This window comes from Podarcis cretensis (genome assembly GCF_951804945.1).
Source record: "Podarcis cretensis genome assembly, chromosome: 8".
Classification (NCBI taxonomy): domain Eukaryota; kingdom Metazoa; phylum Chordata; class Lepidosauria; order Squamata; family Lacertidae; genus Podarcis; species Podarcis cretensis.
Window position 1 is genome coordinate 47,219,199 of NC_137177.1, and position 72,089 is coordinate 47,291,287.

The following is a 72,089-nucleotide window of genomic DNA, read 5'->3' on the forward strand; positions in this document are numbered from 1 at the left end:
CCAGCCAACCTCTGCTTTAAAACCTCCAATGAAGGAGGCATCTTCTGAGGGAGTCTGTTCTATTGTTGAGCAGCTCTTATTATCAGAAAGTTCTTCCTGATGTTTAGTTGGTCTCTCTTTTCATGTAACTTGAATCCAACCCTCCAGAGCAGGAGAAAACAAGCTTGTTCCATCTTTCATGTGACAGCCCTAGGGATAGCTGAAGATGACAGTGTTTGGTTGTGGGCATCCCTTAGTCACTGTTGTCAGGCATAACCTGCAGGTGCTGGGGGGTGCCCTTTGGCCTATGGGCACATGGGGTGAACATTGACCAATGGGGCCAATGTTGGGCTCTTACACCCAAGGTCCACACAGCGGGGAGGGAGGAATCTTAGGAAACCTAGCTATGTGGCTGTTAACTTGCCCAGGTGATGGGGGTAGAAATTACCCCCATCTATTAATGAACACCTGCCTGGACTTAATTTGATTTGATTACATTGGTTGAATCTGACTAGTTGTTTTACAGATCCTAAAGTTGTTATATTTAATAACTATAACCTATTTATCCACAATTGATTGACTTGACTCTTCTTCCTGATGTGCTGGCAATATTGCAGCATTTGTTCTTACTTGAGCTTTGACACTCTAGTCACACCCCAACCCATCACTGGAGGCTGACACAAGCCAGGGCGAGTGCAAGGATGCACCACAAAACACAAAGCACACACTGGAATAATAAAGGAAAGACAATCCAAAATCTCAATAGCCCCTGAATTATTATTTTTGGGAAACATCTAAATTCTTTTGTGAAGAGAAAGGTGAATGAGGCCTTGATTTCTATTGACCCTGAAGAAGCAGCTTACGCAGGTCAGGGAATGGAGTTTATGAAAAGTGACTGCAACAGATGCTGTGCTTCCAAAGGTGATTTATAGATAGCTCTCCAGTTAATGACTTAATTTACTCTGTATAAAGAGCAGGTCTCCAAAGCGCTCGCGGTCAGGTGGACATCCTCCCTTACTTCTTTGTTTGAGTAATTAAAAGGAAAGGAGAGAAGCAGATGTCAAAAACCTCGGAGCAAAGTGAAAGAAGTCACAGAGTTCCAATTCCCTTGGTGAAGAAGAGCAGGGGAAAGTAATGACTTGGTGTGACCCAATTTTGCATAGGGCTTGTTTCCTCCTGAAGCACTCTTCTTCTTTAGCATTTCCCACACATTTATAGTTAGCAGGCTTATTTGTTCTGAGGTTTGCTGGCAACAATTCCCTTTTCTGGCTATTTCCTTTTGATGTTTTGTTTTCTCTTTTTAAAGAAGTTCAGCAAACCAAAACAGTAGCAGCACCAGGGGGTATGGGAGCAGGGGGCACACAAACAGAAACGTCCATTTCAAGGGAGCAGAGATATTTCATGTGTTGGATTTCTGAGGAAGAAATAACCGTGCATTTCACATCAGTGTTCCCATCCGAAATGTATTTTCTTTGAAGTCGTGTTGATTTTTTTTTTTTTCGTTGAAGACGCTTAATGTTTCAGTTGTTGATTATCTAGCAAACTTAAGGTAGTGCTATTCAAATGCAAGGAAAAAGTTATGTCTTCTGTTTTTGTCAATTTTGTGTGTGTGTGTGTGTGTGAGAGAGAGAGAGAGAGAGAGAGAGAGAAATACCAAAATCAGAAAAAGAGCTTGCAAATACATGCAAAGCATAAAAAAAATTGTGCACATGAATTCCAACCTAAGGCTTCAGCTGAAACTATTTGCCCTGTGAAGAGGAAGAAGAGGGTGAGTGAGGCAGGCAGAGGAACTAAGTTAATTATATATACAGGTAATTACTGATTAACGTGTGTCTAGAAGTGACCTAGAAACAACACTCGGCACATCTTGAAAAGGGCGTAACAGGAGTATAACGGGGTGGGGTGTAACAGGGTGGGGCATGTTTATACACACAAAACGGTCGTTGGCTGTATTCAGCCCACAAAAACAGAACAAAACAAAAAGTTGAACCAGTTCATATTGAATTTCTTCTCCTTTCCCCCCATTTTTTAAAGGCTATCACTTTTCAAAGGCTCATGGGGAAATGTTGAATTCCAGTGAACTGTTAGTGGTGATTGCCAGCAGACAAAATACTGTTGAAAAGCTTGTAGCTTGTAGACCTGCATAAATTCAGCTTTGACCTGGAAGAAGGCTTGGAGAACAAGTGTGTTGTGGAGTTTAGAGTGTTGGACTAGGACCTGGGAGACCAGTATTCAAGTCCTATCTCAGCCATGAAGCTCAACAAGGTGACCCTGGGCCAGCACTCTGGCCTAACCCGTGGAGAGGGAGAGAACCAAGTCTGGCACCTTGAGCTCCTTGGAGAAAAGGTGGAATGCAAATCTTATAAATAAATATAGAAAAGACTCTCCTCCCTGGAAGAGAGGGGAGTGGTTGTGGGCGGGAGCCCGAGCTCTGCCCCTAGCAGGGGGCGGTAGCCCCCTGCCTCCCCCACTCACCTGGCTGGCGCCCACGCCCATCGGCAGGCACCCAACCAGGTGCCTCCGAGGGGGCGTGTTCAGCAGCCTATGTGCTGCAGCGCCAGCCCCTCCTTGGCCTCATTCTCCTCTCCGTCGTCTCATCGCGAGTCACCCACCCTCCACTCCCTTCAAGCTCAGGGTCTTAGTTCCTTGGCCTTGCTATAGACCTTAGGTTGGTCGCCCTGGTTGTCCAGGGGGCCTGGTAGGAATTTTTCCATTTGGCATTAGGCTTTTTGGTTTTTTGGCCTACCTCGTAGCAATCATCACAACTTTTGTGGTATTGGTGGGTAGGTTAGGCATTGGAATAATGTGTTGTGGTGTGTCGAAGAGCTAGGTGTGGCCATCGCCTATGCCTTCAGTTTTTGGGTATTCCGTTAAAGGAATCCAGCGGTCATGTACTCTGTCCGATGCCTGCTTGGTGGGAGGCCATGGCACGACCCTCGGTGACATCAGGGGAGAGCCTATAGTTGGATTAGCATCAACAGGCTCCACCTACTGGTGAATAAACCCCCTTGTTTTAGACATCCAATGCCTAAGCCAATACCTTATCACTGCTGTAATCAATAAAGTTGTGGCCTTTTCTTGCCCATTAACCTTATGTCACGTGTCCTTGTGTATTCATTCCACATTGCGGGGGTCGGGTCCTCGAACCACAATACATAATTGCCTGCGTAGGAGCCTTTTCACAGGTACAATAATGTCCGCCTACTCACTTATGAACCCAGATGATTGGGTTCAATTTCAGGCTTATGGTACAAAATCACACGTACTAATTAAAAAGCTTTTTCAAAACATATGCATGTGCAATTCATAAAAATACTTATGTGCAGACTTTTTTATGGGGATGGGGGAAGATGATGGAAAATTATGACCACCAGCTGCTGGTTCTTGGTGGAACAACTGCTAATGTTCCTGCTGCGAATCAGGTAGCCATGGCAATGCATGGCATGTAGCAGCATGTGTTAATCCAGAAGGCAGTGGTTTCAGCATCCTGTTTGCCTCTTTCTCCACCACCCTGCATTTCATCTGAAAGTTCGCTTTGGATAACTGTTTATTTAGGCCAAAAGGCTTCTTTTTAAGGCTTTGAACTTTGGACAAGCCCAATGAAATCCCAAGCCTTGGAAAATGGAGAATTGTGAAATATTTTGTTGGAAGCCACCCAGAGTGGCTGGGGAAACCCAGCCAGATGAGTGGGGTATAAGTAAATTATTATTATTATTATTATTATTATTATTATTATTATTATTATTATTAACAATCAAACAGTATATAAATTTCATTAAATAATTAAATGAAATTCCCAACCTTGTTGAAAGATCATGGGGAAGCTCCCTACCCTGAATTCTCCTTTGGAGGCTCACATACAGCAGGGGTGGGGAACCTCAGGTGTAGTACCCGTCAGATTTCTATATCTAGATTTTGGGACTCACCCCAGATCTCAGCCCTCACCACCATTGCTTCACATACCCCTTAAGGACATTCAGTTTGAAGGTGATTTTGGATGCCCTGTAGGCCATTTGGAAAACCTGGTCATAAAGCATCCTTTATCAATTTGTGTCTTTTAAACAAGGCACAGCTTTGCATTTGTGAGTATGAGAATACACTGTGCCCTGCACGTTTGCAGCTGTTTCACCTTAACAGCACATTAAGATATTTTCATTTTATTTACTGCTACATAAAGGAAGCACCAAGGACATTCAATAGTGAATCCGTTGCTAAAAGATGTAAGAATAATAGTAATTGAAATCAGCAGCATGCAAACCATGGGAGGCTCAGTGCTTTAGTGGTTTGTCTTAAGTTGATATTACCCAGTGCGAGGTGCTAATGCATTTTGAATGAATGTTAATGGGACTCCAGCAATTGTGGCAATCTATTTAAATTAAAAGGGGGAACTTCTCCAGGTTCCTCTGCAGCTTGAATAAGAGTAATACTGACTGCAACTTCAGGGGTGATGGTGCATATGAATTATCTACCTACTGTATACCATGCTTGCCATTTCTGGGGTAGTTTTGTTATATTCAGCTCACAGCCTGCTGTGCAACATATCATGCACTAATTGGTGAATTCAACTGCAAGAATTGTTTATAAATATGTCAATAGGCAGTCAGCACCCAAGTCATAGACTTGGGAATTGTGAAATGAGTTTTGATCATTGTCAGCTTTAATTGATTTGGATGGTTTGAAGGTAAACCTTGTATGCAGATAGGCTGTATTTGGATATAAATATTTATGCAGTGCATTATTATTTCATGGGAAGAATTGTGTGGCATTTTGGGAAGGGTGTCTTCACACATAAATATATGCAAAATCTTCTAGGAATCAAAGAGGCTAGGTGAGATGAGAACAAAGGAATGTGCCTAAAGCCAGGTCAGATGATTGTTCATGTAACATGGTATAGCCTACTCTGACATGTTGTTGTTGTTTAGTACTGATAGAGTACTCCTATTGAGTATATAGGAGATAAGGCAGTCTCTTGAGTAACCAGGTCCTAAGCTGTATAAAGCCTTCTTCTGGGAATGAATTCCATAATTTACTTCATTTTCTCAGTCCTGAATCTTTCAACATCATGCTTCATTAGATGTCACCATTTATGAATCAAAGTCATGGTAGAATAATGAACCAGATCCTAGTTGCTTGGGATCAATGTGCCCAGGGCTTTTTTTCAGGTGGAGCTCACCAAAACTCAGTTCTGGCACCTCTCAGGTGTGCACCATTGTCATTATAAGAGGACAAGGGAGGTGTTCATGGTGAGTTCTGGCACCTCTTTTTCTAGAAAAATAGCACTGAATATGCCCCAATACAAATATAAGTTTGCAGTACAATGGAAAGTCGTTCTTAATAGTTTGGTAAAAGAAATGGCTTTTTATTAAATCTGTAAGTGCCTTGTGTCAAGATGGGACACCTCTTTAACTGACTCAATGCCCTCACTCTCAAAATTGGTATAAGCAACAATCTTTTATGCTGTTACTCCCATTTCCTTATTTCTTCTGAAGAGTCCAATAAAAAACCATTCTTGCAACAAGAAGGTGATTTCACTTCTTGGGTACATGAGTGCATGTGCAGAAATTAGCCTGTTGTTGTTTAGTTGTTTAGTCGTGTCCGACTCTTCGTGACCCCATGGACCAGAGCACGCCAGGCACGCCTGTCTTCCACTGTCTCCCGCAGTTTGGTCAGACTTATGTTTGTAGCTTCGAGAACACTGTCCAACCATCTCGTCCTCTGTCGTCCCCTTCTCCTTGTGCCCTCAATCTTTCCCAACATCAGGGTCTTTTCCAGGGAGTCTTCTCTTCTCATGAGGTGGCCAAAGTACTGGAGCCTCAGCTTCACTATCTGTCCTTCCAGTGAGCACTCAGGGCTGATTTCCTTAAGAATGGATGTGTTTGATCTTCTTGCAGTCCATGGGACTCTCAAGAGTCTCCTCCAGCACCATAATTCAAAAGCATCAATTCTACGGCAATCAGCCTTCTTTATGTTCCAGCTCTCACTTCCATACATCACTACTGGGAAAACCATGGCTTTTACTATACGGACCTTTGTTGGCAAGGTGATGTCTCTGCTTTTTAGGATGCTGTCTAGGTTTGCCATCGCCTTTCTCCCAAGGAGCAGGCGTCTTTTAATTTTGTGACTGCTGTCACCATCTGCAGTGATCATGGAGCCCAAGAAAGTAAAATCTCTCACTGCCTCCATTTCTTCCCGTTCTATTTGCCAGAAGGTGATGGGACCAGTGGCCATGATCTTCGTTTTTTTGATGTTGAGCTTCAGACCATATTTTGTGCTCTCCTCTTTCACCCTCATTAAAAGGTTCTTTAATTCCTCCTCACTTTCTCCCATCAAGGTTGTGTCATCTGCATATCTGAGGTTGATATTTCTTCCGGCAACCTTAATTCCGGCTTGGGATTCATCCAGCCCAGCCTTTCGCATGATGAATTCTGCATATAAGTTAAATAAGCAGGGAGACAATATACAGCCTTGCCATACTCCTTTCCCAATTTTGAACCAATCAGTTGTTCCATATCCAGTTCTAACTGTAGCTTCTTGTCCCACATAGAAATTTCTCAGGAGACAGATGAGGTGATCAGGCACTCCCATTTCTTTAAGAACTTGCCATAGTTTGCTGTGGTCGACACAGTCAAAGGCTTTTGCATAGTCAATGAAGCAAAAGTAGATGTCTTTCTGGAACTCTCTAGCTTTCTCCATAATCCAGCGCATATTTGTAATTTGGTCTCTGGTTCCTCTGCCTCTTCTAAATCCAGCTTGCACTTCTGGGAGTTCTTGGTCCATATACTGCTGTGGATGCACAGAATTAGCCTACTGCACAGAAATTAGCCTACTGTGCATTAATTGCTTCAGCCACTTTTGCTTCTGGCCCCAACCACAGCCTATGGCTTTCAGAAACTAATGTGGTAACCGGGGTGAAAAGGGTTTCCTAGTCCTATGCTGTAGTGATGTTCAAGGTACCAGGCAGGGGTAGAAAGATGAAGGGAGAAGTATGCCAGAGCAGCACCAGATGGATAAAAATGTTGAGTAGATGTGAGAAAGAACCTAGGTTCTCATGGAACACCATGGAGTTTCCAAAAATCAGCTATTATTTATGTAATGCATTTTTGCCTAGTAATCTGGTTGCTGACTTTGGGGCTAGTTATAGTTTCCAAGTTGACTTCCAGGGCAGCCCTATATAGAGTGACCTGCAATAATCCAGTCTGGAAGCTACCAAAGCATGGAATACAGTGACTATGAGTACAGTTTAGGAGTTAGCAGTTTGGGAGATGCCAGTCTGCGTACGTGAAGAATGTGTTTGATAGTGTTTGTTTGTTTACTTGTTAAATCCAAGGCTTTGAGTAATGGTTTGCTCCCTCAACTCCACAAAATCCCCTTTCTAGCTACACTAGTAAACTTTTTGCATTTCTTTAAGCAATGATTTTCTGTCATGTTTCAGTGTTTTCTATCATCTTTCTCTTATTATAGGATTTTCAGATACAGACTATAATTTACTGATATTGATGTGTTTATTTTCTCAATTATATGTATGCTTTTAGGACCAAGAAATGGTGTATTTTATATAAGTCTCCCTCTAAACTTACTTGGCCTAGCATATCACAGTCAGGATGGATTTTTAATTTGGATCCTGTGGTCAAAAGTGCATTCTTGAGCTGCATTGGGACAAGGGATAGGATTTTCTGAAAATATTGATGTCTTGATATCCTCAATGTTTTCCCGCCCCCTCATCTCATCTCATTGATCTTGACAAAAAGTAAGCTGTTTTTACCAATTGATAAAAGTATGAACCATTCTTACATCTCTCTCTCTCTCTCTCTCTCTCTCACACACACACACACGTATTATGTATAAATGTTCTCCTAGTATCTTAATGTAACCAACACAAAAATAGATACATACAATACCTAGAACTGTGTAAAAATGCATGGGGTTTGACATGGGTTCTGACCAATGTTAGGTCCTTTCTGCACTTACAATTTATAGTGGTATAGGTGCTGTTTGATCTGACTTTTTAAACCATGAGTTTGCAGCTAATTATCTGCACCTTTGGTTATATGTCACTGTTATTAGACAGTGAGTAAGGGGTTTCCCGTTCCATACTAATGGCAGATTCTACCCAAAATGAGACATGTTCCATGTCTGGAATCACCCCCCCCCCACATACGCTTACATTCCTCAAGTCAGTAAATGTCAGAGTTATCGACAGGAACATGAGCTAGCCATAGTTTTAAAAGTGTGCAGCTGCTTTCATCTGCTGCTTTGAAAACTGTGTTCCGGAATATAACATTCATGATAAGGGCTTGCTCTGGAACAACAACAAAATGGTGTCAAAACTCTCAACAAATTTATCTGTTTGTTTCTAGGCATATTCTAGTATGGATAAAAATTCTATCTATGCAGTGAACCAAGTTCATCAATTTACAAGAAATAAGCCATTTTTATTAGCACTGTAATCCACAGCATCCTTTCAGAAATATATTTTCGTAATCTTTTAATTTCTTGGAGACGTCTTAACATAATAATTCAGTACATAAGCGATGTCCCTGGACATGGCAGCCTAACACAGCAGCAGAGTGACTTATCCGTTTTTCTCCCATGAATTCTGAAACAAGTCACTTTTTTTTCCATGGCTTTCATTATTTTCTTAAAGGAGTGTTGTTTGAAGATAATAATCTCTTACTACTTAAGCCTCCCCTGAGGCCCCATTTCAATGATTTTTCTTATTCACATAATCCTCCATCAAAGCTTCATTTTATTTGAAGAGGCAGATGTGATCATCATTGCAAATTTAAATCCCATTATGCCAGTCTGATGGTGTTCAGTCCAAATAAAATAATAAAATAAAATAAAATAAATGCTTAGTACTGGAAGATGCGGGCGATTGATACTCATCCTTAGACTGAACTGATCTCTAATAAGTTAAAATTATTTGTAAATCCAGTGAGAGCAATCAGAAGGGTATTGACAGAAGTTTAGGATGCTGAATAGTACAGGCTTCTTAAGCAATCACACAACATAACCTGTTTATTGGGTGTACTTGGAAAGTTCAGGCCAAGAGCTGCAGGAATTCTGTCTCTGAACAGACTGCTTGATGCACATATGAACTTCTGTTGTGAATTACAGCAAGACCCATGTCATTCAGCATCCAGTTACCACAAGGGTCAACACTGATGCCAAAATCCAGCACCGCCTAAGCTCTGCAAGTGCGGCTTTCTCCCAATTGAAGTGCAGAGTGTTTGAGGACCGGGACATTTGCAGGGAAACCAAAATACTTGTTTACAAAGCTATTGTACTACCAACCTTCAGGGGTGAAGGAAGGCGCCGTGACACCTGGGGCAGGCACCACAGCATAGGGCACATGTGCAGCATCGCTACGTATGACACATGCACTGTATGTAGCGATGCTGCACATGCACTGTATAGTGGCGCCACTCTAGCACTGTACGGATGGTGCCAGGATCCCTCCGGCGCTGCTACAGCAGTGAACAGAGGATCCTGGCACTGTCTGTAGGGTGCTGGAGAGGCACCGGCAGCAAACCATGCGACACTGCACATGCACTGTACTTAGTGGTTTGCTGCCGGTGCCGGGATCCTCTGCTTGCGGCTGCAGTCACGAAGAGAGGATCCTCCAAAGGCAGCTGTGGTGGCTCGGTGTCTGCTCACACTGCCGCGAGCCCCCACAGGGTAACTTCTTGTCACCCCCGCAGGCATGGAACCCGGGGCGTGCCGTCCCCATGCCCCCCCATTGTGACGCCACTGCCAACCTTACTGTATGCTTGTGAAACATGGACCACTTACAAATGCCATCTCCAACTCCTTGAAAGATTCAATCAATGGTGTCTCCGAAAAATCTTACACATCACTTGGGAAGACAGGCAAACTAATATCAGTGTACTGGATGAAGCAAAGATCACCAGTGTTGAAGCAATGATTCTTCAACATCAACTTTGTTGGACTGGTCATGTTGTGCGGATGCCTGATGATCGCCTTCCAAAGCAACTACTCTATTCTGAACTTAAAAATGGAAAGCATAATGCTGGTGGTCAACAAAAGAGGTTTAAAGACTCTCAAGGCAAATCTTTAAAAATGTAGTATAAACACTGACAACTGGGAAACACTGGCCTGCGAGCACTCCAGTTAGAGAACAGCCTTTACCAAAGGTGTCATGGACTTTGAAGACACTCAAACTCAGGACCCAAGGGAAAAACGTGCTAAGAGAAAGGCACGCTTGGCTAATCCACACCATCATCAACTCCTGCCCGGGAACCAATGTCTCCACTGTGGAAGGATGTGTGGGTCCAGAATTGGCCTCCACAGTCACTTATGAACTCATTGTTAAAACCGTGTTTATGGAAGACAATCTTACTTGGCTATGAGTGATCGCCAAAGAAGAAGACCCACAATGGCCAAGCAGGTTCCTCTATCCCCACCCTTCAATTTGGCTGACTGTTTGATGCGTCATCACCATACAGGTGCATCAAGGCATTCACTACAGCAGTCCATTGTGTTTTCCCTGCTGTAGTCAAAACTAAATGTCAGCCAAACAATGCCACTACATCTGAGATCAGAGCTGTTGGAGTTGGTGAAGACAAGAAGCTCCCATGGCCAGTCATGAGATATACCCCATCAACCTTACATTTGACAGGTCAACTCTCAGTTTCATACTACTTGAAGGGACATGCAGGTGGGTGCTGTGCAGATCAGGAAGTAGAGGTGTTCAGGATAGGGGGCACTTTTTCAAGGAGGCATTAACCTGAACTTCTGGGCATGTCCATGCCTTCAAGCCAGCATGCTTGGATGATACAAGCATAAATTCATGCTCACAAGCATTTTTTTGTACATTACAGGGGTGATTCTAAGAAGGTGATTTCCCCCACCTACAATCTGAAGTGGTACAATCAATTATATCACCCAAGAATGCTTCACATATCATGTTGTGATGTGTTTCGTATACAACAGGCCTCTGACATAATTTCTTCTTCACTCCAGAGACTGGCTGTCCACAACCTAAATTCATGAGCAGCCTGTATTTTACCATTTAAATTATTCATGCATTAGTTCATTTACCGGTGGTGGCATTAAAAAGAAAGAAAGAAAGAACTTTAACAACCTCTAGATACTTTACTTGTGGTCTATGCATTTGGGAATATACCACCACAACTGGCTTCATTATCTATGCTACTTCACTGAAAAGAAAATGGGAATTAAAAGGTAATAGCCTGACACATTTTTGAGATTTGCCTTCAAAACCACAGCATATTTCATTAGTTCCACTCGTGTTCTTTGGTGCAGTGTTTGGAGGATCTTATAATGAAGTTTTCAGCTCTTGCTTCTGCTAAATATGCTTTAGTGTTAAGCATAATGCTAAACCTGATATGTGAAAATCAAATCAATTCTGCAGCTGAGACATCAGCAGAAAGGGAAGAGGCATGGAGATTCTTTTAATGGCTAGAAAACACACACAAAAGGGATAATATCTCAGTGACAGAAGTAATGCATTAAAATGAATTTCAGGAGGCACTGATAGCAATATCTATTTGCAACTCTCTTTCTCTCTCTCTCTCTCTCTCTCACACACACACACAGAGAGAGAGAGAGAGAGAGAGAGAGAGAGAGAGAGAGAGATTGCAGCACAATGAAGTCTGTGTCATGGCCAACATTAAAACCAACTCCCACATGCAGCATCAAGCATCACACTTAAGAAATGGGATGGGGGTGTTGGGGGTTGGAATGGTTGTAGGGTTGATGTTAGCAAAAGCAGGTATTGGGGTGGAGTGGCATTACTACACTACTTTCCCAGCTGGTGGTTTCCTGTTGCTTACTGAGACGAAGAGGTGGCAGCAGCAAGGAAATCAGTGAAGTGCAAATGCACCAGCGGAGCCCCCCAGAGCTCATGCCATTGTATTTGCACCACACTTCCCAAGTGTGTTTGCACTGCACCAATTTTCAAGCTGAGGTGCTACATGTCCTTGCTGATTAGTAACAAACATTTTATTAATTCCAAATCATTTTGTAATAGTGCTCCACTCAAATGTCTTAAAGGTACATTTCTGGAATTATTTGGAACATCCTAACCAGACATTTCCTTTATGTTCCCTGGAGGTCTCAATAACTAGACACCAAATTATCTGTAAGACATTTACTTCTAATGTCAAAGGTCTTCCAACAGTAATTGGTGGTTAAATCTGTTTCAAGGATATCAGATATCCTTGAAATAATCATGTGGCACACTTCTTTGTGTGCCTCCTCCACAAGAGGTCCAGAGGGTGGCAACATGAGAACAGGCCTTTTCAGCAGTGGCTCCCAGTTTGTGGAATGCTCTGAACAAGGAAGCTTGAGTGGTACCTTCATTACATATAGTATCTTTAGGCATCAGGCACAAACATTCCTCGGCTCCTAGGCCTTTGGCTAATTAAACAATCTACGACATTTTAAACTTTGTGTGCACGGGGTTTTTAGTTTGCTACTATGTTGTGTATTTTTGTGTTTTTTCTATTGTAAACTTCCCTGTGATCCTTGAATGATGTGTTATAGAAATTTAATAAATCATAATAATAAGGCCCATGAGGACACCAATGCCAGCTCTGCTCCCAGTAATCTCATCTCCACCCACATGGCCCCTGACCTTATGGTGTTGAGAAGGAGGGTCTAAGCCAGCCTTTCTCAACCTGTGGGTCCCCAGATGTTGTTGAACTGCAACTCCCATCACTCCTAGCTAGCAAGGCCAGAGCTCAGGGATGATGGGAGTTGTAGTCCAACAACATCTGGGGACCCACAGGTTGAGAACCATTGTAAGCACATTCTAAGGAGGCTTCTGATAGTTTTCAGCTGAACATGCTTAGCATCCCCTTTGAGATATTCCTGTTTTACATAGGAAGGTAGGGCAGCCAGAGTTGGCATGTGCAGGGAAATTGGGGGTCAGGGTAGTACACATGGAGGCATGGACTCCATGACCCCTAGTCATTCTGGCATTCTCTGCTTAGCATTTGTCCTGACTAGGACTCATACATTATAATAATCATACAGATAATAGCTTTTTGTATTCCATATGCAGCCGAATTCTTACTTCCTTCAGAATACATTCACCTAACTCTAATACCATCTTATGCTGGAAATTCTAGCAAGTCAAAATCTGCTCTCAGGAGAAAAGACCACTTCCCTATCAGACTCTTATATCTGGGGACATCTGTAGACACTGGGATTCTTCCTCCCCCTCCCCCCCCCCAAAAAAAAAGATTCCAAATTTCTGGATCAAAGTATTCATTGTTTATCGCTTGAGAATACTAGAATGCTTGTTTTAAAAAATAAAAACAAAGAAACAAACAAGCCAATTATTTGAAATGTTTCCAAACTTGCAGTTCATCAAACTCAGTGTTGCATTTTTGTCTGATTTTATGACAAATCAACCGGCATGTTGTTGTTTAGTTTGCGTCAAAATATTCACAGGGAGTTTGTAAAGCTATAGGCTCTACATATTCTATATGCGTGGAGGCACTCACTGAATTATAATTATGAATGAATTAGAATATATAGCACCAATAAAGTCTTGGTGACTGGGATTCATTATGGAAATAGAGAAAATGAACTGCTATGTAAAAATTTGGAAGTGGATTTCTTTATTTATATATTAAAAAATTTCTATATTGTTGGATCACAGCACATCAGTGTACAATGTGAAAGTACAAAACACAATTAAAATATTAACAACAACAACATTAATAAAATGATCATTAAGGTGACTGGCTAAACAAAAATAATATTAAACAGCTGGAAAGATCTGTCAGCATAAAAAGATCTGGAAGAGATGCTTGAAAGTTAAAAGTAGGGATGCCTTCTAAATCTATGTGATGATGTTTGTGGAATATTGATTGTGATGCCACAAGGCTAATGCTCATGGGAGCGGAATCCTCTTCTTGTTGCAAGAATTATTTGTAATTTATTACTTCAGAAGAAATAAGGAAAAGAGAAGAAGAGACTAAAAGTTTGTTGTTTATACCAATATTGAGAGTAAGTAGTTAGCAATTGGGGGGGGGGCACATTAAGTCAATTAAAAAGGTTTCCTCTCTTGACACAAGGCACTTATGCATTTAATATCAAGTTATTTCATTTATTAAACTGTTAAGAAAAGCTTTCCACTTCACTGCAAGCTCTGCCTTTGCATCCAGGCACACTCATCTCAAGTAACTCAGGATCTGGTTCATTATTCTACCAGGGCTTTGATTCACAAATGGTTTAAAAGCCTACATTTCAGAATCAATTATCTAATTGGTCTTGCTGTTAGCTTGGATTGATTTGTATTTTGTAACTGAAGGCAAGCAAGCACTTTCTGTGTGTTTCTGATACTTTATTAGGGGTAGGGGGAGATAAATTGCTGTATAAAGCCTGAAGCGGAAAATTCAAGAGAAGAGGGTCTTGTCCAAAATGAAGCATCAGGTTCAACAGAGAGGCTCAAGAATTTACTTGGGTTCAGTGCTCGACTGATTCATTGCCACCACTCTCTCTCACACCCGCCCCCTGCCCCAAATGCTGCACCAGGAAAAAAATTTGTGGTGGGACACAGAAGAGACAAACTATATTTTGAGGTGAGTAAGTTGTATCACATATATGATCTCTGAAAAAAGAAAGTATATGTTAATGACATATATGAGAAGAGAAGACTCCCTGGAAAAGACCCTGATGTTGTGAAAGATGGAGGGCTCAAGGAGAAGGGGATGACAGAGGACAAGATGGTTGGATGGTGTTCTCGAAGCTACCAGCATGAGTTTGACCAAACTGCGGGAGGCAGTGGAAGACAGAAGTGCCTGGCGTTCTCTGGTCCATGGGGTCCCGAAGAGTCGGACACGACTAAACGACTAAACAACAACAACAACAACAACAACATGTTAATGACAGGAGCTCAGTAATGGGAAGAGCAAGTGGGGGGGGGAGGCAAGCTCCTTCTTTGGAGATGGTCTTTTTCCCCTGCCCCCTGTGGTGCCACCCATGGATGAATTATTCATTTAACTCATGAGAAGGATCTGCAGCAAAGCTAATCAAATAAGGATACATGCTGGCACTATCAAAATGCAGGAGTTTTGGAGAAAGTGTTCCCTTTTGCTTCAACCTGGGTGAAGCCACCATAGCTCAAGGAGCCAACCTTGGCAGAGCCCATCAGCACCCATCTATTAGAAGTGCAGCAGCAGGAATCATCCATTGGCAACTTAGGGGTTAATCCTGTTAGTGTGAAAGTAAGCTAGCCAAGAATGGGGCCGGTGGAGGTGTTGCTTAGCAACCAAGCAGAGTGGCAGGATGTCTACCAAGGTACTACAGTGCTATGATTGGCTGTGTAATTCTGAGAGTGGAAAAGCTGGGTGTGGCATGCACTCATAGGAAACTGCAGGAGGGGAGATTGTTCTTGTACACAGGTGCTGTTTGTGGGTTTTCCCTTGTCATCTAGATGCCACTGTGAGAACAGGATGGCAGTTTAGATGGGCCATTGGCCAGATCCAGCAGGGCTTTCTTTTGTTCTTTCAGTGCATGAGGAAATAATCCTCCAGTTGAGATAAAAGCTAACTAACTTAGATGGTCCATGAAAAGAAACATTAAGATGACTACATTTCAGAAAACTGTAAAGTACTAATGAAGAGAAGCTAGTATATTTTTTTTTTGGTTAAAAATAATCTAAATTAAAATGGAAAGCACTTGAAAATTATTGTAGAGTCTCAGGGAAATGTATTAGCAATCAAAATGCAAACCTTCAAAACCTGAATAGTATATGGGGAAAGTATTGCAATCGCTATAATTTTATCTGATGGAAAATGGTAATATATTCCTTGGTACAGAACTAAAGCCTTTTGAAATCCATTCAGGGATAGAATCTTTGTTAAATAATATTAGCTAGTATTAACATAATTAAAATGAACCCTTTGAAATGGTAGGCAGCTCATAAGTTGAGTAGTAACATAATTACGTCAAGATGAGTGACTGATTTGAGACAAGAAATTCTATTTGCTATAAACTACAATTCCCTAGAATTATATGCATATATATAATCAAGGAATACGAAAACTAAGATGAAATATATGTCTCAAATAGATCTCCATTTTTCCCCAAATGTCATAACCACTGTGCAAAAGTTGTATTCTGAGACTTGAATGAACTAACTCGCAGTCTGTGACAGACTGAACCTATTAAGCTAGCATGGGCTGTGAGCATGTTGGTGTGAAAGTCTTCTTTCTGGAGGGATATCAGAAACCTTTGCATGTCTCCCTGTGTTCTGTACTTGGACCAATGCTTTTCAAGTTGTTTATAAATCATCTGGAGTCAATGGAGAGCAGTGAGGTGGCCAAGTTTTCAAATAACACCAAATTGTTCAGGGTGGTAAAAACAAAACAGGATTGCATGGAGCTCCAAAAAGATTTTGTTAAGTTGTGGGTGAACATATCAGACGACACAGCAATTCTTCAAACAGCTCTTGTTTATTCACAGGCCAGAACAGAACTGAACTGAAGGGTTCAGCCAGCCTGCTTATAAAGAGCTCCACTACAATGCAACAATAACAATTTTCTGTAACTATCCAATCACTGAACGTCACTTTCAGTTCCTTATTTGCATAAGTGGACCTGAGTGAAAACTATCTACAGTATCCCCCTGCTGGCCCAGGGTGAGAACTTCAGTACATAACAGATTTCTCCAAGTTCTATGAGCTAAGCATAAAAATGGAAATGCAGGTTTTAAGTTTAAAGAAAAGGCAAATAGGGTGGAGCATGGTAGAGGTAGATAACATTATGCAGGGTGTGGAGGAAGTGCTAGAATCCAGGCCAATCCAATGCTGTAAGATTGAACAGATGAACGATCAATGGAAATGTCGACCTATTGTGGGGGGAAATGGTGATTCCAATGCTATGGAGCATTAGAAAAGGGACTGGAAATGAAACTGCCAATATCATAAAGCTGTTGTACATAATACTGCTAATTTATGGTGCAGCCCCACTTAGAATGTTCTGTGCAGAAGATGGAAACCAAGATGATTAAGAAATGGGAGAGGTTTATGACACTCACACCTCCTTCCCATTGGCATATGGCTGGTAACTACAAAAACAGAATTTTGAACTCATTTGGCCTTTGTTCTGTTCCCACAGGTCTCTTCCTATGTTCTTAGTTCTCTTGGTTAATGCATAACATGTGTGTGCGGATGTGCGTGCGCGCTGTATAGGTTCTGACACTTGCTGTCAGGAATCCATACCACAAAAGCGAATAAAACCATCAGCCACAATGTCCTGTACAACAGACGTGATATACACTGAATTATGATAAATCTTCTACAAAGCTCCAAACAAAACAGGAGATCATCATCAAACAACAGTTGCTCACAGCACTCTTGCACTAGCTCAAAGCTAGTAGACCACTCCCTCCAAATCTTTTCTGGTCTGCCCAGAGCAAATATTTATTGACGAATTCAAATTAATCAACCAAGGAGTTCTTGTTGAAATCTGACCTGCCAATTTGTATTTGCTGCTCATCAAAGGACAATCAGTGACGTAGGCCAGGCTAACTTCTTTGGCAGGATCTTCTTTAGACTTGGGGTCACAAGTGGGAAGGGAACATGGACCAGGGCCATATTATGAATATACTCTGGCCCCAGATTATTTAGGGCTTGATGTCTCAAAGCTACAGAAAATATGAATGACGTTTTTGCTTAATTGTGCAACAGATTGCCTGATCAGCTAGCTCATCCTTTCCCCTCTACTATTACGGATGTGGCATCAATATTCTCTGTGGGTAGAATTGTGGTATATTTGGAAGGAGTCCCCAATTGGCGTTTGAGAATCATCACACTGTCAAATAATTTTTGAGTCTGAACACTTGACTTAGACCAGGCAGGTGAGGGAATTTTAATAACTGGATTGTTAAAAACCTGAGGTGTTATTGTGTTAAGGTACCCTTTAGTCACCTCCCACTGCCTTTAGCTTTGGAGTTGTGGGGTCTTTGAGTGTGCCTTTTAGGTTTGGTATGCACACCTTGCTAAACATTGAGGACAATATGTGTGTATCAGGTTCTCATACCCAAGTTTCACATAGCAAGGAGGGACTATTTAGTTCCAGTCCTTTGCTGCATGGCCACAACTTGTAGCTGTAAACATGCCAAAGATATGGGAGAAATGAGATCCTTTCTTATTATATCAACCCATCTGCCTGAACTCCTATAATTTGGTTAATTAGTTTTGCAGATCTTCTTATTTGTTGCTTTTAATAAATATAGACATTTTATCAATAATTTTGTGTCTTAAGTCTTCCTTATGGATGTTCTGGCAAATGTGCAATTTTTGAAATGGAAGAGAATTTTATGAATATTCATGATGTCCCTATGAAGAACCACAAACATCCAGTTGATATATCTCCTACCCCTTCCCTGAACATACAAGGAGAGAGGGGTGGCGGTGGCTGGCAATAATAGCTTCAAATCAGCTACCTGAGCAGGGTATTCAGTTGCAACATTGAATATCCAGGTTTCACAATGGGAATTGAAGAGCATAGCTGATCATGACAAGTGAAGGAAGAGCTGTGGAGAGGGAATTATGAAAACTTGCAGTAATGTATCATGAGTATTCTTAAAAGGCAAGGTTCAGCCTGTGTTCTTAATTTTTTAAAAAACATTAACTTCTAGCTCAACTGGAGTTTTAGGCAAAAGTAAACTTCCACACCCCTCCCCTTTTATCCTAACTTTGTCCCTCACCCACAGAGAAATGCTTGCAGAAGAAGGTGGCATGCATTTTCAGTGTTATCTGCTGGATTACAGGGTCCTCATTCTCTTCCCCTGAGATCCCCTGTGGCAACAAAAACAAAGCATCTTTCTCACTTAAACGGGGTGGGGGGGAGAGATGATTAAAGCTATCCTAAACACAGTGCCACTTCTTTAGGTCTATTGCTGTAGACCTTCCTCCTAGTGATAGAATTATGTGAGTGCTTTGGTTGAATAAGTATTTGCCCTTTATCAAATGGGCACTTGTGCATTTCTGCACTATGGAGATAGCCAAAAATATATTGGGAAACTCCTCAGTTCTAATGAAGGGTTTTTGTTTTGTATACTGCAATGCTCTGAATTTGCTAGAGGTTTTGAAATGGTTGTGGGGTGAGGGCTCATTATTGATGAAGGGGATGAAGGGGAACATTTGGCTGTGTTTCACTGTTCTTTTGTCTTGTCTATAGGAACAAAATTGGTGAGGGGGGAATGCAGCTTATTCTCCTCTCCACAGTTCTGCATTTGGTATGAAATATCAGTTGCACAGTCTCTAGGGCTGTACATTTGTTTTCAAGTGAATGAAGAATTGTCATGAAGGAGGGCCATCCAGTTCCGTTTTCATCTATTCCAACATTAATGCAAGGAGCACTGCATTGTTAACCATGAACACATTTTCCATTGCTCACATGTCTCCATTCATCCCATTCATTCCTCTTAGATTAGGACTGACATCCCTCAGGCCCAGGGCCTGAATGTGGCCTTCCATGCCTCCATATCTTAATTTCGGGAATCTCCCCAAGCCAGACCCCTTGAATGGCTGGAATGTGTCCTCTGAACTAGGACCATATGCTCTTCTAGTGAGTTTCCCCAGTCAAGAACAGGACATGTTGGGAAATGGTGTACGTGCAGCTACTCACACAGAGTCAATTAAGGTTTGGCAGACAGCCAGAAGGTCATGTGAAGGAGTAAGTCTGCTTGGTGATAACAGAGGCATGGAGACAGCTCCCTGATTGGTCAAGCTCTCTCAAGGGAATGATAATTAATGGTCTACTAACTGGAATGTGTTAGTTCAGTGTTTGGAGTTCAGAGGTTCAGAGTTCTGTGTCAGTGTAGGAGTTGTGAGTCGTGTATGAGAGAGCTAGCTAAAGATCCATGTTCTGTTCCTGTAACTAGTCTACTGTATATAATAAACACCTAACTACAAGTTCCTGGTTCCTGCTTCATCTATCCTGTCTGAAGCCAAGTCACCAATTGCTTCCGTGGATTCTGTGTATACTCTGCTAGGTCTGGCTAAGGTCCTGCAACTAATCAGAAAGTTGCAAAACACCAATAGGTTTTGCCAATACAGTGGTACCTCGGGTTACATACGCTTCAGGTTACAGACTCTGCTAACCCAGAAATAGTGCTTGAGGTTAAGAACTTTGCTTCAGGATGAGAACAGAAATCGTGCTCCGACGGCACGGCAGCAGCAGGAGGCCCCATTAGCTAAAGTGGTGCTTCCGGTTAAGAACAGTTTCAGGTTAAGTACGGACCTCTGGAACGAATTAAGTACTTAACCCGAGGTACCACTGTAGGACATTCTGCTAATTCCCCCCTCTCCAGCACCTCTGTTTTCCCTGAATTCAGCCTCAATATATTGGTCCACATCCAGTCCATTACCACCTTCAGACACTAATTTGAGGTGTTTAATTCCTAAACATACCCCGCCCCCAGTTTTGGTATTTCAGTAGCCTGTGACCATGGCATGGACTGGTGTAATATTATTATTTTCCCTATCCAGTTTGTATCTGTTATGACTTTTGTGTTGTAGGATCATATCCCCATTCAAAAGGTCCATATTCTGGGAGATTCCAATAATATCCATCATCACGGTATTTATGCATGCTCCGTTTTGTTTTTCTGCACACTTGCATATGATCAATTTCACTATGGTTTTCTGTACCACACAGTAATAGAAGCAATTTTTTATGCTGATTTGAATTCACTCAAGGGAGTAAAAAAGAAAAAAAGAAATAAAATCATGTTTATTTGAATGATACAGAAGGCTGCTGTGGGTTAAAACAGTGCTTACAACCAGTACAAACAGCTAGTCTCTGTGAAATTTCGTCCTAAATTGAAAAGCATATTCCTGCAGACTTAGTTGTGGAATTTCTGTCTAAATTGCCGGGTAATTTTCTCCACTCTCAGTGAGCTATATAATCAAAGATGGTCAAAACACGGTGCTAGGAAGCATAATGGAAAATGCATTCAGCAGAACTACAGCTCCCTGAGCCTCAAGCTGTTTCACTGGGTCAGGAATTAAAATGACATATTTATAGACTGAGGTTTAGCTGCTTGAAAAGGCAGTGCAAGAGGCTGTCAGTGCCCTTTCTCAATAGATGCAGATGGTCTGTGTCAAAATAATTTGCACAAACTGTAATCCACAAAGCAATTATTCCAGGGCACTCATGTTTAAACAGATTTGCATTTCTGTTCATTGCAAGTTGATCTGATGCTTTTCCATTCACTGGTATCAGAATCGTAACCCATGTTCTGCCTGACACAGGAGTCCTGTTGGGATAGTATGTGGTTGTGTGTTCCTGAGTCTGTAAGTTAGCTAGATGACCTGTTCCCAATGGGATTGGTTTCTGCATGAGAGAACAGGTGCAGCCTGAGGGTGCTTCCTTTTTTCTTTTTTCTTTTTTACTCAAAAAGTAAAAGCCAGAACCCCCAAAGGTTGTTGGGCTTTTACAAACCCTAAAGTTGTTGAGATTTTTTTACAATGCCATAAGAATGTGAATATTCAATTGACTTGTCTAATATCCGCCTTATGGAAATTCCCCCTTTGAAATCCCAGTAATGTCCAGGAAAATCCAGATGTATGGCAGCCCTATCTAGATTCTGTTTCGTTGCAGGAAGCCCAAGTACTTGGCTGTGAGTGCCATTTGACAACTTTGTTCACCAGATATAGTTGGCCCTGGATAGAGATAGCCTTGTTATAGTGATCCAAGCTCTGATCACACTGACTTAGATAACTGCAGTGTGCTTTGTGTAAGATTACGCCTGGATAAAATTTAGAAACTCTAGCTAGTACAAAATGTGGTAGCCAAGTTATTAAGTGGATCAACCAGCTGCAGCTGCTACCCCAGATCTGATGGAGACACGCTTGCTGCTAATGTTTCCAGTCTGAATTGAAGGCGTTGGTGATGACCCAAAGCTTGTTCATATGTTACCCTCAACATAGGTACCAATTGTCCCGACACATGCAAAAGTGTTTGTGTGAAATAGTGAAGACTTGTTGTTTTCTACTGCTCAACTAATGTTTACAGAGACTGACCACTCGATGAATTTAATGTGTGAACAGTCTTGAATGATTTGGAACCTGAATACTTGTGTCTAGAATATTGCTTTGTATACAAACGTTTTCAGGGTTGAAAATGGCTGGTATATCCAGGAGAGTATGGGGAAGACTGCTGCTAGAAACTCTCAAGAAACTCTGCCACTCATGATTAATAACACTAAGCCGGATGGGCTGATGGTCTGACAAAATGTAAGATAGTTTCCTGTGTTCCTGTGGGGAAAACAAATTCCACATTTTGAGGACTTTGAATGGCATTGCATTAGTGCAAATTGAATGATCAGTTTCAGAGTCCTTCAGAAACAGAAACATTGACTGTGCATGTATAGATTTCATCTTTAAGTTTTGAAAGCTGTGTATCTTTTCTGTATTCCACCCCCAAATTTGTATATCATATTTAATTAATTTTTTTCTGGTTTTCTTTGCTGTGAAGTGGGGGGATGGAATGCAAAACCCAGTGGAACTCAGGATACAGATGAAAAAAGAGAATCTGATTAATCATAGTGAAAGGAATCATTTCAAGCTTTGCTTACAGGTAGAACTCTAGGAAAAGAGGATAGCGGAGCATTAGAGGTGGCAGCACATCAGCTCCTTTGATGCAAACATGAAGAAGAAATTCCCCAGCAACATGGGTTAAAAATAGCCAGCTTTAATTACACCCAAAAAATATTTGTCATTAATAGATATATTTACATACAAATTTCATTGCTGCTAATTGGAGTGGGGCTATTTTAGAAGCTACATGTTTTGACATTTAAAAGGTTGGTGCTGTTTAGAATACCTCTTTTTTATAATTGCAAGAAGCTGTTTCAGATTGTGCAGTCGTGTTGATTAATGAACACCTGGGGGATGGTGGAGGAGATCATGACACATTCCTATAGTCTGCGCCTGATTGCTTAATTAAAGATGAGCTTGACAGGAAACCTGGGCTCCACGCCTGTAAAGGATCCAAGATCACAGAATGAAGGTATACTTGCCTGTTCTAAATTTCCATTCATTATTTAAAGACCATGTTTCTCACCCTCAGCCAGGGAGATCCATGTCAAAGCCACCACTACATCCAGAGCCATGTTGGCTTCCTACAGCCAAAGAGGAAGCTGGTGTGCCTGTGTACATCTTTTTTCATTTTATTTTCTTCTGTGTCCCTCTCCACCCCCAAAATCCCTCCTCTCATTGACTGCAATGGCAGGGCATGAAATATGTCAGCTCAGAGGCTGGTGTTTTTCTGGGGCTTCTTTGTCAGCAGACTTGGGATCCTACAGATACACAGGTTCCCCTGAGACCCCTTTGACACATGTCATTCCCGCCCCCACTACTCAGAGCACCAGTAGCAGGTCAGCAACAATGGTAGAGAATTATAATTTCAGGAAAGTCTTTAAAGGGAATTCTACATTTTATTGTAGGATTAATTTCATGTCGCACCACCACCTGACTTGTTGGCTTTTAGATGCCGGGCTAAAATTCAGTGCCAAGTATTATAGGCAGGATCCTATGAAAACTAAGCCATTTTCAACCCTGTTTATTTCAGTGAAAGAGATTACATAGGTATTTGAGTCCCTTATTGACATAAAAGAGAATCAAATGTGCCCAGTGGATTGTATGGCACTTATTTTATCAATATTTACACCTTTAATGTCATAATTCTATGGAATCAATAGAAATTTTCCACTGCCTTCTATAAAGCCATGGCAACTGAACCCAAAGAAACCAATTTGTTTATTCTTCCAGTGAGCACTGCTACTGCTTAATAATAATTTTTTTTTGCAGTGTTACTTTTTAACAATGTGAAATTGTAAGGTTTTTCTATGTCTAATTTAATTGCTCCAATAGCCATTTATTAAATTAAACAACTGGTTCTTATTGTAAGAAATGTAGGTTCAGGTGACTTACTAGATAGTAAATATCTGAACATGGATCCAGGTAGTAATAGTATAATCATTTGCTAATTGCTCTATGACTACATTTACCTTTGGCTGTCAAAATGAAAATGGTATCCTAATTAAATCTCAAATAATTGTGTTCTTTTATCATGATAGCTTGTGCTCAACTGCATGGAAAATCAAGGCAAGTTAATTGCTTCCAAGTGTAAACCAGCTGACTCTGGTCACTATAGGAAGAACTGGTGAAAGAGAGATAAAAACAAGACTCACCACCCATTGCAATAAGTTATATTTAAGGTTGAGCCAAAATACTATGCAGACTACATGGGTTTTGCAAATGTGGGGTTTGAAATCACTTTCCCCCAAAGCCATCCCCCCCCCCCAGTTTCATTTATTCTGTGGCTGATCACTGCCATGATGAACTGTGCAATTTTTGTGTGCAAGGGCCATAGCTCAATAGTAGATTATTCTTTTTTTTTTTTTTTGTACAGAATATTCCAAGCTGAATCTTCAGGTAGTGTTGGGAATGTCTCTGACTACCAGTCAGTGTACAGTACAGACAATATTCCAACTAGATAGACCAGTGGTCTGACTCTATGTGAGGCAGCTTCCTATGCAAGAATGGGGAATTACCTAGGCGCATATGCAATTTGGGGACACTCCTATTTTTCAGTACTATGCCCTGCACCACAACATAACGAGACAGAGAAGCATTTTCACCTTGCCAAGCAATTGTTGATTCTCTGGCAGCACAACACTGGAATATCAAAATGGCAACAATCATTGTAGCTCTGAACAGGCACAGAGGGGAAATAATTTTGAAAGTAAATGGCACAAGGGGGGTTGCCAAACCAAAATACCATACCCCAATTTTTTAAGAAGCACAAAATTCAAGTGGGAGTGGGCTTCAGGGTAGTGGGGGGGGGACAAAAGCAGGAGGAAAGTGGGAGTGATTTAACTGCCCTTTTCTATGCCTGAGCTCCTCATTTTTAAGATCAGAACTTTTAGCTCAACACTAGTACAAAAAGTACATTGCGAAAAATGGGGTGCAGCCTCTCAGCAAGCAAGCAAGGCTGCAAATTCTGAAGATTAGCTTTGGCTCAGGTCTATATTTGCAACTGCCAGATACTTCCAATCAACTTTGGGTGCTCTCTCAGCCCATGGGCAATGTAATGATAGGAACTGAATGAACATCCATCATTGGCTCATGTTGCTGATAATGTTTTGAATTTCCCCACCAGTCTCATTTAGAAGCCCATCATAATGTTTCCTACGTAACGGAAATGGATGTGAACCTAATGGTATAAAAGGCAGGACCCCGGGGAAGCACTAAGTGTGCAGTAAAGCTTTTCTACCTGGAGCTTGCAACTGCTTTCTCCATTCCAAGGGGCTATCCCTGAAGATATATACGTTTCCCCTCTGAGATGCACTGGCACTCAAACTCTTATTTTTTACATTTTCTTTCCTCTTCAGTTTCAAGACTAATGGATGTTTGCATTCCAGATCCCATCTGGGAATACCTGATGGTGTGTGCAACTGCTAATGCTCAGCCCTTGGAAACGCTGAGCTCTGACATGCTCACATGTGGAAATTGAACTTTTTCTGCTGTTCTTGTTTCTTTCTGCTATAAGAATTAAGTTCTATTGATTCAGATTTCTCTAAGTTCATCATATTTCCTATATTAATTTCAGTTTGCCACATTTCCACATATGTTTTCTTTCTTTCTTTCTTTCTTTCTTTCTTTCTTTCTTTCTTTTATATATCAGCATTCATTGTGCACTTGTCCTAATATATTTAGTTTTGCATGGAATTCTGCTGAATACATTTCATTTTTCTTAGTGGTAAGCTAACAAACAATCTGGGACAGGGAAGATAAACAACAGGATAAATAGTGAAAAGTGAAGGGTTTTTTTAAATTTCTCATTGGAATAAAGAATGCAATATGCAGTCAGTCCATATATATTATTAAGGAAGATTCCAACAGAAAAATTGAGATTTCTTTCAAAGTGTGAAATCCATTTGATCTAATTGATTTGACTGTGACTCATTAATCTTTAATTATAATAGCAAATTGATAGATTATGTTTAATTGCAGATAAATATTTATACATTATATATACATTACACACACACACGCACACACACACACACACAATCTATCAATTTGCTACATGATATTACCTGAAATGTATCATTATTGAGAGATAATTTTATAAATTTAACTTTAAAAATTCAAAAGAATAATATTGCATTTTTCTGTGTTATTTTAAACGAATATATGCATTTTATGCAACCTTTTCTCCAAATACAGGAAATTTTGTAAATGTAAAAATGAATAATAAAATTCAGAAAAATGAGATTTTCTAAGGATAGCTGTACTTCAGTATGTTAGTAGTTTCAGAAAGTGCAAATTTGGTATGTCCGCATTAAAATCTGAAAGAAGCAGAATTCTGTCCCCTGTATCCCTAGAGATAGTGAGCTTGCCACCACTATTGCTTACATGGTCTTTATTGCTAACAGATGAGAAAGAAACACTGAGATATGGTTGCTACTGTAGCCCTACTCTTTTTATTCACGTGATTAAAATAATGAGAAAAGTGGTGGTTTGCAGCAGAGATCACTTTCTAGCTTGGTAGGTTCTTTGTGCATTTGGTGGTCTGGTTTTCCAGGATTCTGCAGTCACAACCACACCATACATTTAAAGCATATTTATACCACTTTAACAGTCAGGGCTTCTCCCACTGAATGCTTGGAACTATTGTTTACTACAATTCCCAGTATTCTTTGCAGGGAGGGACCATGACTGCTAAAGTAGTATAAGAGTACTTTAAATGTATGTTGTGGGTGTGACCTAAATCATGTGGAGAGCCTACATGGGTAGACCAGGCTCGCCTTTTCAGAAGTTATCCATAAAACTCATGGAACAAGCAGGAACAAGCATGTTAGCATGTCTGCTATTCCCACCACACTCCCTGAGTTAGAATCATAGAATCATAGAATCATAGAGTTGGAAGAGACCACAAGGGCCATCGAGTCCAACCCCCTGCCAAGCAGGAAACACCATCAGAGCACTCCTGACATATGGTTGTCAAGCCTCTGCCTAAAGACCTCCAAAGAAGGAGACTCCACCACACTCCTTGGCAGCAAATTCCACTGTCGAACAGCTCTTACTGTCAGGAAGTTCTTCCTAATGTTTAGGTGGAATCTTCTTTCTTGTAGTTTGGAACCATTGCTCCGTGTCCGCTTCTCTGGAGCAGCAGAAAACAACCTTTCTCCCTCCTCTATGTGACATCCTTTTATATATGTGAACATGGCTATCATATCACCCCTTAACCTCCTCTTCTCCAGGCTAAACATGCCCAGCTCCCTTAGCCGTTCCTCATAAGGCATCGTTTCCAGGCCTTTGACCATTTTGGTTGCCCTCCTCTGGACACGTTCCAGTTTGTCAGTGTCCTTCTTGAACTGTGATGCCCAGAACTGGACACAGTACTCCAGGTGAGGTCTGACCAGAGCAGAATACAGTGGCACTATTACTTCCCTTGATCTAGATGCTATACTCCTATTGATGCAGCCCAGAATTGCATTGGCTTTTTTAGCTGCCGCAGAGACAACTTCTGAACTGGGGAGCCTTGTCTCTTCCTTCACACGTGATGCAAATGTCTCTAAAGCAAACACTTAAAACATTGAAAATTGTGCATCTAAAGGAGTTCAGGTCGGAGTTAGACATTACAAGTTAAGAGCATTTGCAGATGACCTAGTATTGACCTTGCAACAGCCAGACACTAGTACTAAAAGAGTATTAGAACTGACTGAAATATTTGGTCGAGTAGCAGGTTTTAAATTGAACAAACAAAAAACGAAAGTGTTGGAAAAAAACTTAACAATGGAAGAAAGAGAGAGTTTTCAGAATGAAACAGGCCTGGAAATAACAAAAAGGGTAAAATACCTGGGGTTAAACTTAACATCCAAGAATGTGAATTTATTTAAGGATAATTATGAAAAAAGTTGGGCAGAGGTAAAGAAGGATCTGGAAATATGGTCAAGGTTGAAACTTTCCTTGTTAGGCCGAATTGCTACTATTAAGATGAATGTATTGCCTAGAATGCTGTTTTTATTCCAGACGTTGCAGATTTTGGACAAGATGGACTGTTTCAAGAAGTGGCAGAAAGACATATCAAAATTTGTCTGGCAGGGCAAAAAGCCCAGAATTAAATTTAAGATTTTAACTGATGCAAAGGATAGAGGGGGGTTTGCCCTGCCGGACTTAAGACTTTATTATGAATCGGCAGCTTTCTGCTGGTTGAAACACTGGCTACTTCTTGAGAACACTGACATTTTGGACCTGGAAGGGTACGACAATAGCTTTGGTTGGCATGCATACTTATGGTATGACAAGGTAAAGGTGTATAAAAGTTTTAAAAACCATATTGTAAGGAAAGCATTGTATAATGTTTGGATTAGATATAAAGATCTGCTGGAAAGTAAAACCCCTAGGTGGGTGTCACCAATGGAAGCTAGGGAAGTAAAAAAGCTTAATATGGACTCTAAATGGCCAAAATATCATGAGATTCTAGAATATGATGGTGAAAGGGTGAAACTTCAGAGTTATGAGAAACTAAAGCCTAAGGTTCGAGATTGGTTGCATTACCATCAGATAAATGAGACATTTAAACAGGACAGGAAAATAGGATTTCAGAAAGAGAAGTCAAAATTAGAAACAGAACTGTTGGAATCCAATACTAAGAACTTATCAAAAATGTACAACTTGCTGTTGAAATGGAATACACAGGATGAAACGGTGAAATCAGCAATGATTAAATGGGCACAAGATATTGGTCATGATATTATGTTTGCTGACTGGGAACAGTTATGGACCACCGGTATCAAATTTACTGCATGTAATGCTTTAAAAGAAAATATTATGAAAATGGTCTATCGGTGGTACATGACCCCAGTCAAGCTTGCAAAAATTTACCATTTGCCTAATAATAAGTGTTGGAAATGTAATGAGACTGAAGGCACTTTCTACCACCTTTGGTGGACCTGCCCAAAGGTTAAAGCTTTCTGGGAAATGATCTATAATGAAATTAAGAAGGTCCTTAAGTGGACTTTTCCTAAGAAACCAGAGGCTTTCCTTTTGGGCATGGTTGGCCAAGTGGTGTTAAGGAAGGATAGGATTTTTTTTATGTACGCCACTACAGCAGCAAGAATTCTACTGGCAAAGTATTGGAAGACGCAAGAACTACCTACTCTGGAAGAATGGCAAACAAAGGTGATTGACTTTATGGGACTGGCCGAGATGACGGGCAGAATCCGTGACCAGGGGAAAGAGACAGTGGAAGAGGACTGGAAGAAATTTAAAATATACCTTAAAAACAATTGTAAAATTGAGGAATGTTAAGATGTCAGGGGGTAAGAGGTAAAGAATTGCAGCAGTAATCAAAAAAATTAAAGGAACTTTTATGAAAAGGAATTAAGATAATGGACCTAAGGGTTGCTAAAGAACCATTAAACAAGGATGCAGGGATGGGGAGGTATGGGGAAGTCAAAAGAAAGAAGGGTATGAAACGATGGGTTGGAAATTATATTGTTTTGTATTGTCTTTGTTATCTGTTTGAAAAACGAATAAAAATCATTTAAAAAAAAGAAAAAGAAAATTGTGCATCTAAAATGCATCTGTAAACCTGATGGGAAGACCAAGATGGCAGAGGATGTAAAGCATAGACACAGCATAAACTGTGTGTGAATTTATAATGTGTTTTAATCTGCTCTTAGTTTATGGTTGGTTTTTATTGGTTAAAAATGTTTTAAATAGTTGTTTTCAATTGTTTTTACTGATAATCTTCTTGTTTTATTCCACTTTGAGGGAATTATTATTATCATTATTACCATTCAGGGCTGTGTAAATTTTATGAAATAAATCAATAAAGAGGACATGTGATTCCCAACACAAAATTTGCATCTTGTTGGTTCTACAATGTGTGTAAAGCAGCAGCACTCCAATTCCGTCATTCAAAACCGTAGCTGAATTCAAGGTTTGTGTGTTTTCATCATTAATGGCTCATTTAATGGACTAACCAAAAGAGCAGGATCCAATTTGCCAGTGCAGACTCCATTGCCCTTAATTAGTTACCTCCATTCTACATATCCAGTTAACTAAATTGCCCTCTTTACTTCTCTTTCGTCTCCACTCCTGTCCAAGAACAATACTCATTTTACAACATGTCTGAGTTACCCGTTAAGAAAGTAAGCACTGATGTAACCTTTAATGAACTGGGCGCTGCTATGCTGCTAAAATAATGTGTCTTTCTGCTCTCCTGAATACATATCCTTTCACTCAAATCTTAGTTAAATCAGGAAAATGTTTGAAGTTGCTTTATTTTTCCCAGACAATAATTTGAAAAGCTTCCACTTCTCTTTATTTCTAGAACTGCCACTGAACTCATTCTTCTCACCCCTCATCCACTCTGACTCATTCTCCTCTCTGTTCCCTAATGGCTTTCTGTTGGCCTATCCCTGAGTAATGTACCATTTTTGAAATGATTCACGACAGCACATTTTTAGTGTTTCTTTTTGTTTTTAAGCCAAAAAAGAAAAATGGGCTGCATTTCACTCTGGGCCGATGGGGGTGCAGGGCAGTGAAACACAAATGGACCTTCAACCATGGCTAGAGATGGATGAGAAAATCAACAGTTTGCATTTAAAGCCTACCTAATTCATGCTTCCTGAAACTATGCAAGAACTGAAATGCAGTCATCCCATGAAATTTGATGAATTTTGCGATGCAATTCTTCAGCCAAATAATGTGTACAAAATGCATATATTAGTGAAAATAACATTCAGCAATGATTTCTATTAGGGAAAATTGTTCTGCAAAAATTGTTTATTAGGCAAAGTTGCATACAACCCTGTATATTAGTAGAAATCTGCACTAAGATACTAATTTAAAAAAAAATACAAACTGATGTGGAAATGCAGAGAACCAAACAGAAGATTAAAAACAAATGAGAAACTGAAATTGACAGAATCACCCATCCATAGCACTCTGCTTAATGAGCTGCTCCAGGCAACTTCCCAGTCCCATAATGAATGCAAAAAGGCTGGTATCCCACTCATTCAGCTTTAAATAGCCATGCCTTCCCCAAAAGAATCCTGGAAAGTGTAGTTTGTTGAAGGTGCTAAGAGTTGTTAGGAGACCCCTATTCCCCACACAGAGCTACAATTACAGCATTCCCTGAGAAGAGGAACTGATCATTCAACCATTGTGGAATTGCACCTCTGGGAGTGGAACAGTGGTCTCTTAACAACCCTCAGCCTCCTAAACAAGCTATAGTTCCCAAGATTCTTTGAGGGGAGCCATGATTGTTTAAAGTTATATAATAGAGCTTCAAATGTATAGTGAAGACTGGGGCTACAAGAAACTGAAACTGACATATTTGTTCATCCCTATTCAGAAGTAAGCCCCCTTGAGTTTAGTTATGCTTACTTCCAGGTAAGTGGGTATAGGATTGCAGCCTGTGTGTGTTTTTCATCAGTGCACTCCATTCTGTGGAGGGAAAACCTCGTTTGAACTAGTTCTGAGCAGAAACCTAAATCACACAGACATTGTAAATAATTTAGAAAAATGTGCATGCTTGGAAGAATTGGTACAGGTGGACTTTCCTCCTGGGTTTTGCACTCACTGATGCTCAAGGCAATTCAATATCACAGGAGAGAGCTGGTTACCCTTTTGCAGCTGAAAAAACACAAATTATAGCATTTTTTTTAATACTGAAAGAGCACCGTGTGCTTGCTGTTTTATCACCAGTGTTTCATTCCTTCAGCCAATTGCTACAGGCCAATTCTGTGTAGTGAGTGATTCTTCCTCTCTCCTGGCTCTTTTGGAGCAAAGTTATTAATCTAGGAAAAGAAATGAGAGTAAACTGAAGTTTACTAAGTGAGAGACGAAGCTGGTGTAGCAAAGCCTAGAGCAGAAGGAGGAGGAGGAGGAGGGAAAGGAGGAGGAGGAGGGTGTTTGTGTGAAGAGGTGTGTGTGTGTGTGTGTGTGTGTGTATGACAGCTAGGATAGCTCAGTCGGTAGAGCCTGAGACTCTTAATTACAGGGTCACAGGTTCAAGCTCCATCATGTTGGGCAAAATATTCCTGCATTGCAGGGGGTTGAACTAACATTAAGGAATAGACCCAGATAGACTCCAGTATACTCTGTGCCTCTATGGATGCTGGATACACTTGTTTCATGTTTTCATTCTGTTCCCAGACTTACCTGTCCTTGCTTTCTAAGTAAAACTGTTCAATGGTGACATCAGGACAGGACTTTTTGAGAGAAGTCCAGGGCCTCGCTCATAATTTCCAGATCAGGCCAAAGGCCCATCTAGTCTAGTGTCCTGTTTGTACAGCAGCCAACTAGATGCCAATGGGAACCAGAAAAGCAGGACCTTAGTACAATAGCACTCTCCCAACTTGTGATTCCCAGCAACTGGTTTTCAGAGGCATACTGCCTCCGATAGTGTTAGCCATCATAGTTAGAGCCATTTATAGTCCTATGTTTTATTAATTTTGTTCTAATCTTCTTTTAAGCTTATCCAAATTGGTAGCTGTTAATGCATCTAGTGGGGACAAGTTCCATAGTGTAAAGAAATACTATCTCTTGACTATCTTCAGTCTTCCAATAACCAGTGTCACAGGGTGAACCTGCATTCTAGTATTATGAAAGCATGAGGAGGGGGAAAAATTTATCTGTCTATCTGCTTTTTCCACACCATAAATAATTCTCCACACTCATCAGAATGAGCAAGCAGGCCCTGAAGCAAGATAATGGCTACCACATTTTGAAGAAAGTGAAGTAATACACATTCAATATCTAAATTGCCCACTCTCCAATAAGAAAAATCCACAATCTGAGAAGTAAGTCACGTAATGTACATTAGCACCTAAAGAAAGTACATATATGTACAGCCATCATATCCCAAACCTAAAACTGCCTAACTGCACCACTGAGTGCATTAGGAATTATTGGTTGTTCCAATTTAATTGGTGATGCATTTTTAAGATGTAGGTGGTTATTCCACATGCAAACAGAAGAAGGAACTGAAAGTTGTTGTGTACTGTGTATGCTCAACTTCCATAATTTTAGAACGATAATTCAAGAGGCGGTGTGAACCTACAGCACATTAAAGAAACAGAGCAAAGGAAATCTGCTTATCCACAATGCGAATTCTTTGACCTGTTCTTCTGTACCAGTGATGGGGAAGCATTTTCATCTCATGGGCCACATTATCTCCTTTGCACCATGAGCCACTGGCAATTGGGGCTAGAAGCAAAAGTGAGAAGAGCAATGAATGCTGATCAAGGGGTGTGGCCCGGGAGGGGATGTGGCCGTGGTAGAGTCCTGTGGGCCAGCCAGAGAGGACCTGCAGTTCCTTACACCTGCTATAATGCAACTATTTACTCAAAGCAACACCTCTCTCTCTCTGTTGTCTTCTTTGCTGACTTCAGTCCATTATTTTAATCTCCAAGTACATGTGCAGCCATCATAAATTACACACTTTTCTCCTATAGCAGGGTGGATGGGAACTTTGTTAACTTAGCAATAACATAATCCTGTTTTATTATGGCCTGTTCTTTCAAGGTTTATAAGCACTACTGAGAATACTTCTCTTTGAAGGTAAACAAATTCCTCACATGGACTTTTCTTACTCAGGCATTAGTGTTGCTTGGATACAGCTGGCATTATTCAGCAAACCAACAGCAAAGGCTGTCAGTGAGGCCATTTTGTTTCCCTGATTTATAAATGCATTATCTGTAAAACAAACAGCTCAGCCTTTTGCATGAACAAACCCCAGAGACAAACAAAATGTCACCTAATTAGCTTTTTACAATAGGTCCTGCTTTTCACTATTTTTCACATAACCGACAGGCACTTAACAACTTATAGCAGTTGTCAGCTCTTAACTATTAATTCCTTCTAATAATAATACTCTACCAGTAACCTAATATAACTGGTAGCTTGTCTCTTACAATCAATTATTTCCAATTTCTATTGTGTGTTAATGCTGCAAAATATGAAGTGCTTCAGGATTCTAACATCTATCCAAAGATCAGGGAGCAGGCTTTTGTCTAGGTTTAGATACAATTGGACATCATTTTGAATCAATTGGACATCAATTGGATACAATTGGACATCATTTTGGTGAACTGAACCCTTCACATCTACACTGTTTTTAACCACTGGTGTCAAATCTTTTGGTGTATAAATTTTACCAAATAAATAAAATTACTTGGCTGGAGAACTGCACTACAAAAATTTATGTGAATTTCAAAGGAGGTTGTTTCCTGATTCATGTGCTGCTTAAAGGTAAAGGTAAAGGTACCCCTGCCCGTACGGGCCAGTCTTGACAGACTCTGGGGTTGTGCGCCCATCTCACTTAAGAGGCCAGGGGCCAGCGCTGTCCGGAGACACTTCCGGGTCACGTGGCCAGCGTGACATCGCTGCTCTGGCGAGCCAGAGCCGCACACGGAAACGCCGTTTACCTTCCCGCTGGTAAGTGGTCCCTATTTATCTACTTGCACCTGGAGGTGCTTTCGAACTGCTAGGTTGGCAGGCGCTGGGACCGAGCAGCGGGAGCGCACCCCGCCGCAGGGATTCGAACCGCCGACCTTTCGATCGGCAAGTCCTAGGCGCTGAGGCTTTAACCCACAGCGCCACCTGCGTCCCCCACAGCAGTCCACCTGCTGTGGGGACTGCTGTGGGGACCACCTGCTGCGTCCCCCACAGCAGTCCACCTGCTGCTTAAGAAGGTGCAAATCAGATAGGTTCACCTTTAACTGCAAACTGAATTGAATTTCTCTCCCATTTCTACCCAAACATTTGCTTTCCCTCCACATGTATTCACCTTACATCTTTTCAGATCAGGTGCCAGGGATCTTCAGATCTGCAACTTTTTTGTGTTCTCACATTGCTTACAATTTCAAACGCAATCTGTGGCAATCACAGTCAAAAATATCATAGTACTTCAGTAATTTGGTACCTTTCTGGATTTCTTATTTTTTTAAACAACAACAACAACAACTCACCACACAAATCTATGGGATACTTCAAAATGCAAAAGCAAGTATTTCTCACACCAACAGCTAGGAACATATTTCTCAAGAGATGCTTTATTGTAATCAAAGAGTTTTTTGTATCAAAAGAAAAGGTATCTACTTTCCTTTACCTAGCAGTTGTCATCCTTCTTAGAGTGGCTTACTTCTCAGTCATTGCTCTTGAACATTTAGACAGAAAATGATCATGGAGATAGTTTGCTCATGTATTTTACTTTTTGTTAGAACAGTGCTAATGTTGCTGGAATGTTTTCAAACATCAAACTCATTGTAGAAACCATTTTATTTAAACCTGTGTTTTTCCTTAATTTGTCAGTGTAGTATAAGCTTGCTTGCAAAGTATACCACATACCTCATATCATCTAATTGTGTAGCTATACTGAGTCAGGCCATTGGTCCATTTAACTCAGTATTGTCTTCACAGAGTGGCAGCAGTTCTCCAGGATTTCAGATTGAAGTCTCTCCCAGCCCTACTTTGAGTTTGCAGGAATTGAACCTGGGATCTTCTGGACACAAAGCAGATAATGTATTAATTTTATATCCCTCCCTCCCTCCCTCCCTCCCTCCCAAAGGAGCCATGGCTACCTTGAGCCATAACCCAGTGTGTTCTCACAGTATACAGAGGGCATAGAAAAGCATTGGAGTGTGATGACAAGGAAGAAAATAGCAATTGGAAAAGAGTGGTAAAATGGAACTCACAACAAATGAAAAGAGTGCTGAGAGAAAGCAAAGGTCCCAGCCTCTAGTCTTAGGACACATGCTGCAGCTACACTACCAAAGCCATACTGGGAACAACATGTATGCTGTCTTCAGTTCCATGATAAAAGAAAGTATTGTGAATTTCCTTTAAAATGTATTAAGTAAATAACAGCTATGGGTACGAATTCAAAATGACATGTTAAATGACTGTCCTGGAAAAACAAACATGAATATGCATTACATTCTAGCCCTAGGATAGCCAACCTGCTACTCTCCAGATGTTTTGGACTACAAATCCCATCATCCCTAATGACTGGCCTTCAGGCTGATGCTGATAGAGCTGAAGTCCAACTTGTTTGGAGGACACTAGCTGGCTACCCCTCTGCTAGTCAATAGTTCCTCACTACCACAGTCTTCCTAACACAATAGTTTTCAACAAGCTGATTTCATCACCATTTCTTTTTGCCATTGTTTGAGGTGTTTTTTTTTCCTTCCTTCTTCCTAAGAAGGACTAAGATTTATAGAGAAAGAAAAAATAAGTGACAATGGGAGAAGTCGGAGAAAACAAGAGGAGAAAGATAGATATATATTTTTCATTAATTTACTGGAGGATTTCTATTCCACTTTTCCAGCTCAAAATGACTTATCAAAGTGGAGAACAATCCTTTAAAAAAGCACACCCCAAAATGCATTGGACCATCAAAGCAAAAAATATAAATTGAATTCAGCTGCATTATCTTAACAGCAGGGAGATTTAATGCAAACCAGACTAAACTGCATCACAGTTAAAGGTCAAAAGACTGCTTAAATGTGAGGGGGGATTTGCTGGGCAATGCTCCTAGCTCTGATTATTCAATTGCTGTGCCATCCACATTGCTACCTGAGCAGCTTTTTCACAAAAGGAGTAAGGTCTCAGACATGTGGTTAAGATCCCTCCGACATTTGTGGGATTGAAAAGCCATTGGGGATATCCCAAAGCTGTCAGGGGTGGCCCAGAATTCCTGAGCCAATATACTGCAGCTGTGGTAACCTTGTTTATTTATAGGCATCCATAGCCCATGCTTCACCTTGTGGTGCTCTTAGTTTGGATAATTAATGAATATATTTTTTATATTCCACCAGAAATATGTTCGGCACTTTAGAGCAGCAGATCCCTACCCTGAGAAGCTTACAACGAGGAGGGTGGAAGAGATGGTGGAGGGCAAAAACGAAGATTATTATTCTCTATGTTCTGTCTTTGTTGGTTCATTTGTCCCTTGTAATGGTGGTGGTAGGGTTCTTTCCTGGGAGACGTGTGTGTGTGTGTGTGTGTGTGTAAATGCCACATGTTTTTCAGGTGCAGGGGTTGTTGAAAAAACATGCATGGTTTTCTTTTCTTAAAAATAAAAATAAAGCAAGGTAAGTTGATATTTGAAGCAGCTGTGGCTGCTAAGCCCTTTACAAATGACAGATAAAAGGTCTCTCAAAGCAATGTCACATGATGATCTTTCCTTGACCTTCCTGGGGGAAAGAGACCGGGGTCAGGGCATTCAGAATCCTTAACTGCATGAAGCAAATATGTGCTTTTGCCTAACTGGATTTTGCCATTGAACTATGATAATGCCTCTCGCTTACCCAGGAGGATGGAAAGGTGCATGTGTGTAAACCTATTCTTTGTCATGGCTGGAATGCAGCCAACTGTAAGTTCCCCAACCCTGCCCTAGGTGGACCCTGAAAACAGATCAAAACATGCAGACCCATCTCATCTCATCTCATTTATGTTTACTCTGAAAAAGGCATTCTTGAGTTTAGTGGGGCTTACTCCCAAATAATATTACAGACTCAGTGGATGGGGAGGGTTCATGTAAATACTGTGTGAACATTCAGTTGAGTTGTGCTATATATTATCATTAAAATGATCTAGCTGTACCACTGTTTAATGTCTTATTCCAAGCACATTTCTGAGTTTGAGGCTGTTTTGGTTGGTAACTGGTTACTCCACACACACACACACACACACACACATACACCAGTTCTTATCGAGAACTAATCACATCTTGCCTTGGTAATTGTACAACTCCCTTTCTGTTACCTTGGCTCATCTGCTGTTTTTCTGAGTTCTGATATCCAATTCATTTCATCTCTAACTCATGTTAGGAACAAATCCCCTGTCAATAAAGGCTTGCTTTTGTTTATAACCTCTCAGGCTGCAAAGTCCTCCCAGCAGCGACCTCCTTTCCTTTCAAAAAGCGTTTTGTCAGAACTCTCCATTGCCCCCTCACTGGCAGATTGCTCTTCCCTTGTCAGTAGGCTCACCTCTTTCCATGTCTCTTAATCAGTCACAAAGCAGGCTGAGTGCTGTGTGGCTTTGCTACCGAACCATGCCGTTATATGTTCCCCTCACCCCTCTTCTTTCAGGCAACAGTGCTGAGCCCATCTGTGAACTGCTGGCATATGTGAATATTATAGCACCCTGTGTATCTTTTTTTAAGCTTTACACTTGGAAGAAATCCGTTAATTTGTGAAAGAAGAATTTAAAATTAAAGCTGTTAACACGTGGGGGGCAATCCCACCTGCTGAACAAGAAGAACAAGAAAGAGAAGGGGGGAGTCTTTAAACATATTGCATGGCATTTGATTTCTGTTTTTGATTGATTTAGGCCTTTGTGTTCTTTCCCGCTGATAGCTTGCTGTCTCCAAACATGTTCTTTTTCTTTTTCTCAACCAACCAGATGCTTTACACATGACTGCTAGGACCACCTAGGCCTAAGTATTAAGAGTCCTCTCCTACCACCTGACCATATTAAAGAGAAATATAGGGGCCAAATGCTTGTAGCTGCTGATCAATATCTACTAGGGTGGCTAACCTGTGGCTGCTACAGGAATTGTGGGACTCCAACTCTCATCAGCTCCAGCCAGCATGGCCAATGGAGATGGAGGGTGGGCATATTCATTCACAACACCAGGAGCACAGTAGGATGTGCATGGCTCCAAAGCCAGAAGTACCAGTAGTCCCAGAATGTCATAAGGACGTCATGAAAGAAGTGGAATGGAGCTGAACAGGGGTGGAGCACACACGTGTTCTCCACCGACATGTGTGTGGGCGGGGTCTGGAATGGTACATGGAAAATGTGTCCTTCTACAGCTACATGCTACCTTAAAATTTGTTGCTGCTTTGCTCCTCCCCCAGTCCTGTTGCTGTTGATCTATCAGGAATTAAGCCATGGTTTTGCTTAGCATTGCATCCAAAATTGGGGCCACAGTTTGCCTCATCTAAACCATATGCTATAGCTTGTTCTCAGCTTACCACTCATGATTTGTTTGAGGAAGACAAAACATAAGCCCTGGTTTGGACGTACCATTATGTGTGAATCAGGCCAATGTGGCCCACTGCTGTATTTAAATTCCTGTGCTTATAACTTTTTTGTTGTTTAGTCGTTTAGTCGTGTCCAACTCTTCGTGTCCCCATGGACCAGAGCACTCCAGGCACTCCTGTCTTCCACTGCCTCCCGCAGTTTGGTCAAACTCATGCTAATAGCTTCGAGAACACTCGTCCTCTGTCATCCCCTTCTCCTGGTGTCCTCAATCTTTCCCAACATCAGGTCTTTTCCAGGGAGTCTTCTCTTCTCGTGAGGTACTGGAGCCTCAGCTTCAGGATCTGTCCTTCCAGTGAGCACTCAGGGCTGATCTCGTTAAGAATGGATAGGTTTGGTCTTCTTGCAGTCCATGGGACTCTCAAGAGTCTCCTCCAGCACCATAATTCAAAAGCATCAATTCTTTTGTGATCAGCCTTCTTTATGGTCCAGCTCTCACTTCCATACATCACTACTGGGAAAACCATAGCTTTAACTATACGGACCTTTGTTGGCAAGGTGATGTCTCCACTTTTTAAGATGCTGTCCAGGTTTGTCAATGCTTTTCTCCCAAGAAGCAGACATCTTTTAATTTTGTTGCTGCCGTCACCATCTGCAGTGATCATGGAGCCCAAGAAAGTAAAATCTCTCACTGCCTCCATTTCTTCCCCTTCTATTTGCCAGGAAGTGATGGGACCAGTGGCCATGATCTTCATTTTTTTGATGTTGAGCTTCAGACAGCACTGTGTTACTTTGTAATGCGGATCTAACAAGTCTTAACATGTAAAAGAAATCAATAGTGACATTTTAATGAGACAAAAATAAGTTCTCCAAATTCCTTTGAATTGTGCTTTTAAAACACTAACTTAGCTTTTCTGATTTTAAAAAAGCACATTTATGAGCTTTGTCATTAAGGACAGGCAAATCTGTCACTTTGCTTTCTCTCTGTTTCTTGTTTTTCCAGTTTCTTCAAATTTGCACATCAATTTGCACTTTTTAGCAAAGAAAAAAAAATGCCCTTGTGGAATCCATTCACATTTATTCTCTGCTTCCCAAAAAGTGTTATTTCTGCCACCAGGCTTTTCAGTGAGCTGGCAAAAAGAAGGAAGGAAGGAAGGACATCATTTTTGTCAACCGGCCTTCAAAGCCTGTGGTCTGAATTTGCAGAAAAAAAGCAGAGCACTGCTGTGAGGTCACTGGATTTTAGGTCACCTGTTTCAGTGAGGAAGCTTGTTATCTAATAGCCAAGCCCTTCTTGTTTGTCTTCTAAGCGAAATCCAGCTGTGGTGTTCCTTTGAAGCACATCATATTTATAAAATAAACAGGTAAATGAACAGCACAAGCACTTAGCTCATTTGAATCCTTGTTCTCAGAATGTGAAAGACTTTAACTCAGTCAGCAATATGTAGTGCTTTGCTGCTGAAGTCAATGCCCAGATGTGTGTATGTGTGCATGTATCTATATCTATATTAGGAGTGCATTGCATCTGCTTTTCTAAAAAAAAATTCTGATCAGTTTTTGAGTCCCTCCACTTTGTTCTGTCTTTCAGGTGCCAAGTTTATTTCATGAAACAAAACTCTGTGTCCTTTTCACATGTACTGCTCTCAAGCCAGGTGTCACCCATCTTGTATTTGTACCTCTCATTTTTTTTGCCCAAGTGCAATACTTTACATTTCTCCCTGTTAAAATTCATCTTGTTTGTTTTGGCCCAGTTCTCTAATCTGTCAAGGTCGTTTTGAAGTGTGATCCTGTCCTCTGGGGTGTTAGCCACCCCTCCCAGTTTGGTGTCATCTGCAAATTTGATCAGGATGCCCTTGAGTCCATCATCCAAGTCATTGATAAAGATGTTGAATAAGACCGGGCCCAAGACAGAACCCTGTGGCACCCCACTAGTCACTCTTCTCCAGGATGAAGAGGAACCATTGATGAGCACCCTTTGGGTTCGGTCAGTCAGCCAGTTACAAATCCACTGAGTAGTAGCATAGTCAAGTCCGCATTTTACCAGCTTCTTTACAAGAATATCATGGGGCACCTTGTCAAATGCCTTGCTGAAATCAAGGTAGGCTACATCCACTGCATTCCCTTCATCTACCAGGCTTGTAATTCTGTCAAAAAACAAGATCAGGTTAGTCTTACATGACTTATTTTTCAGAAATCCATGCTGACTATTGGTGATCACAGTATTCCTTTCTAGGTGCTCACAGACTGTTTGCTTAATGATCTGCTCCAGAATATTCCCTGGTATTGATGTCAGACTGACTGGGTGGTAATTATTTGGGTCCTCTCTTTTCCCCTTTTTGAAAATAGGGACAACATTTGCCCTCATCCAGTCTGCCAGGACTTCGCCTGTTCTCCAGGAATTCTCAAAGATGACTGCCAGTGGCTCTGAGATCTACTAGTTGGCTATCAGATCCTCAAGAGGGCCCTCACTTGTGGTTGCTCAGATGTTGTTGGACTCCAACACCCATTAGCCTGATCCAGCTGTTCTAGAGTGCTACAAATTAGGCACCACTAATTTGGCAGAATGATTATGGGCCAGTCAGTGCCCAAGTTGTATAATGAGGCACAGTGGGAAATGTGTGCTGAACATTTTTTTCTAACCATATTAGATTGTATAGGAATGACCCCTGCTCATTTTCCCTGCTCTCTGCAGCTGACAACATCTGAAGAGTCACGGGTTAGCAACCGCTGACACTGAAGGAGGAGTCAAGACCAGGACCAAAATCAGTTCAGAACTTCATGTTTTACTGATGTGCATTTGTGCATTGTTAAAACATTTGTTCAATAACATTCATTTGGGTCTGAATAGAGAAAATGGTTTCCTTTCCACTGCACATATCAGTTAACTCATCACACAAGCTTGATCATTTTATCACCTAGCATTCCCATTTTAAATCGTCACTGTCCTTATTTTGCCTATACTATCTCTGAATTGTAATTAACAGTTAAATATATTTCAGCCACAGTAGGGAACATTCCTTTCTATGCAATACCTGCCAGTGATGAGAAGGGACAGAGGTAAAAGTGGATGGATCGACAAATGTACCTTTGTACAGCTGGCTAATGAGGATTATACCTTATGCATATGATAAAGTTGACTTTAGTTCAGGAAAGCTTATTCCATAGTCAAATTATATAGACTTTATGGTGCTACAACTCTTTGGTGGTTTTAATTTTTTTGGGGTTTTTTTGGGGGGGGCAGGTTGCAACAACAATGAAAACATAGTGCTGATTGCTGCCCCCCCCAATGTTTACCAAAGCATATCTATGCACAGATAAATGCAGAAGTAAAATTTAAAAAATTAAAAAGTGCAAACAAACTGGAGGAACTGGATAGTGAAGCAAACCCTACAAATTCTTCTAGTCAGTAGTGGCTGATGTGATGGGGCAGTATCACTCACCTGATACTGGCATCACTGCTGCTTAACTGGATGGCATAGCAGCAGGGCAGTGGCAAGTTCATGGATGCCCTGGCAGGAGCACTGGGTTGGCATCTGCACTGGCTCAACCTCTCTGTCACCTGGCCCCACCCTATTCAGGAACTCTTCAGTGATGATATGGCTGCCAGGAGAGAGGCTCTACAGCTCTGACCACCATATTGATTGCTCCTGCTCCTAGGTTAAAGCAAAATCCCAGGGGAATTGAGAATAGGCAGAGTGAACTGGAGAAACAATAGCATCATGGAGCAAGCAAAATCCTGATTCGCAATATTGCGGTTGCAACTGTGCAGAGCCAGTCACATGTATCATCTACCGGCATAGTAAATCAAGCATGATCACAGTCACACAATTGCATATATATGGGAAGCTAGTGAGGGAAACTAAAATAAAGCATATTGCTTTATGTGGATGAATGTACAACCAATTCTTCGTGTGGTTTCACCTCCTGCATCAGGGATGGACACCTCAGACAGACCCAGGGACAGTCCTAAGCCACAAACCCCATTTCCCAACCCACACACCTCATTGGTTCTGCTTCACACCCCACTTTTTTTGCCTGGCTGGTACTCCTTGAACTCTAATGATGCCTCTTGCTTGTCTGGGTGGAAGATAGCGAGGTGTGTTTATAGAAACTAGCCAGCTGTACAAAGGTACATTTGTCGATCCACCCACTATTACCTCTGTCCCTTCTCATCACAACCCCCTCAGGGTTGCCTAGAAAGGAATGTTCCCCATTGCAGCTGAAATATATTTCCCACCCCTGCTCTATCATTATGAGTTTATAAGCTGGCAGCATGCCACAGAAGTTCTCCTGAATCCTCTGAAGTAACCCTGTTTTTTAAAGAGACCATTGTATTGATTCTGTGCATTTTATTTAGGAATTTAGCACCCGTGTGCAAATTTAATTTGTTCAAACTAATATTGGCCTTTCATTTGAATTTCCTTATGGTTAATCATACATTTATTTCCCTTGTTATTTTCGCTATATTTTCTAAACATCTGTCTCATTAAGTGAGCTTTTGGCCACCAACTTGCTGAAATCCCTGCTGAGGACACAATGCTTCTGGAGGACTATGTAATTCTACCCACTGTGTAAATGAAAGATTAACATAATTTTGGTTTCTTGTGCAGCTATAGTTTGCTGCTTTTGAACAATGTAGTTTAATATCCTCAGAACATTTAATTAGCTGAAAGAGTCTGCCGTGCTGCAACGACATATGATTCTTGGACTCAGCATTGCACAGCTCAATTTGATGGCATTTCTTCATAGCATACACTGATTTATTAAGGGATGTGATTGGCGCTGTGGTCTAAACCACTGAGCCTCTTGGGCTTGCTGATCAGAAGCTCTGCAGTTTGAATCCAGGTGACTGGGTGAGCTCCCATTGCTCTGACCCAGTTTTTGCCAACTTAGCAGTTTGGAAGCATACCCATGCAAGTAGATAAATAGGTACTGCTGGGGTGGGAAGGTAAATGGCGTTTCTATGCGCTCTGGCACTCGTCATGGTCCTTTGTGTTCCAGAAGCAGTTTCGGCATGCTGGCCACATGACCCGGAAAGCTGTCTGTGGACAAGCACCAGCTCCCTCGGCCTGAAGCAAGATGAGCGCCACACCCCATAGTTGCCTTTGACTGGACTTAACAGTCCAGGGGTCATTTACCTTTACCGTTACCTTTACTGATGTACTATAATCTAGAATGTGTGTGCCTGCATGTGTGTTTGTGTGTGAAAAATACTTAACTGCATTTTATTATTTATTTAAGATATTTATATGCCACTTTAATTACCAAGGTTCAAAGCAGTGCATGTAAAAGCATAAAACCAATATTGCTATGAACTGAAAACATCCTTAAAATGCTTGCTGAGTTAGAAATGTCTTTGTCAAGAACCTGAAGTTCAACGGCATGAAGAATGAATCTTGCCACAGAAAAGGAAAGAACTATTTAGTCTCTGGCTGATTATTTCCTCATTCTCTTATTTCGTTTAAAGTAATGGAGAAACTCACGAGGTAATGTCGCCTCATTCAGGTACCAGAGCCAGGAAAGTCTGTTGGACAACATAGTTGATCTCAGTATAGAAATAAACTTCTGGAGCTGTGCTACTCTGCGTTCTCGCTCTACTGCATCACTGCATGAGATTACATAAAAGTTGGCACCAACAGTCCTTAAATGCAAGAACACAGGGATTTCCAGTGGCTGACAGGAATGTATCTGTGCAAGCTGTATTACCAGCTTAACACCACATTATTATTTTTTTTAAAGAAAAACTAGTGGTTGTTTTATATGTAAAAGCATATGCATGCCTTAGGCATCTTTCTTTTTAGATATTAATTGTTTGACCTTGTCTGTACCATCTTAAATCCAGCTCGATAATTATTCTGTGTGATATTTTTAATTCTTCATATTTTTAAACAAATAGCTTGGAAAAAAATCCATTATCTCCCTCCCTCCCCCCTCCAACACTGCTTAACAATTATCGATATGACTCATACACATCAACCTTTCAAATATCTTGTCATAAAATAAAGGTCAACCCATGGAATAGTTTAACAAGAAGTGCTTAAGGAATATAAAGGAATAATGTTGTATCTTCCATTAGAGTTTTATCTTTAAATGCTCAGAACTTATTATTAAAGTTAATTTTCAGATGACTGTTTTTAAAAAATCGTTATTTTTGACCTGATTATCTATCCCACAAGGATTAAACTAAATGATGAATGGGGGGGCTTTATGATGTACTCTAAAAAGTTTATGGCACTGTTATAATTTTAATCAGTAGCTATCAATCATCAATATGAGATAAGTTCTATGGGTTTTATACACTAGTATTTTATAATCTTGGCTCTGACTTTCAGTATCTGAATATTCTGGTATTCTGCAAAATGGAATAGAATTCAATATAGATAATATCATTTCATCTGCATTTTTTGGGGGGAAGCCACCTAATTTTCCAGACTCACCAGACTCATGCAACCATCAGAACATGTTTAGCCCTCCTAGGTTCCACTTCTCTGAATTTTGCAATATCATTCTTGGTTCAAAAAGTATACTAAAATCTGTGTTCTTAAAATGGATATTTTAGGGTAAAGGTAAAGGGACCCCTGACCACTAGGTCCAGTCGTGGATGACTCTGGGGTTGAGGTGCTCATCTTGCTTTATTGGCCGAGGGAGCCGGCGTACAGCTTCCGGGTCATGTGGCCAGCATGACTAAGCCACTTCTGGCTAACCTGAGCAGTGTACAGTAATGCCGTTTACCTATCTGTCGGAGCGGTACCTATTTATCTACTTGCACTTTGGCGTGCTTTCGAACTGCTAGGTTGGCAGGAGCAGGGACCGAGGAGCGGGAGCTCACCCCATCACGGGGATTCAAACCGCTGACCTTCAGATTGGCAAGCTCTAGGCTCTGTGGTTTAGACCACAGTGCCACCCACGTCCCTTGTTTTTTATTTTAGGATAAACTATTATTTTAAATGTGCATGTTGAGATAAAATATTGTTTGAATATGATTTGAATTTGGAAAAGAAAAGATGGAAAAGAATCTGTCTATCCTGAAACAAAATGCACAATAAATATGACACCAAATCAATCCAGCATTAATCATTTGTACATAATTCATTAATGCAGTAGATTTGACTTTGAAAGGATACGTAGCCTTATGAGGAATGGTTGAGGGAGTTGGGTATGAGGGAGTTGGGCCTTTGAAAAGAGGAGACTGAGAGAAGATATGATAGCCATCTTCAACTATCTAAAAGGCTGTCACATGAAAGATGGACCGTGCTTGTTTTCTCCTGCTCCAGAGGGTGGGACCTAAACCAATGTCTTTAAGTTACAAGAAAGATTCTGCCTAAACATCAGGAAGGACTTTATTACAGTAAAAGCTATTCAGCAGTGGAACAGGAGTCCACAAGAGGTGGTGGACTCTCCTTCCTTGGTGGTTTTTAAGCAGAGGTTGGATAGCTACCTGTAGTGGATACTTTAGCTGAGATTCCTGCATTGGAGGGGGTTGGACTAGATGACCCACGGGTCCCTTCCAACTCTACAATTCTGTGATTCTATTCTATGACACACACACACCCCTTGGCGTCCTGCATGATTGATGGCTGGAAGAGGTTGGCGTCTGTCCTGTGCACACCCAGCCAGGGAAGACAATTTCAGCAAGAATGCGTTCAGAAGAATTATACTGAAAGTATATGCAAAGATGAACCCTCAATTTAATAAGCAGCATATTAGTTTTAGTTTTGAATCAGTCTAGGGGAGGCTGGTGGAAGAAAGCCATAAAATGATCCAGAATTATTTTACTCAATGGCTCTTATTGCTTTAAAACATAAACCTTTCAATAAGACTAATGATACAAGGTACACAAGTTCCTCTTTTAGGTAAAAGATGTCAGTGTAAGCAACATTTATGAGACAGAATCCAAGGGATTTCTTATATGTATATAATTTGTGGCACTGCTGCACTCCTCTTGGTTCATAAATCTGCAAAATGTAATTCTGGAGGGTCATACTGTCTCTTCAGAAAGATCATTGCTGCTGCTTGTGCTGAAGTAAATCATTAAGAAGAAGCTAGAAGTGAGCGGCACTGGGGTGGAAGCATCAGCTGAGAAGATTTCTTACCTCCTTGAATTCTGGGGGCAAAAACCAACATCCTTAGGAGATTTTGTGGTTATGTCCTGAAAAGCTTTCTGGAAATCTATATCACCATACCCATCTCCTATATGGAGATTTTCAGAATTTAAAAAGTGAAAGCAAATATGAGTTAAGAACAGCACTATAGCAGGATTAGTGACAAAATAAAAATGTAAACAATAGGCCCAACAGAGCATTATGATTTACATATTTATTACTTATTTTATTTATTTCTACTCTGCCTTTTTATTGGCTAAAATGGCTTTAAAAGCAAATTATTCTCCTGTAGATCATTTTTTGTGTGCTCATCCATAAAGGTAAATGTAAAGGGGCCCCTGACCATTAGGTCCAGTTGTGGCCGACTCTGGGGTTGCAGCGCTCATCTCATGTGGCTGAGGGAGCCGGCGTACAGCTTCCAGGTCATGTGGCCAACATGACTAAGCCAATTCTGGTGAACCAGAACAGTGCACGGAAACGCCATTTACCTTCCCGCCTGAGCGGTACCTATTTATCTACTTGCAATTTGATGTGCTTTCAAACTACTAGGTTGGCAGGAGCAGGGACCGAGCAACGGGAGCTCACCCCATTGCGGGGATTCGAACCACCGACCTTCTGATCAGCAAGTCCTAAGCTCTGTGGTTTAACCCATAGCACCACCCGCGTCCCTTTGCTCATCCATATTTTTTACTAAATTTTTAGTTTTACTTTTGCTTATTTTAAGTCCTACAACATACCTCATGGCTGAGATTAGACAGGCTGCCTTCCTGTTGAACACATTGTAAGAAAGGTTTCTGTTTTTATGATCAATAATAATTGAACTTATTATGCTTTTAAAAATTAATTTATATAATTTAGAAACTTTGACAATAAAGTGGTATGTTGCTGTTGTTGTCATCTGTTTATCACGAGAGACAATGGTAGAGTTCATCTTTGGGGGAGAAGTCAAGCTGTGAAGAGATATATAGCGCCTGCTGTGGCTGTAGAGACTGAAGAGCCAGTGTGGTGTAGTGGTTAAGAGCGGTAGACTCCTAATCTGGGGAACCGGGTTCGCGTCTCTGCTCCTCCACATGCAGCTGCTGGGTGACCTTGGGCCAGTCACACTTCTTTGAAGTCTCTCAGCCCCACTCACCTCACAGAGTGTCTGTTGTGGGGGAGGAAGAGAAAGGAGAATGTTAGCCGCTTTGAGACTCCTTAAAGGGAGTGAAAGGCGGGATATCAAATCCAAAATCTTCTTCTTCTTCTTCTGATACAATAGAGATATTAGTGAAACTAACAATGAAAATGCATTATAATTGGGGAAATTGCTTTGTGAAACTGTACATATTATGCAAAATTGCATACAAAGGTGTCTGTGTCAAAATAAATTTGTTTAAAATGCAATTTAATTTTCATCAGGGTTATTTTTTAAAAGAAATCTGCAAACAAATGTCAAAATATGGAGAATTGAATTTAAGATTGGAAAAATGAAAAAAAAAAAAAATCAGAGAGAAACTGCAATTTAGAAATTTCCCCATCCCTAGAGATGTTGGTGGGGGGAATGAATGAATTAAACATTTCTTAGATATTTTGCTTCAACAGGAACCATCTAAATTTATTTTGCTTTAAATTTAAATTCTTTCCAGATTTACCATACACAATATTTGGGATAAATATTAAAACTGATTAATTCCCATTTTAAAAAGAGGAAGCCAGAAATGTCTTAGCAACTGTTGCCCCCAAATAGTAATCAACACATAAACAGTAGAAGGCGCATTATTGACTATAATGAAATATATTGGAGGTGCATCAGTGACACACCAAATGACTGAGAATTGTGGCCAGTCAATATAGAATACCTTCCAAGGATTCTAGATCCATAAAATACAAGAAACAGCCCCAACCATGAGTTCAATCAATGAGATTAGCATTGACTTAAAGACTAGTACTTCAACCTAACTGGCTTTTTATTCCAGGCTGCTAGTTTTCAGTTTAAGAGCTCAGCAGCAAAAGTAAGACTTTCCCCCCATTTCTGAGAAGTGTGGATGGGAAGAGTGACTAGTATTTCTGACAGTGAGGCTGTCATCATAAAAATTAGGTTATAATGAATATGGGCTACAAGAGAAGGCTGGGGAGGAAGCCCCATCTGTTCATCTCTGTGTTACAGCATTAAAGGGAGCAGATGGACACAAACGATGCCAAGATTGGGGCTAAGAGAGACGTGCAGCTCTGCAGTTTTATCCCTTGGTAGAGAGACCCCTACTGTCAACTCTTAAGCCCCTACACACAACTCAGTGTAAAGCTATCTTACCTCAGTGTTAAGTGGAGGAATTGGAGAACATTCTTAATGCTAGTACTTTATAATTGCACATTCCCTTGATAATTTGGGTTGCCTCACTACAGAAGCTGGCACCAGCACTAAAGCAGATTATTCCAGATTATTTCTCTTTGTGTTTTTCCTCAATCTGAGTAGAGATAAAACAGACTTGAAAAAATTCCATGTTTAATACTCCAAATGTCTTGGATGTTTTCCCAAGCAGGATTTGTCTCCAGTTGTTCTTTAGGCCAGATCCACTGGCAATTTGGGGGTATAGTAAAATCCTCTGAGATCTTCTTCCAAAATGAGGTAGTGGAAACTATTTAGAATGGATATTCAGAGATTTGAGAGGGCAAGAGAATTAGGGATTTGTAGAACCATTTGGAGACTTTCATTAGCTAGATGAAAATTTGTTTTTACTTTCCTTAAAGAATTCACTTCACATTGTATTTTAAGGTCAAATTTGATAGCAAGTCACATATCATATATATCATTTTAACACAGCTATTGCACAATATCATATCCATACAGCAAATTTATGAGCTGTATGAAAAATGAATTTCCCCTAAAATAGACCCGGATTTTTTGTAGATGAGATTCCCCTGCCACAGCAAATGTGTTCATGGAAATGGTAAATGTCATATGGTAGTGAGTGTCATAGGGGATAGATTTGTTCAGTTCACATTTTAATGTGAAACTACGGTACCTAATTTGCATTTGCTGGATCAATATACAAACCAAAATGTAGTTACCCTTCAAAATATGTGTTCCTCTGAATTTTGTGACACGGTTTTCCAAACAAACAAAAGAGCCCACGGTTAGGTCAATTCAGTCTTATCTAGGGTTAGTTCAACTGAATGCATACATGTGTAATAATACAAAGGAGAAAAAATAATAGAAATGAGAAAAAATAGGAGAGAATGAGAAAAAAGAAACTTTTTACAGTCACTTTACATGTGATCGCTCAGACCATCAGTGTATCTAACCTGCTTTGTTCTTCACTTAGGTGGGTTATTCAGTTACATATCTCTTCCAACTGTAGATATGTCACATGGTCTCTATTCCAAAAGCATCTTCCCTGAAGTCTAACTTCTATTGTTTCCTCCCTTGTTCTCTGAGTACATTGCTGAGTGCACACTTAGTGATGCAATCTGCATGACTGACTCAGCCTGCATTGAGCCACTGCTCTTAGCAACAGCCAGAAAAGATAAGGGAGAGCCTATCAACCTGCCCTTCACCCCTTTCTAACAAACTGTTTGCTAAAGGCAGTAGGGATTGGTGTGCAATGCTGCTTATTTGACCTCCCATCACCACCGTTGCTGTGGCATACAGGGAGGAGTGGGACAGCAGAGGGCTCAGTGTGATGAAAGGCACCAGCAGGAGTGCTGGATTGGTTCTGCCAGGGCATTTGCACTGCACTGACCTTGCTGCTGCATCACCCTGCCCCCTCCTGTTACATCACACTGGCATCAGTGATGGGAGATAAGGGAAGCAGCAGCACCCTGCCAACCACTCCTTCCTCAATGACCTAGGGCCATCTGGGTGCTGTAGAAGGAAGGGGAAGCAGTGGAGACAGAGCCTTCTACTCTCACCACTTTAATGCAGCTCAAGCTTCTTTATTTCCCCCCTAAGGGGGGATTACAGCAGCAACTGTGTTGTTTGTTTGCTTGCTTGCTTGCTTCATAGGATTTATACACCACTTGCTTGTAAAAAACAAGTGCTTTACAAAAAGATAAATCAATAAAACTGAAAAAAAATCACAATCATACTTTAAAACACACAAAATTTAAAAAGATTAAAATTACCTTAACTTTCTAAGTATCTAGGTGCTGCTGTTTAGTCGTTTAGTCGGGTCCGACTCTTTGTGACCCCATGGACCAGAGCACGCCAGGCCCTCCTCTCTTCCACTGCCTCCCGCAGTTTGGTCAAACTCATGCTGGTAGCTTCGAGAACACTGTCCAACCATCTCGTCCTCTATTGTTCCCTTCTCCTTGTGCCCTCCATCTTTCCCAACATCAGGGTCTTTTCCAGGGAGTCTTCTCTTCTCATGAGGTGGCAAAGTATTGGAGCCTCAGCTTCACGATCTGTCCTTCCAGTGAGCACTCAGGGCTGATTTCCTTCAGAATGGATAGGTTTGATCTTCTTGCAGTCCATGAAACTCTCAAGAGTCTCCTCCAGCACTATAATTCAAAAGCATCAATTCTTCAGCGATCAGCCTTCTTTCTGGTCCAGCTCTCACTTCCATATATCAGTACTGGAAAAACCATATCTTTAACTATACAGACCTTTGAAGTATCTTGGTAGGCTTGCCTAAACAAGACTGTTTTAAGCAAGTGCCAAAGAAGAGTACAGTGAATACGCCTTCTTGATCTCAATAAGCAGGGAGTTCCAAAGTGCAAGTGCTATCACCCCAAATTATCGATTTCTTACAAATGTGGAACAGGTATCAATTCCACTTAGCTACAGTTTTGTATCCTCTACAACGTCCCCAGACCCAGCAGAGTTCCCTTCAGAGGTCCTCATTTCAGTACAGGGTTATTCAGAAGGATCCTGCATTGGTTTGGACAAGCCCTGAACCCATCCAAACTGCCCCCCTTAATCTTAATCCCACGCACACCTCTTAAACTAAACATTTGCCTGGTTTAAAGGAGAGCTTATTGAGCACATTCATTTTAAGAATATTGCTGTATTCCTTCTTTTTCCATTGCTATCCAAATGTTTGATGTGTTCTCCTTTTCTCCATTTGCACTGCTGATCTATGTGATTGGAAGGAAGTCTTATTCTTTAAGTGGCACTGAAAAGATAGTCTCTTTTGTTGAAAGGTTTATGGGATAACAAGCAGATAAATGTCACCCAGAGAGTTTACTGAAATATCCATGTTCCTCCTCTCTCTACTGACATGTCTCGTGTAGCCAGTGAAATACAACACTGCCCATCGCAGTTCCTGGCTGCTACATCCTAATGAACACACACAGAAAAAAAATGATCCACAATACATTAAGATTCCTTAGCACATATTGGCCTGGTTTTTTGTATTAGCCCTCTGTTCTGTATACTTTATGCCTATACTAAAATAGTGGCATATACCAAGTACTAGAAAGTAGCAATTTGCAGGTGTTCACAACTGCAGGGAGGCTTCTAAGTGCATCACCCTCCAGAAGCTGGTGCATTCACCTTGCGGTGGGGCCTGTTTGTCTCCATCCTTTCCCCCAAATTTAAGCCCATACATGTTCACCTCAAAATGCCTGCATAGGATTACTATCCAATTCACCCTTCTCAATGGTTCAAAAGAAACATTTCCTGATGGGAGGAGACGGCCCAGCAACAGTCGCGTACCCACAAACTTTTCAGAAGGGCAAATCAGGAGGGCCTGCACACACACATTATGCGGCTGCCGCTCACCCCACCCTTCCCCACCTTACCTTTTCTGGCTTGTGCCACGGCAACCTGAGGCCTCCCCACATGGCGTCTTAGCACCAACAGTGTCCCTGCTCTCTCTACCACTGCCATTGCCTCCATCTCCACTTCCAATGTTGAGATCGCTGCCATAGTTCCAGAAGCTGGCACAGCACTTCTGGATGCCAGTGTTTCCATAAGTGTGGCATCCGCTTCTGGAAGATGGTGGTGGTAGTGGCGGAGGCCACAGAGGAAGAAAACAAGGAAGAGGAGGGAGCCCAAAGTGGAGATCTGGGATTGCAATCAGAAGCTGGGGTGGCTTCTGTCAATCCAGGATGTTGAGCTCAAAATGGGGCAACAACAACAACAACAACAACAACAACAACAACAACAATAATAATAATAATATATTTATACCCCACCCATCTGGCTGGGTTTCCCCAGCCACTCTGGGCAGCTTCCAACGAAATATTAAAATACAATAGTCTATTAAACATTAAAAGCTTCCCTAAACAGGGCTGCTTTCAGATGCCTTCTAAGTCTGGTAGTTGTTTTTCTCTTTGACATCTGGTGGGAGAGCGTTACACAGGGCAGGTGCCACTACCGAGAAGACCTTCTGCCTGGTTCCCTGTAACTTGGCTTCTCACAGTGGGGGAACCGCCAGAAGGCCCTCGGCACTGGACTTCAGTGTCCAGGCAAAACGATGGGGGTGGAGACGCTCCTTCAGGTATACTGGACAGAGGCCATTTAGGGCTTTAAAGGTCAACACCAACACTTTGAATTGTGCTCAGAAACGTACTGGGAGCCACTGTAGGTCTTTCAAGACCGGTGTTATATGGTCTCGGCGGCTGCTCCCAGTCACTAGTCTAGCTGCCGCATTCTGGATTAGTTGTAGTTTCCGGGTCACCTTCAAAGGTAGCCCCACATAGAGTGCATTGCAGTAGTCCAAGCGAGAGATAACTAGAGCACACAACACTCTGGTGAGACAGTCTGAGGGCAGATAGGGTCTCAACCTGCGTACCAGATGGAGCTGGTAAACAGCTGCCCTAGACACAGAATTGAACTGTGACTCCATGGACAGCTGTGAGTCCAAAATGACTCCCAGGCTGAACATCTGGTACTTCAGGGGCACAGTTACCCCATTCAGGACCAGGGAGTCCTCCACACCTGCCTGCCTCCTGTCCCCCAAAACAGTACTTCTGTCTTGTCATGATTCAACCTCAATCTGTTAGCCGCCATCCACCCTCCAGCCACCTCCTGACACTCACACAGGACCTTCACAGCCTTCACTGGTACTGATTTGAAAGAGAGGTAGAGCTGGGTATCATCTGCATACTGATGAACACCTAGCCCAAACCCCCTGATGATCTCTCCCAGTGGCTGCACCACGGTTAAGAACCTGCTTCCCTTAAAGGAAGGAGCTGTGTCCATCTGCATTAATCATTTAAAGCAGTAACATACCACTTTAAACAGTCATGGCTTCTGTCAGAGAATCCTGGGATCTGTAGTTTGGCAAGGGTGTTGAGCCATGTTAGGAGACTCCTGTTCCCCTAAGAGAGCTACACTTCTCAGAGTGGTCTAACAATCGACATCTCTTCCCAGGAACTCTGGAAGTTATAGCTCTGTGAAAGGAATGGTGGTCTCCTAACCAGCAAAGGGGCAGGGAGGCAAGTGGAAAAAACCAAACTCAGACATTCCATCCTTCAGCAGAGCTCTATTCCCACATGTTCCACTGAGGCAGCCTGTCGGCATTGCTGCTGCAGGGTGACAAAGAAAGAGGCCCGAGGCAGCTGGTGTACCAGAGAAAGGGAGATTCTGCTGAAGCAGGGCATGTGTACACTTACGTTGCACTATTTTATTGTTGTTAGCTGCCCTGAGCCCGGCTTCAGCTGGGGAGGGCAGGATATAAATAAAATTTATTTATTTATTTATTTATTTATTTATTTATTTATTTATTTATTTATTTTTACCCAGCAGTAAATCCCACTGAAATCAGTTGGGGCTTACTTCTGAGAAGATATGTGCAGGATTGCACTGCTAATCAGATTTGTGCAGGTTCCAGAAGCCAGCACAGTAAAGAGGTTTTGGCTTTGATCCTGCAGTTGGTTGGGAAGGAGGGCACTTGCTTCCGTGGGAATCTATACAGGGAAGAATGAACATCTCTGAATATATTCTCCTTTAGAGTTGTCTATGCAGTTCAGGTATTCATTTGCAAGCATAATATATTCAAAATTCAGATGAGATGGTCTGTGTCACGAGCAGAGTGAGGGGGAGACAGGTATCCAAGTGACTGATTGCTAAAAATCCAGCTCAAGAGCTGTATGATTACAACAATATGGAAAATGGCAACACCTTTGTAACATGTTTTATTTCAGCTAAAAATAACAAAATCCTGCATTTACAGCAAAAAAACATGGAGGCAAATCAGCACCTTGCAACTCACTACTGAATATATTCATTACTGCACAACCTCTTGCCTGAGACTGTGTGACATAAATAAAGCTGCCCAAGGCTTCTGTTTTTGCATTGAGCCTTCTAGAATTTAAAGATGGCTTTCTGAGTTTGTGAACTGGGAAGGGGTAATTTCAGCCATACCCCAATTTGCATTAAAATCCGTACATGTAGTAATAATTCAGTTACATAAGAAGGCATCTAAGGATCCATGCTGCTAAGAATCATTGACATGTATGAAATTCTCACAGTTAGGGATGGAGGAGGATTTGATTCAGTTCACATTTAAAAGCAGATCTACCTAATCTGCACTTTCCAAAACAATATGAGAACCAAAACACAGTGCTCTTTTGAAATTGCCTAATTTTATAATGCAGTTTTCCAGCAATACAAATGCATAAATGTGAATCAAATGTGCATAAAAATACATATAATATGGATAAAATGTACATAAAATGCATATGTTAGCCTAAATAACATACAAAAATGCATTAATTTAGGGGAAATTGCTTTGCAGAAATGTGTGCTATGCAAAAATGTGTATATTAGGAGAAAATGCTGATGAATTCAAAGGGCAGGGCCTCATTGGGGAGGAGGGATTATGCTGTCTACGGCCATACTACCCTGAACATGCCAGATCATGTCTGATCTTGGAAGCTAAGCAGGGTCAGGCCTGGCTAGTACCTGGGTGGGAAAGAGGGCATATGTGGACCTGCCAGTGGAAGTGGCTGAGCAAGAGTTGTAGTCAGAGGGGCAGAACAAAATCTTGTCACCAAGAACCAGGTGCCTCCTCCATAGGTAGAATCAGATGCCCTTGTCTGATGCAGCTGGAATTTGCCTGTGCAGCAGTCACTTTAAAAGGTGGGCAGGAGGGCATGGCAATTGTCCAGACATCTTTGTAGCTTCCATTTGGTTCTAAATCTCTTGCCTTGCTTGTGTATCTTGGAATCACTATGCTGTGCTGGCAACTGAGCCTCTTATTGGCCAGAATAAAGGCATCTTTCTAACTCACACCTGGCAGCCTTACACCTGGAACCTTTGCATTTATTTTTAGCTATTACATTTCTATACTGCCTCTTTGTCCAAGGAGCTGAAGGTGGTGTGCTCAGTTTTCCTCCTCCCTTTATCTTCATAACAAGCCTGTGAGGTAGTTTAGGCTGGGAGGCAGTGACTGGCACCAGATAGGCTTCCTGGTTGAGTGAGGATTCAAACCCTGGTCTCTCAGATAATAGTCCAACACTCTAGCCATTATGCCACACTGGTCCTCTGCACAGCAAATGCTTTATCACGGAGCTATATCCTTCCCGCAGAACCCACTCTGAAAAATCATGGAAGGGGCCTGGCATGAGATGTCCAAGCTGCTAAAAATATGGAAGTTGGGATGCGTACAGTTTGGCACAGTCTTGCTCTTTCGCTATGTTTTCTGCATAAGCATGATTGTCAAATAAGGAGCTAAAGACTAGATAAATGTATCCAACAGGGAAGGAGGGTGGATTTTATGGTAATATACCCCTGAATTTTTAATGCAATAGTTTATTCTCTGGAACTCATGAGAAGAGGCATTTTTGCATCCCCCCCCCCTCATCCCTATAGTTGATTGTGGGAACTAAGCTCTCTTTTTTTGCATTTTTTCCCTGAGTGTGTTAATACAAGATCACTGGACACTGACTGAAGCTTTTAAATGCAAATTCTTCAAATTGCTGAAGTAGGAAAGGCTTTCTTCTGCTCTCAGTTAATCAGAATAAGGCTCATCCCCTCCTCAGCTTCTTCTATCAGGAAAGTCAAATGGTTCAAGTTAATGTGCCCTTGGCATATGCAATGTGCTGAGCACTCTTACTGAAATAACATGGAGTTTAGAGACATAAATATTCATAGTCAAAGTTACTGTTGATTTTATCACTGAAAATTGTCTTATCCTGCTGCTACAGGACATGACTACAAGAACTATCCAAATGCTGCTTCAGAAAGCATTATGAGGGGATGGGGGGAGAAGAGATTATGAATGCTACAGATTTCCTAGATACAGAAAATGGATGTGAGTTAAGGCACCAAAATGTCTGGTAAAGAAGCTGTATGAAAGCATCTCATAGTCTTCTTAGAGCAAATGGTGTCCTAGTTTATGTTTTCAATCTGCCTTATCCCACAAAGAAGCAGTGTGTGTGATGGGACAGAGGGAAGAGCACAAACAAACATTTTTTTTTTTTAAGTTTACTCTTGTTTATTTACACACACACACACCACTTGTTTGTCAACATGGTTTACGAAGAGAATAAAACAATACAATTTTCAGTAACAACAGTTGATAAACAACTATTTAGAAAATTAATAGTCAATAGTCATGGAGTTCCATATATTGATTTCTTACAATGCAGAATGGCTATTTTGTGGCACCTGTGAGAGTTCACATTCTGCAGATCGAAGAAATCAAGCGGGCATATATGGGGTAAGGCAATCTTGCAGGTACACTGGTCCCAAGTTGTAAAGGGCTTTATATGCTAATATCTTGAACGGCTTAGTAGCAAATCAGCAACCAGTTCAGATCTCTGAGCACAGGTGGTGCATGCTGACATGGTCTAACTCCTGTCGCCAATCCTGCCACAGCATTCATACACTAACTGATTGGTTAGGTTGTGTTTATTGAATTTGTATGTTGCTTCCCATTAAAATGTCCTAAAGAAATTTACAAGCAAGTAAAAAAGACAACAATGAAATTGCAAAAGCATAACAAAAACCGATTTGGCAATGAAAAAGAATACTATTGGTGCTCCCCACACCCCCAAAACCATATTTGAATATTATGAGAGTTATATGTAATGTAGGAAACATAATATATAGCACTATCCTAGTTTTATGGCCACCTCATGAGAAGAGAAGACTCCCTGGAAAAGACCCTGATGTTGGGAAAGATGGAGGGCACAAGGAGAAGGGGATGACAGAGGACGAGATGGTTGGATAGTGTTCTTGAAGCTACCAGCATGAGTTTGACCAAACTGCAGGAGGCAGTGGAAGACAGGAGTGCCTGGCATGCTCTGGTCCATGGGGTCATGAAGAGTCGGACACGACTAAACAATAACAACATCTTTATGGCCAGCTTGTCACTTCCTACTCAAGTCCAGAGAGTATGGCAGGGTTGCTGAAGTAGTAAAGCTTATGGAAGCTTCTAATTCTATATTTTGCCCCCGAGTTTGAGATTCCGTATTACCAGATAATTTTAACAAAGCAAAACTGAAAATATATAAATTCAAAATATTTTCAAAAGTCTATTACTAAAAATGTGCAAGAGATTGTTTAAAAAATAAAATAAAAAGCTATTTCCTATTTATTTCTTAGTGTCATTTCACAGAATTGTGTATTAGTCCAAATCTGTAATTGTGCAATTGAGTAATAATAATAATAATTTTTTAAAAAAAATTAAGGAAGGGGGGTAGTTACCACTATTCATGGATGCATGGTCCAAAAGAAAGCTTTGCAGAAGTGTGTTTGCATACAACTGAATCTTCGCTGAACATACTAGTTTCATATTTACTGCCACCTCTGCTTGATTAGCATAATAAATAGGATGCTACATTAATCAATGAGTGACTCCAATGCAGTCTTGCTAATGTCCTTGCACTCAATAGATCTTGTCTGTTATTCCTTTGGATGCAGACTCCCATGTCAGACAAATTAAATGGAAAAGAACAACAACCAGAAAAAAGTGATGGATGTAGACTGAACAATGCCAGTTTGGGCGTGTACTTCTAATTTCGCTAAATATTATTCCCTCACTTCACCCACACCTTCAGGGATGTAATTCACCCAATTGTTGGGACTTCAATTCTTTCCTTATTTCATTTAATAAAGCCTTTGTCTTGTCTGACTTCATGAAGAGATGTTAGCCTTAAATCAGATTGACTTTACCCTACCCAATTTACATATGCTGAAGAAATAAAAGCCTTTTCGAGAGTTGCCAAGGGCCTTCCAGCAGCCTCAAAAGAGTATTAAGACCTTGAGTTTAATGTGAACTGCCTCTGACACAAAACACAAAGCTTCCCTTCTGAATGCTAATGGATTCATGTACAACGAGGTATTCTCTGCAAGTTTTAAAAGCAAATGGTGCTTCATTCGTTCAGAGCCTTGCCAAGACCATAAGGCCCTGAAGCCTCGCTTTTCAGATTCAGTAGCAGAACTTGTTCATCTTTGTGGCCATAGGCTAGTGAGAATTTTTCTTTGGTTTACATTATTAACTGACCTGATTAGCACTTCCAGGATGGATATGAACATTGTTGTTGTTGTTGTTGTTTAGTCATTTAGTCGTGTCCGACTCTTCATGACCCCATGGACCAGAGCATGCCAGGCACTCCTGTCTTCCACTGCCTCCTGCAGTTTGGTCAAACTCATGTTTGTAGCTTCGAGAACACTGTCCAACCATCTCGTCCTCTGTTGTCCCCTTCTCCTTGTGCCCTCAATCTTTCCCAACATCAGGGTCATTTCCAGAGAGTCTTCTCTTCTCATGAGGACACAGTTATCCACTGGTTTATACTTGGCTAGGAAAACATCAAAAGCATGTCTTAGGTTAAAAAATCGAACTGGATATGGAATAACTGATTGGTTCAAAATTGACAAAGAAGTACGACAAGGCTGTATATTGTCTCCCTGCTTATTTAACTTATATGCAGAATTCATCATGAGAAAGGCTGGACTGGATGAATCCCAAGCTGGAATTAAGATTGCCAGAAGAAATATCAACAACCCCAGATATGCAGATGACACAACCTGGATGGCAAAAAGTGAGGAGGAATTAAAGAACCTTTTAGTGAGGGTGAAAGAGGAGAGTGCAAAATATGGTCTGAAGCTCAACAGCAAAAAACCTAAGTTCATGGCCACTGGTCTCATCACCTCCTGGCAAATAGAAGGGGAAGAAATAGAGGCACTGAGAGATTCTACTTTCTTGGGTTCCATGATCACTGCAGATGGCGACAGCAGACATGAAATGAAAAGACCCCTGCTTCTTGGGAGAAAAGCAATGACAAACCTAGACGGCATCTTAAAAAGCAGAGACATCACCTTGCCGACAAAGGTCCGTATAGTAAAAGCTATGGTTTTCCCAGTAGTGATGTATGGAAGTGAGAGCTGGACCATAAAGAAGGCTGATCGCTGAAGAATTGATGCTTTTGAATTATAGTGCTGGAGGAGACTCTTGACAGTCCCATGGACTGCAACAAGATCAAACCTATCCATTCTTAAGGAAATCAGCCCTGATTGCTCACTGGAAAGACAGATCCTGAAGCTGAGGCTCCAATACTTTGGCCACCTCATGAGAAGTGAAGACTCCCTGGAAAAGACCTGATGTTGGGAAAGATGGAGGGCACAAGGAGAAGGGGACGGCAGAGGACAAGATGGTGGGTCAGTGTTCTCGAAGCTACCAACATGAGTTTGACTAAACTGCAGGAAGCAGTGGAAGACAGGAGTGCCTGGCATGCTCTGGTCCATGGGGTCATTAAGAGTCGGATACGACTAAACAACAAGGTTAAAAAATACATACAAAAATGTGTATGTTACAAAAATGCATATTTTGTGGAAAAATACATTTTAAAAATGCAAATTTCATTGTTGTTGTTGTTGTTTATGTTGTGTGTTATTAGTCACGTGTTCCTAAGGTATTTGAAGTCCCAGGCAGTGTCTGACATTCCTTGCTAGTATATGTGTGGAAACTGAGACTGTATGGAATAGCAATGGATGTAATTAAATAGGCACATTAATAACAATTTTATATTACTTTGAGTGGGGAGAGGATGGAACTGGGAAATGAGGAGTAAAGCTAATTACCAAAAAGAGCCAATGTAATTAATGAGAATTTCCAGTGAAGGAATCTCAAATTCAAAGTCATTACATCTTAATAGCACATTTAAGTGCACATGCAGTGCAGTGGGAGTCAAATGTAAACAGCCTCTTGTTGTTATCCGCTGAAAGATTTGCTTCTCAGCAGCAGAAGAAAGGGACATTTTCTGCTGATGACAAGACACACTAATTTCTGACCATCCATCTCATTGACTTTATCAAAATTGCCAAGCTAATGAGCCTTATTTATAAACATCAGTCCTATTAAACTTCATTTGCATTCGGAGATGCTTGCAGGATCAGTAAATACACAGAAGGTGTAGGCTATATTCTCCTATGACCCTGATTAGTCAACCATCAATCTGATGGTTTTAAATACTCAAGAAAGAGGATTGCTGGGTAAGGAATATATAAAAGGATACACAATGAAATGGCTTTGCATGGTCTGGGAGTGCCAAAATATTGCATAAAATCTTGGAATGGCACCTGGTGTCCAAACATTGATTAAGACCACAGCCCCTACCTCAGGAACCCTACATTGAGTTTGGCTACAATATCACAAGACAGAGCTGAACCTATGTGAAAAAAAATGAGCAAATGAAACCAAAGAGATGTTTCAGTCTGCCATCTTGATTCAAAATGGTACCCAGTGTCCAAATGATTAAAAAGTCTGCTGCACCACCTCAACAACCCTTGTGCCAAGTTTGGTGATGATATCTCAAGAAGCGTCCAAACTTTTGCCAAAAACAAAAACAAAAAACCATGCCAAAGTGATATTTGGTCTGCCATCTTGACTCAAAATGGTGTCTGGTGTCCAAACATTAACAAAGACTACCACCCCGAACTTCAGGAGTGCTAACTTGAAAAAAATATTTGGGGGAACATAAGCCCCGCGCAATGTAATCATGGCATATGCACATCATTTGAATTACAATGCCCATCAACTGGAGGGGGGGTTGTACCCCTCAAATATTTTATTTGGGGGACTGAAGTGACCTCAACCCCTAAGAGTTGACTCCTATGTCCACCTGGGTAACCCTCATGCCTTGTCATTGGTGCTAACTTGAATAAAATATGGAGGAGAATGTAAGACCTGCCTCACATAATATCACAAGGTGTTGGACACACACACCATTTGAATGTCAATGCTGAGTAATTTTGGGGGGTGGCCCCCTCAAATATTTTATTTGGGGGACTGAAGGGACCTTGGCCCCTAGGAGTTGGCTTCTATGTTCCTTGGTAACCCTTGAAAGGCATCTGAATGTGTAGAAAACAAAGAGACAATTGCTTTCCAAAATATATAGTAGATAATCCCAAATTATTATTTTTTTTAAATTCCAAAGCAGCAAGCTGGAAAAACCACACACACACACACACACACACACACACACATATAACTGAACAACTAACAGCTCCAAAGCAGTCAGCAAAATAATGTTGTTTTCCCTAATACACTCCAATGTTTAACTTTCCTTGTTTTCTGGTTACAAAAGTGGCTAGACAGATGCCACAAGCATCTCACAAGCAGTAAATGATGGATGATTAGTTTCAATGGGAAACACTTTGGATATCAGTTATTCTCCTACTTGCTGCCTTATTTTCTAAATTCAGTAGAGTGAATATATATATTTGACCCTTTTCTATCATGTGACTTGAATATTTGATTTGTGATGAGCAAAGTCCCCATCTCTCTTATTCGATTCAGAAGTGAGCTCAATGAAAGAGTTATTAAGCAAACCAGGTACAGTGGTACCTCGGGTTACATATGCTTCAGGTTACATATGCTTCAGGTTACAGACTCCACTAACCCAGAAATAGTACCTCGGGTTAAGAACTTTGCTTCAGGATGAGAACAGAAATTGTGTAGTGGCAGCACGGTGGCAGCGGGAGGCCCCATTAGCTAAAGTGGTGCTTCAGGTTAAGAACAGTTTCAGGTTAAGAACGGACCTCCAGAATGAATTAATTACTTAACCCGAGGTACCACTGTAAAAGGTTTATTTATCCTGAGCCCAAATCTGAGTCCAATTTGCATGCAATCACTCTGACAATGATATCACTTGGGACCAAGCACTTAACCTTCACACACTCCCCATGAAACATCCCCAGGTTTCCCTAGGCCTTCCCACTTACTTTGCCTGGCCACAGTGAATTCTGACAGTAGCAGCAAGAGAAGTATATCTCCTTGGCATCTTCTGGTGCATTGCTACAGCTTCACACTAGGCGTCAATGGGCATGGGAAATGACATTTTCCCCAGGGCACCTGACATTGATACAAATAACATAGGTGTCCATGTGAAATTATATTTTTCCAAGTTCAGTGACTCCTGGGAGGCTTGAAACATTCAAGGGCAAAGGAAGAAAAGGTGATGTAAACTAGTTTCCATACTTCTGCTTCCTTCATGTTTGCAGTCACTGCAGCTTTCAGGTAAATTCATAGTTACTTGGCGATGGGCAGAGCATTTCTTCTCTGTCTTGCTCAAGTTATGCTCAAGTAAGGTGTGTAAAAGATATGTTTACTGTGCATAAAATACGATGTTTGTGTGCATTGTGTATGGAATTTGGTAGAAGCTTGCATTTGCAGAGAAATGTCACAAGCGCAGAAGGTGTTTGTGCAGCTAAAGCTGCAAAGAGGGTAGAGTTTGTGTTTTAATGTTATGTTAATTGATGACTCATAACTGGGAGTCTGGGTCTCTCTCAGAAGCTGCCAGCATATGAAGCAAGCAATTTGCTTATCTGAATCTGTCTCTGGAACCAGAAAGAGAATAGTTATTGGACTATACAGGCAGCAACTGTTCTAGGCACGTCCAATATGTGCACAACCATGAAAGTGTGCATTGCACCAAACCCAGAAGTGACCCAAAAACATCACAAAAAGGAGTGGAATGGGGTGCTTGTAGGCTTTTTCAATGGTGTTTCAAATATACTGTATGTGATTTTACTTAAATGTGCAGTGCCTTGGAATGTAGCCCCACATAATTTGGGAATAGCCTGCATTGCGTGACCAGGCGGAGTCCCCCCCCCCCCCCCCGGCTCCCAGGAACCACCAGAATGAATAATGACCCATGACAATATGTTATGGAATTAAAATTTTGGCCACAACTTTATTAAACTTTCAAATGTAGGAAGACCTTGGCTTAGGCATTGGGCGTGTATCCTTCCCAGCCCCCCAGCCGGGGGAACTGGGGCTTCTCAGGGTGAATGGTGTATGGGAGGTGCACTGCAAGATGCATGTGTACGCAGGCAGCCCACCCCATATCCCCACACACAGGGTAGTTCACTGACAACCTTTCAGTGTATGGCCAGAGACACCCATTTACAACCCCTTTAAGAGGAGACCCCAGAATCGCTGCTGGGAAAGAAAAGACTAAAGGTTTCCACCCAAGGCCTTAAACTGCCAAAGTTGTGATGAATTGCTACGGGGAAGACAAAACCTGCCAATGCAGGGAAATTTATTCCTGGCTCTTCAACAGCAACCAGTCAAAAGACCGTAGCAGCACCCACAAAACAGGAAGAAAAAGGTTAACCTACAAAAAGAACATTAAACTAAGGGAGGGTTGGCTAGGTGAAGCTCCTGAGCCAACTGCCTGGCTGCTGCTGGCTCTGCCTCCTATTTATGAGACTGGCCCCACCTCCAGCAGTGCTAAATGACCACATAAGGTTTGGCGGGAACCTCCAAAGTATAGCACTGAGAGGCAGGCCAGTCCAACCAGCCAGTAGGTCCCCAGGAGCCCGAGGTGCCATGCATGATCCCGCAAAGGGCACCCACAGTGTAAGGTGTGAGCGCTCATTAGCAAATAAGAACTTAAAGAAAACTGGACTGCATTGCAAGTTTAAGAGCAATGCGTTGACTGTATTTACATTTTTTTTTTTTTGTAACAAGTTTAAAGACAGTTAGCAGTAAAACTTTGGTACTCTTTCCATGGTGTGGAGAGCTTATTGATTCATACTGTGCATAAGATCCAAATCAGAGAATTCCACTTGCATAACTGTAAAAAGTTGGCCATTAGAAGCCACCATGATTTGTATATCAAACCAAGAAATGGTTATGTTTTATGACATCACTATCTTTGACAGCTATGATGACACAAAGATTTGTGTTCTAGAATAGCCCGTGTGTTGTATGTATGAAGGGGGTTCAATGTAAATAACAGGAAGCTGGACTGTGCTACTAACCTCATCCCCAGCCAGTGGCACACCTACATTTTGAGGGCCCTGAAGTTTGAACTATTATAGGGGCCCCTTCGCAAGGGCTGGATAACCACTTTTTTCTTTTCTGTAGAGTTATTCCACAACAGATCACCACATTTTTTTTTTCTTAAAATGTAGCTACTACATCTCAGATTTTGACTAAAACTGCTCTACTGAATTATCACATTTTGAACTGGATGTATTGCTAGTCCTACTCCACAACATCCATGCACTGAGCAGGGGCATCTTAAAAGGGACAACTATAAACTATCAGGCAAGATTTTGCTCTGTCCTTAATCACTAAAGCATTGACAAGAACCGCAAAGCATATTTTTAGTAGCACAATTTAACATACTATTTGTCATGTTACTGCCTCCTACTATGGGTTAAATGTCTTCTAATTCACTTGCATTGCTAATTTAAATGCCCTGTGTATACTAGGGTGTAATTACATTGATTCAATAGAAATGCCAGAGGCAGCAAATTATCTAGCTATTAATCATTGTGCATATTCTAAAATACTGGCCCGCACAATATACACTGATGGCTAAAAGAGAATGACTTCCAAAGAGAGCAGCTAGTTAAAAGCAAAGAATACAAATCCGTTTATGTGCTTTCAGGGAAAATAGAGGATGAATGCTCTGGTGTGCACTGTGTAATGTATAACGCCAATCTCTCTGCACCACTGGTGGAATTCAAGGATTTGTTTATAGTTTAACTGACATTGCTGTGTGTTGGAAGCTAAGTGGTTTTATCTTGTTGACCTGTAAGAAGTTCTTGAGTTAATTCACATATTATGGGAAGAATTATCACACCTCATGCCACTAGTGAGGAATCTCTGGACCATAGGCCTAATTTGGCTTGTCAAAGGTCCCATTTTGGCTCACAAGGCTGGTTTTCCCCAAGCCAGATCCACCTGCCCAAAGGAACAATCAGGAGTGTCAAGTGAATTCTCAATTGTTCCATGACAAACGGGGATCACTGTCAGTGTCTATCAGCTGATAGACACTGATAGCAAACACTTTTCAGGTTGCCCATTATCAGGTATAGTTTGGAGTCAAACCACACCTCAAAATTGACATTTTCTCTCTGCAAACCTGCTTTGCAGACAGCTTTTCCCATCTGCAGAGGAAAGGTGCCAGCTTTCAGGCACAAAAAAAATCCCAACTGTGCCTGCTAATAGAGAAAATGGGACTGTCAGAACCAATCAGTGCTGGCAAGGAGCCCTTTGTCACCTGATGCAATGATGTCAGGTGACTGACAGGTGAGCAGTCCTGCCCACCTGTCATAGTGGGCTGCAGGAGTAGGAAAGGGTAGGATCTGGCTTACTGCCCAGGACCAGTTTCTCATTTCTGTTTAAAACCATCATTTTCAACTCTGTGTTCCTCCATCACCGCTTTACTCAAACCTCTGCTATTGATTTAGCAAAAGCTAGATAGTATAGAAAGATACACATTTTTCTGTTAACAAATATTGATACAAACAAGCTTTTCAAACTAGCAATTACACGCTTTTCCAGGCTTGCTACAAAGAATGTGATTAGAGGTGTGGTATCATGGGCATCAGGGCAGCCCCCAAGCCCAATACTGTGAATGCTGGTTAGCCATCATAGCAACAGATGGAGTGCAGGGCTCCAAACTGGGGCTGTTTTGAAGGGCAGTCTGATCAATCACATGGTTTTTGTGCTTTGAGACACATGGGAAGGACTCTTTGACATAGCTGGAATTTTGCATTAGGAATGACTGAGTGTTCCTGATACCTGGTTGGCCAGTAAAAAGAATGTTTGCAGAGTTTCCTGGAATTCAAAGAATGGAAAGACTATGTGGCTTTGAGATTTGTTGGGAATTTTTTCATTACTTGACATTCTCCTTGGGAGGGCTCTGCCCCTATTGTCTGAGGGAACCAGTGTTAGGATATTTCCATTCCACCTTAAGAAGGGAGCAGGTTGTTGTGTCACAGCCTGGGTATTTCCTGTTCACAGGATGTTTCTGTTTTTGTATATTGCTTTTGCTGTTCTCTCCGTGCCTGGACATCGAAGCAGGCAGTCATGTTTTTTTCTTTGTTCTGACCACCACTGAATAAAATTGTAAATAATGCTCTCCTGGGTGCATCTTTCGTTGTGCGAACTCTGCTGAAAGAGCGTGCACAAGATCTGGAATGTGGCAAGCTATTTCTGAGGCTTGTGTCGCTAATTGACTGATACTGTATCTACGGGAGATCGATGGATCGTCCGGAATCGACGTGGAGGCATGATGGCCTTTGTCTCCCTGGCAGTATCCCAACAACCAGGTTCTGCTGAGTCAGGAGCTTGTGGATCTCTGTTTGGTTGTCTCATGTGGTGAACCAGTGACCTATAGGTGATAACCTTCTCAGTGAGGAACCTTCTAGGGTTGGACTCAGTTCATTAACTGAAGCTGGCCATTGGATCTTTCCAAGCAGGAAGGAATGAAAGAGCTTCCTATTCAAGGTGAGCTTTGCTTTAGTTCTTCCAAACTCTGAGAGGAGACAATTTTGTTCTGGCTGTCTGATAATGGCTTTTTCCACAAGCCTTGCCCCACCCTCCAGCCCTAGGAGCCTTCATAGGGAAGCTGTTTCCAGAGGAAAAACTGTGAAGGATGAGAGACTGGCTTTCCCAGGGCTGCCCAACCTCCAGCCCAAGTAACCTTCAGAAGGGAGTTGCTGCCACAGGTATTATGTGTTTATGTATTTTAATGAGCTGAATAAAGTGAAAGATTATGAGTTATGGGGTTGTGGAGTGTGTGTGTTTGAATTCCACAGTGCTTAGCTTATTTTTTTGTTTGATACTTTGTTAAAGGTGTTTTATATATTATGAATGCTGTAGTACTTTGTGGATCCTATTATACTATTTTTGTTGCAATTGTGCAACTTAGCTTCTTCTTCTTGTTTTGTTAATAGCGTTTTATAAATTCTAATTGTTTTACTGATGATTTGCAAGTTTTTTATTGATGATTTGTTAATGGTTCTATATGATTTATATCGTATTTGTTATGTTCTATTACATTATTATTTATTTTTTGTAAGCCACATTGTGATTCATTTGAATTAAAGTGGCATTCTTGTATTCTTGGTATATCTATAATGATTCTAGACCTGGGGCATTTTGCTGCTGCTAGTGGTTAGTTCCACTCCCAAGTAAATGTTTGAGAATTTGTACTGCCATTGGGGACCATGGGTGAAATCACACACACACAAACACACAACCAGTTTCTCTGTCCACAACTAGGTGGAACATGTGGAGAGATCGTTTGCACACAGCTTGAGTTTGCACTTGGGAAGCCACTTCTGCATTTATCTGTTTTCTCCTTACTGTGAATGGACTAACAACAAGGGATATAATTCAGGCTTCCTCAGCCTCGGTCCTCCAAATGTTTTTTGGCCTATAACTCCCATGATCCCTAGCTAGCAGGACCAGTGATCAGGGATGATGGGAATTGTAGTCTCAAAACATTGGGAGGGCCAAGGTTGAGGAAGCCTGGGGTATATAAATGCAACAACAGTTGGATGACATCCCCAATAGAACTTTTTTTCTTACTTAATTGAAAGGAGGGGTTTATGGCTCTCTATAGAATGTTATTTGTTTATGCATTAATTATTAGTAAGTTGCCTTGCATAATAGTGCTATGGTAAGGAAGCCCTACAATATTTAAAACAGCTAAAATAGATAGGGGGAAGTGCTTATGAAAAACTGATAGATATTATGACCTTTGGTCCTCCCTGCCCCAGTCCTGTGTTGTTAATCATGTGAAAGCAATCTCCAAGCATATAACTCATGTATTTTGTTTTTGCTGTTGAAGTTTCCTGGATGTAGCTCCCATGGGTTTCCATATCAATCACATTTCAATCACTCATCATGGCCCTGACAAGTAAAGAGAACCTTTTGCTTATGTAGCATACATAAAACCTCCAAGTAATACTCATCTGTGAAGAATGCTATGATTAACTCGGCTGTGATTGAAACTCTTACATGGGCTGTTGCCAGATGGTGTAGTCTTAATATATTATCAGAGTACTGTTCATGCTGGCCAGTCCAACATTAATGTATCATGTAAGCCATAATCCTGCCGGCCATTACTATGTTAATGTAACACTTAGTATCATTCGTTTGATTCATTGATATTGCAAGAGCTACCAGGAACCCATTATAAAGAGCCGAAGTCCCTGTATTTCATCACGAATAAAAAGCACTTTTTCCGTAGAGAAAATTGTTGGAGCTACAATAAAAAAATGACAAATCTATGGTGCAAAATTGGATGCTATGAATAAATGGCATCACTTTAGGGGTGCTTCTAAAATTGTATTTATCTGCTCCAGATCTTGAGTTCAGAATTACCTGGTCTTGTTTGAAAAGAAAACATAATACATTAGGCACCCTCTACTGTTTTGTTTTGTTTTTAATGTCTGAATCTTGTAAAACATGCTATGCATGCACAGTTAGCTCCTTTCAATTCATTCAGTCTGCTTTTGCCTTCCTCAACCTTCTATATTTCTAACTATATTCCCCCTCCACGTTTTATCATTGTGCACCTGCACATGGGTAATGTGGAGAAAGAGAAAATAAAACATGAACAGAAAGCTTCCATCAATCAAGCATGCTCCTCTTCAGGTATTAATTTTAGAAATCTCCTAGATCAGGGATGGGAAAGCTGTTGCTTAACTACAACTCCTATCACTCTTGACTGTTGAACTACAACTCCTATTACCCTTGACCATTGGCCATGCTGGATGAGGCTGATGGCAGTTGAAAATCATGGTTCGGCTCCACCATAAGAGGAGGAGTGGCATGTGTCAGAGCCCTTAACTGTGATGGCAGTAAGCATAGGAGAACTGGTGGCTTCACTGATGGTTTGGGAAGAAGGAAATAGAAGAGAACAGCTGAAGCAAACTCTGTGAAAGAGGTCTTAATTGAGTTGGGAGATAGTGGCTTGTGGGGTGTGATGCTACAGTCAGAATCTTTTGTTTCCTTTCACTTGGAATACTCAGCCTAAGTCTAAGGCAAGGTTTACCAAAACTTTCTTTGGGAAGGGAGGATTTGTTTAAAAAGAGTTTGGGGGAGATGCTACTTAACTTACTGGGCATTGCTGGGAACTGTGGCTGTCAGGAGGTTGTGGAGAATGCCGACCATATTTTGCAAAATTCATTGGGATTGATGTGACCTTGCAGGACTGGGAACCAGTATGAAAAAGCTGGAAAACAATGGAAAACTCTTGTTTGTCTTGTAAGGCTAAATAAAGTAAGACACAACCCACTCCTAAAATTTCCGGGACATTTCTTCCTTTTTCTTACATGATTTCTTGGGAGGGTTTCATTTTGTTTCCTATCCATCAAATGGTGAAAAAAGAATAAGAGATAAAACATCTCTGGTTAAATCTGTTACTCTGCATCTCCACTTATGCGCACATGCGCACATGCATATACACAAAAACAGTATGTACATTCCAAAGGGATATTCATATATTAGCATCCAAAATGTATTCATCAATTAATTTAATATAAAAGTTATGGTAATTTATAATCAAAAGAAGATCCTACATGGAATGCCACAGTCATAAGGGTAAATAATTCTGTGCTTTCCATCGCACAGAGTTACTTAAACAGCAGGGTTAGGCAATAATGTTTGTTATGATTATGTTTCCATTAACCACCCACAGATGTTCCCAGATGGGTTTTTATAAATTCTAAGACATGATTGTTGGCAGAGATCAGTCGGCAAGCATAGTAACATTTCACCATGGGTATCCCATAAGTGCCCATGTTCCCGCAGCAACCATGACCTCTTCATTCTGGTGTTTCTTGCAGTTTTCAACGCAGCAATGTTACACAAGAGGCTAATCTATTTACATGGTGGTATCATTTCATGGGTAAATTTGCTCAACTTGACAGAGAAGCAATAGCATAAACAGCAATATCCATTAAATTATGCCCTATCAAACTTTAACTAGGGATTGTTATCACCACAAAGTCTTGCGGCATCTTAAAAACTAACAGATTTATGATAGTATAAACTTTTCTGCATGAAAGTCCACTTCGTCAGATGCATGGAGTGCTATTCCCTGTTGGCTATGCTTACTGAAAAGGAAGGGAAATGGGAGGTGCAAACACTGGCAAACAAATGACCATGACCATGACCATGAAATGCAGAGAGTATCATGTGGCTGTTTGCTCCTTCACAAAGCATTTTTTATAAAGCACACACACAATTTGCACTCCTATAGAAGCTGTTTTTAAAAATGGGAAAGCAAGGGGGCAGAAGATAAACATAATTCATTGGTTTTAAAGTATAATGTAACAACTCTGCCGTTGCAAAGGTGTGAAACTGCACAGTTTCAGAATAATGAAATTGTGAAATATGGAGGGCGAGGGAGTGGTTGGGCTGCAATCATATTGTGTCTGCAAGGATATCCCAGGGGGTCATAAGAAGTTTGGGAACTTTAGCTCCATTGGTGGAGACACACACACACCCTTGAAGAAGGAGATCTGATCTCATGAAAAAGGATGGAAAGGATCCATGGCCATCCCATTCCCTTGACACTCTCTAACATCTGGAGGGGTGTGGAACCTATGACCCACTAGATGTTGCTATATTATACAGGCTGTATCCCATGTTAATCCAACTCAGAGTAGACCCACTGGAATAAATGGGCATGTTTAATGAATTTCAGTAGGTCTACTCTGGGTAAAACTTTGTTAGTGCAAAACTATAATTCCCATCCTACCAGAGTATTGGCTATGCAGGTTGGGGCAGAAAGAAATGCTGCAACATCTGATGGGCCACAGCTTCCTAGCCCCTGGAATAGGTGACCTTCCCATTCTATGA